Consider the following 72,089-nt stretch of genomic DNA (forward strand, 5'->3'; position numbering starts at 1 on the left):
TAGTACTTCTGTCAGGGGGGACATCTCCCACCAGAGAACAAAATGAATTTGATGTTCTCAGTTGCCTTTTTTGTAATTTTATGAGAATTGTTTCAATGTGCTTTGTGGAAAGAGAGAGGAGTCACAGAACATTGCTTACACTGTCATCTGCTGGCCAAAACAGCTCACAGCATCTACCATGTCCTCTTTCAATGTCTGTTCTAACCCGCCGGGCAGTTCAACGTCTACTTGAACATTTGGTTGAGTTGTCAAATGTGAATTCAAAGTGAAATCAACCAAAAATGTCACCCTGTCATTTAGATTTAGGTTAAAAGTTTCCCACGTTGATTCAACGTGAAAAAAACCCCCACTCTAGCACAGGTGGGATTATAAATGTTCATAAACGCGTGTAAAACAATCCACTTTCCAAACATCGTTATTTGGTTGGGTCTTTTGCCCAAAGCTCCCGCCTATTTCTCTCTTTGGATGGTGGATACATCTCATAACTTGAATATTATTCGATGAGGGGGTTTACATCAACCGCCTGTACTCAAAGGAGAGTGAGATGATATGCTAGTTTCATGAATATGCATAGCCCTTCTCAAGTTTTTCTCAAAGTTTCCGGGATGTCACGTGCATCACACTTATATCAGTACACAAGTAACAACCGTACGAAACTTCTATTAGATGAAATAAGCCTCACGTATCAAAATAGAAATTCATTTTTACCATGACTAAATTCAACACTCTCTATTTTCCCCCATACAAAAACTCCTCACATGCTTAATAATTCATGATCTGCTTAATCTGGACAGATTTTGGGCGGTGTAAACACACGCTTCGCCTCTTCCTCTCTTTCTATAGGCGCACAGGTGACCCAGGCAGTAGAAATGCACAGGTAGTCCTATGGAGAGCATACAGTACAATGCTCATCTTTTGAACTATGATATGCGTCTACGGTAATTATATCTGCCTTCATAAAACGAGTGTTATGTTGTTATTTTTGCTGCTACGGAATGGGCAGCCAGCCAGCCGTTCTGCGGACAAGGAATCCCATTGTTAGGGCGGAGACTCAAGCATCTCGTCATTATATCCAGCATGTCTGCTATAGGCATTTTTTTTTTAAACCTAATTTTGCCAGGTAAATTGACTGAGAACACATTCTCATTACAGCAACGACCAATTGTAAACTGGGGATGATTAGGTGACTGTGATGGTATGAGAGCCAGATTGGGAATTTAGGCAGGACACTGGGGTTAACACCCCAACTCTTACAATAAGTGCCATGGGATCTTTAGTGACCACAGAGTCAGGACAGCCGTTTAACGTCTCATCTGAACACAGGGCAATTTATTATCTTGAGCATAATATTATTTATTTATTTGACATTGAAAGTGAACTGGTATAGACGGTATCACATTGTAGTTATTTTCACTAGATAACCTGGAGGTATATGCTGTCAGCGGCACCTTATCTATGACAGAGGAAGCCATGGGGTTTGGCAGCGTTCCACACAACCACTTCTACACTATTCTATGAAGACATGTTACACAGAATTTCACAAAATATGCACCCATGCACTGCACTCACAAGGTTTAAAATGGTGCAGAAAAACAGTATGCTATGAGAACTGGCACTGAGGAGAAAAAATAACTTTAAAAATAGCAACTGCGTGATGGATAGGCCTACACTTCACAATATGCAACATTTTGAATGTACAAAATGCCAATAAAAACAAGAGCATTTTGAGCATGTTTTTGCCTATTCATCATTATCGGGCTCCTGAGTGGTGCAGTGGTCTACGGCACAGCATCTCAGTGCAAGAGGTATCATTACAGACCCTGGTTCGATTCCAGGCTGCATTACAACCCACCGTGATTGGGAGTCCCATAGGGAGGCGCACAATTAGCCCAGCGTAGTCTGTGTTTGGCCAGGGTAGGCCGTCATTGTAAATAAGAATTTGTTCTTAACTGACTTGCCTAAATAAATAAAATCACGACGAGGCCTACAGTGTTATGGATATAAATGCCATTCATCCCTAAACTTTTATTGAAATATTTCCATCATGAATAAGACTTTCTTTCCACTATGCATAGGCCAGACACTAACACATTTGCTGGGCATGGATGCAGCTAATGCCCTACATAGGTCGACTGAGATGAGTGCTTAAAATCAAATCAAAATGTATTTGTCACATGCACCGAATACAACAGGTGCAGACCTTACAGTGAAATGCTTATACTTACAAACCCTTAACCAACATTGCAGTTTTTAGAAAAATACGTAAAGAAAAATAAGTAATAAAGTAACAAATAATTAAAGGGCAGCAGTAGAATAACAATAGTGAGGCTATATACAGGGGGTACCGGTACAGAGTCAATGTGTGGGGGCACCGTCAGTTGAATATAAACACGTAGGTTGAGTTATTAAAGTGACTTATGCTTAGATAATAACAGAGTAGCAGCAGCGTAAAATGGGGGAGGGGGGATGCAAATAGTCTGGGTAGTCATTTGATTAGATGTTCAGTAGTCTTATGGCCTGGGGGTAGAAGCTGTTCAGAAGCCTCTTGGACCTAGACTTGGCGCTCCTGTACCGCTTGCCGTAGCAGAGAGAACAGTCTATGATTAGGGTGGCTGGAGTCTTTGACAATTTTTAGGGCCTTCCTTTGACACCGCCTGGAGGTCCTGGATGGCAGGAAGCTTGGACCCAGTAATGTACTGGGGCGTGCGCACTACCCTCTGTAGTACCGTGCGGTCAAAGGCAGTGATGCAACCAGTTAGGATGCTCTCAATGTCGCAAATCCTGGCTCTTCTCCTGTGCGGACGGTTTTGGGTATAAGCACATAATGGTGGGGATATGTGATTAGGTGGGAAGAGATTATCCTAGATCTGTTGTAAACGGCGGCGGGTTTAAGCCTACTGATGATGCGATATGCAGGAATACAAATATCAACAGCGCGTGCGCCACAAATAATGCAAGAGGCGAAGGCTTTTTTCACACGCCTGCGTGACTTCTAGAGTGTGACGCTGTAGCACCTCCTCTTACCCCTCCCTTTGTCCAGTTGACAGGATCCTTCTCAGGCAGGATTGGAAACCACTGACAGAGGTATGTCGAAATATAATACTGTTGCCTATTATGGGGCACTATTGTATCCCTGTTGTGATGGACATTGACCTCTTGGCTTAAATGTTAAGAGACGGCACGTGCATTCACCGTGAATTCAGAAGCAGCTCAGGAGGAGAGATGCTGATAGGCATGCAGCAATGCTAGCTAGCTAGCTGAACAAGGCCTCAAGTAGCTAATACCCGGCTTGAGGTCAACTAAGTGTGGCCAACAATTATTTGGATGTATTGAGTTTAGTTACTTTTTTCCTCTGCAAATTGATTAAAACCGCTAGCTATAACCACCGAATATGCAAGGTATGCAGTTGTCCCGTTGTCTACAAATTGCTTGCTAAACCCAGCAGCTAGCTAGTTATCAAGGAAACTTAAGATGTCCAAGCAGTGATGCTTGTGTCACCTTGTTTCATAATCCCTTAGGCATCATGTAGCCAGGTTGCCTGGAAACCCGACGATGAGTTGAATTCTATGTCGGCAGATATGAGCGTTTGAATCAGGAAAGTTCTCTCATCACCTCTAATTTACAAGCCAGAATGTCGAATAAAATTATATTTTAATTTACTTTACCGGTTGTCCGTGCGGTTGTTCCTTTTTCAGTTAGGAATGTAAGAAATAATTCCACAGGTACGCTGCAATTTAACTTTTTGAGTGACCCGACCAAATTCACATTGACATCTAGATAATTTCTTTCTCATTGAAATCTAGTCTAAGAAGCCGTAGATCTGTTCTATGTGCACTATTCATATGCTTCCCGTTAAGTTCCTTTTGCTTTTACGTTCGGTTTTGTAAATGAACTTCAAACAGCTGAAAATATATTTCACAGCGGTTTAGATGGTACAATAATTGTCTACGCAATTGAATTTCTCGATCCAGGAAATGGTGGAGCGATTTCTGCATATTGCACCCTTATATAAACGTCAAAGCGCAGCATGTGCACATGATGAAAATACATGCATGCATACACGCCCAGTTCATGCACTTATTTACATGGTTCTGCTTCAGGTGATAGAAATCTGAACGCACTAAGTCAAAAGGACCAACGGCAGAGCAATCGGCTGTTTAAAGGTGCAATATGCAGAAATCGCCATTTCCTGGTTGCTACAATTCTAATAGTTAGGCTAATTTCAGTATGACAAAACAAGCAATGTTTAGAGAATAGTTCTAGGGATGAGCGATATATCGGTGGACATATGTCAACATCTGTATCTGCCCGATGTCTAGTTTAACACCTATGTTAAAAACCCATGTCAAATGCTACACAGCATTCCTAACCTAGCCCACAATGTCTGCTGTGTGGATTGAGCAGTCATTTGAAAGAGTAATAACATTTCAGTGAGACAACTCAAAGGTGAAATCCATTAAAGCCAAGATAATGGAATTCATTGCCCTTGACAATCAACCGTTCTATGCCGTGGGTGATGTTGACTTTCGCCTACTGGTCGAGCACTGGTACACACTACCAAGTGCGCTGTTTTTCAGATGTTGCTTTACCGGAGTTACACAGTAATAGCGTTACTGCTATTAGCTTCACAACATACATTCTATGGAACGCCGTTTGGGTCTTTACATGTCAAAAAATATACATTAGCACTGTTAAAGCTGTACAAAAGTCTGCAAACACCGGCCATGAACGATGTGTTTACAATACTGCGTTGGTAATGAAGCATCATTTGTTTGACCGCAACTTCTGGGGTAGCTAGCTTTAGCTTGATACCTAACTAGCACCAATACAACCAGCCTGAAAACAATGACCAGTAGAAACTGATGTCATTTTCATTATTCTTAGCAATGATTTAGGAATCCTTGTAAGTATTAGCTAGGTTGTTTGCCTATTGAAATTGAACTTCATGAAAATAAATAGCTAACCGGCTTGCTTCGTCCATGTGTGTGTGTTAACTATTTAACTTTACAAAAATGCTTAAAAGGCCGCTAAAATTGAAATATCGGGTATTGGTGTCTGGTTTTTGAGCAAGGAAAGTATTGGATATCGCTATCAACCAAAAATGTCATATCGATGCATCACTAGTGTCAATGCTGTGTCACTAGTGTCGTGTGTGTGTGTGTGTGTGAGAGATCGGAGATGTGTGTAATGTATGTGTTCTGGAATGCTTGACACTTCCTGTCCCCTTCCCAGTGTTCCCCTCTGAGCATGTGCCTGTTGGTCACTAGAGATTATAGTTAATTTTATGGGCTTGTGGAGGCTCGTATTATTTAACTTCAAAGTGTGATGAAATAAGGGTTGTGTAATGCTTGATGTTGGGTGTCACTAAATCATGCATTTATGTACCACAGGGAGAACAAAGGTACATTATTTTTATTTTATTTAACTAGGCAAGTCCGTTAAGAACAAATTCTTATTTACAATGACTGCCTACCGGGGAACAGTGGATTAACTGCCTTGCTCCGGGGCAGAACGACAGATTTTTACCTTGTCAAGGTGTGGTGATTTGAATGGTGTTTGAAGGATTTCTAAAAAATTATATTGAACCTTTTATTTAACTATGCAAGTCAATTAAGAACAAATTCTTATTTACAATGACAGTCTACACCGGCCAAACCCGGACGATGCTGGGCCAATTGTGTGCCGCCCTATGGGACTCCCAATCACGGACGGTTGTGAAACAGCCTGGATTTGAACCAGGGTGCCTGTAGTGACGACTCTAGCAGTGACATGCAGTGCCTTAGACCGCTGCCCACTCGGGAGCCCTGAAGTTGTGGCTGTAGGCTGTGTGGCACACGCTGATGTACAAAATAGGTCTTTGGGTTATACTCTATTTGCAAATTAGCATTGTGCACACATGGGTAGAGGACAAGTGTGCAGTTTAAGCCTTGTCTTGGACTAAAAAGCAAGATCAATGGAGAATGTCAATTGACAATGCTTTTAATTCCAGGATTAGGCTTATTCTTTGTCTGTTAAACCACCCAATAATCTGCCAGTGTCTTTTTTGCAATCTGCAACAAGCAGGTGTTATCTTATGTTATTTAACATGGAAATCTCTGCCCACTTGTTCTTACATAGTGGAGGTCGTCAAATAATAAAACCAATCTAATCTGCAATTTAGAAATCACTTGACTATTATTAAGATGGCCCAGTCCAGTGTATTCATTTTGACTGTTATGAAATCTCTATCCCGGCAAGTGTTATTTTTCTGATGAGTCAGAGCAAATGGGTGAGTCCGTCCAGGCACGGGTGTGCGCATGCCTGTCTGCGTTCCCAATCGGCCCACCCTATCCATCAATGACCCCCTCCATCCATCCCCTTCTCTCCCACGTCCTCCACCAGCAGTGTTCTCTCCCCAGCCTTCCTTGGTGTATCACTGAAGGACCAGCACACTACTAGTTCTTTATGTCATTGGCGTTGCACAGAGGTTTGTGCCAAATATTTTATAACTAAACCAAGATCGACCACAGCCCGTCCTTTCAAAAGGGAACAAATTAGCCATAGTGGGCAGAACAGCTGTTTCACATTTATACATCCTTTGAAATATCTGTCTCATTGCTCTGTGTTTGTGCTTTAGTCAAACACAAAGCTCTCAAATTGTATTATTATTTTTAAACAGATAATGGCCGTTCCTCCAACCTATGTTGACCTTGGCAAGTCCGCAAAGGATGTCTTCACCAAGGGATACGGTGAGCACCTCAGTACTTCCTACTCATTATCCATCTACTCAGCCTTGGCTCCTGTCCTGCAGAGAATGAGGAATGGACTTCAGCCTAGCCTAGTTTTATATCTATTTGGTGAACCCTCTAGTTTAGACTGGCTGTCCTTGGGCAGTGTATTGACTGGGAGACACCGCTGCACAGAGACAGTGAGCCTCAGGCTGTACTATGGGGATTCCTTTGTAAATGGGCCTTGAATAGCCCTTGAGGTTAGCCATAGTACTTTCCTAGGCAAGGGTGGGACTGCCCAGTGGACCAGCACACTGATTCCGAGAGGGGGATGGGAAGCAAGCTGGGTTTGTGAACCGTGGCTGACGCCTGGTATGACAATGTACTCTCTAGCGTATAAACCACATCAAATCAATACACTCACCCGATCAGTCAATGTTATGTCATAGTTCTAATAGATGTGGTTCTAGGCTAGTATTTCTCAGGGATTTATTGAACGGTGGTTTATGTGTTCATGAGGTGGTAAAATAAGTCTCCATGAGACTGCATGTGTATTATGGAAATAATTAGAAGCCACGTGTTTACGGATTGCCAGGAATGTTAGTGAAAAGAATTGAACAGAACAGAAATGTATCATCAGTTTGAAGAGCACTCCTAGAAGGTTTTGTAATAACAACAGTTTGATTTAATTTTCTTCCATGACTCTCAGGTTTTGGTCTCATCAAGCTGGACTTGAAAACCAAGTCAGAGAATGGACTGGTGAGATCCACAGCAGAGTTGGTCCGATTACCCCTTGGAGCCAAAAGAGGCACTTGACTCAGTGCTATAAATTAAGTAGTTATCTAAGTAGTCTGTCATCATACAACTTAGAGGCCCTCTAGTTATCTTGCTCATTGACAACTGTGAAAGACCTCTGATTGTCAGCTTCACTTTAGATTATTTCACTAGTTGCTAAGGAAAACAAACTATAACATATTATACTCAAATATAATCAAACACATAGTCTACACACGGATCATTTTTGGCCCATGTGATCCTCAACAATCTAAATCCTCACTGCTTTATAGCATGATCACATCTCACCTTTGACCTCTGTTTGACTCCAATCCCAGGAGTTCACCAGCACAGGCTCTGCCAACACGGAGACCAGCAAAGTGGCTGGCACCCTGGAGACCAAGTACAAGTGGGCGGAGCATGGGCTGACCTTCACTGAGAAGTGGAACACTGACAACACTCTGGGCACAGAGATCACTCTGGAGGACCAGGTCAGGATCAGGTGTTCTTTAGATCAGGTTGCAATGTACTCAACTCCGTTTTCTTCAATCAGCAATTGTTAGAAGGGGGCTATAAACCAGGGAGTAATCCCATCACAGGGATGTTAATTGGGGAGGATGGGATCATGGTAATGACTGAGCGGAATCATTAGAATGGTATCAAATGCATCAAACAGGTGTTTGATGCCATTCCATTTGTCCCATTCCGGACATTATTATGAGCCTTCCTCCCCTCAGCAGCCTCCACTGAATCCCATAGTGTAAATATAAGAAAGACCAGCACTCACTGACTTGTTGCAGTTTCATTGATTTATTATATATTTTATGTAAGGGGTGGGAAATTCCAGTCCTCGAGGGCCTGATTGGTGTCACAGTTTTGCTCCAGCTAACACACCTGACTCCAATAATCACCTAATCATGATCTTCGGTTTAGAATGGAATTTGATTAATAAGCTGTGTTTGGTAGGGATGTTGACACCAATCAGGCCCTCCAGGACTGGAGTTGCCCACCCATTTTATGGCAATAGGCATAGGCCTATATTTACATAACTTCACATGTTTAATCTGGTGTGTGGGAGTATCAGTTCCCTATGGACCCCGCCACCCTGTTAAGTGGTGAAATGCTCATAGCAATATACCTTTTAATTACACAACCATGCTTTCTTAATCATTCTTTCCAACTGTCTCAGAAATTCATTTTTAAGGTCATGAACAGTCAATGTTTTTCCTGAAATTGGATGAAACCACATCAAAGTATGACAAATGACTTGCTTCTACATTGATAAAGTTTGATCATAAAGTTATTGGTCCCCTCCCCTGTGTCAAACACTTGGATTCAGGAGGGGATTATTAAGAGGATAAGGTGACATCACCCTAAATCTCATTTTAATACACCAATGGTAAAATCATATTCTCATACCACATTTAAATAAGTAACGCCTTGTAACCAACATTGAAGAAGGGGTGTGTTTTTATGTAGCTAGATAGCGACTCTACTGGTGCCCAAATTTGACTAAGGTGTCAGCTAATATAATTAAACGTTTTCCCTATTCATCTATGGCAAAGATACTTATGTTTCCCCTTTCATCTGTGTCTGGTGTTAGCTAGTTACTGGCTAGCTAGGTCTTCATCTGTGTCTGGTGTTAGCTAGTTACTGGCTAGCTAGGTCTTCATCTGTGTCTGGTGTTAGCTAGTTACTGATTAGCTAGGTCTTCATCTGTGTCTGGTGTTAGCTAGTTACTGATTAGCTAGGTCTTCATCTGTGTCTGGTGTTAGCTAGTTACTGGCTAGCTAGGTCTTCATCTGTGTCTGGTGTTAGCTAGTTACTGGCTAGCTAGGTCTTCATCTGTGTCTGGTGTTAGCTAGTTACTGGCTTAGCTAGGTCTTCATCTGTGTCTGGTGTTAGCTAGTTACTGGCTAGCTAGGTCTTCATCTGTGTCTGGTGTTAGCTAGTTACTGGCTAGCTCTTCATCTGTGTCTGGTGTTAGCTAGTTACTGGCTAGCTAGGTCTTCATCTGTGTCTGGTGTTAGCTAGTTACTGGCTAGCTAGGTCTTCATCCGTGTCTGGTGTTAGCTAGTTACTGGCTAGCTAGGTCTTCATCTGTGTCTGGTGTTAGCTAGTTACTGGCTAGCTAGGTCTTCATCTGTGTCTGGTGTTAGCTAGTTACTGGCTAGCTAGGTCTTCATCTGTGTCTGGTGTTAGCTAGTTACTGGCTAGCTAGGTCTTCATCTGTGTCTGGTGTTAGCTAGTTACTGGCTAGCTAGGGTCTTCATCTGACACAGTATTCATGTCAACACATCTGGCAGAGCTGCTGTGAACCTCATCACAAGATACATGCCAAACGCTCAATGTATAAAAAATAACACCATTGATGCAATTTCAATGTTGTTTGAGTTGCTTTGTGTATCACCAAATTTGCTTGAGATGATTTTACTGCAACACTGCTTACTGCGTCCAAGTTGCTTGACATGGGTGTTTCAAAGAGCTGTCAGTCAAGGTGAGCTCATGAATATAAGCTCCATGCCCACTTAGCCTGTCTTTTCAAACTTCCTGGTAGTTAACTCTCTCTCTCATGGCTTTCTCCATTTTTTTGCATTTCTATCCAAAACAAATATTATGGGTGATCTTTTAGTCATTCAAAAGGCTATTTTACATGGGAATCAGAATGACTGTTTGAGACCTTTTATTTTTTAAGGGTAACTCTCAACCCCAATATCACTATTTGTCCAACCCCTTAAAAAATGCATTCAGGTGAAGTTGTGGGTAGGGGGAATTGCTCATAAATATACATTTTGGGGGTGGGTGACTAGTTGTACCTGAGCTCAACACTTTCTCGCTAAAGCATACTTACCTGAAGTCCAGTGATACGCTCTGATAATAAAATGATGTGCATCATGAGCAAATACGGCTCTGGACCTTTTAGCTCACAGTGGTATGCCACTGAGATTCTGACAGCTATTGCCACTGGCGGTATAAATTTGAATCCCTCATGGGGCACAATTTAAAAAAAAATTTGAAATGTTAACTCATGTTTATTGTGGTGTTGGGAAGAAAAATACAATTATCACCTTGACAATTACGATTAGGGGCTCAATCCAACCCACATTGCAGTATTTACGCAGTACCTCTTTTTCTAACGGTCAAATTAACTGTATAAAAACATACAACTACTACCAGGGCGAACCCTGGTAAGTGTGTGGGCACGGGATGACTATTGTAAATAAAGGATGAACAAATAAATAATCTGCTACATGTGGATTAGAACTTCCAGCCAGTGAAATATGAGTGACCTGTGTTTTAGAGGACTGCGCCGCCAATCAGTCATACAATTCGGGGAAAAATCTACTCGTTGATACGATGGTTGTAGCTACGAATATAAACATATATTCTCTTCATAGCCTACTTTTTTCTTTCCCCCATTTAAAGCACATAGATGTGTATGAAACAGTAAGCTAAAACCTTGAATTTAGGCAAGGAAGCGTCATGCTAAATATATTGGCACACTCCACTTACCAAGACCATTGCCAAATAAGGCATGCTTTTACAGTAAGCATTGAAGTGGTACCACCCAGCACATCTACAGTAGAAGGGAGTGCATTTCATACCAACCCCTCCCTTGAGGTGGTACCACCCAGCACATCTACAGTAGAAGGGAGTGTATTTCATACCAACCCCTCCCTTGAGGTGGTACCACCCAGCACATCTACAGTAGAAGGGAGTGTATTTCATACCATCCCCTCCCTTGAGGTGGTACCACCCAGCACATCTACAGCAGAAGGGAGTGTATTTCATACCAACCCCTCCCTTGAGGTGGTACCACTCAGCACATCTACAGTAGAAGGGAGTGTATTTCATACCAACCCCTCCCTTGAGGTGGTACCACCCAGCACATCTACAGTAGAAGGGAGTGTATTTCATACCAACCCCTCCCTTGAGGTGGTACCACCCAGCACATCTACAGTAGAAGGGAGTGTATTTCATACCAACCCCTCCCGGAAGGGAGTGTATTTCATACCAACCCCTCCCTTGTGGTACCACCCAGCACATCTACAGTAGAAGGGAGTGTATTTCATACCATCCCCTCCCTTGAGGTGGTACCACCCAGCACATCTACAGCAGAAGGGAGTGTATTTCATACCAACCCCTCCCTTGAGGTGGTACCACTCAGCACATCTACAGTAGAAGGGAGTGTATTTCATACCAACCCCTCCCTTGAGGTGGTACCACCCAGCACATCTACAGTAGAAGGGAGTGTATTTCATACCAACCCCTCCCTTGAGGTGGTACCACCCAGCACATCTACAGTAGAAGGGAGTGTATTTCATACCAACCCCTCCCGGAAGGGAGTGTATTTCATACCAACCCCTCCCTTGTGGTACCACCCAGCACATCTACAGTAGAAGGGAGTGTATTTCATACCAACCCCTCCCTTGAGGTGGTACCACCCAGCACATCTAGAAGGGAGTGCATTTCATACCAACCCCTCCCTTGAGGTGGTACCACCCAGCACATCTAGAAAGGGAGTGTATTTCATACCACCCCTCCCTTGAGGTGGTACCACCCAGCACATCTACAGTAGAAGGGAGTGTATTTCATACCAACCCCTCCCTTGTGGTACCACCCAGCACATCTACAGTAGAAGGGAGTGTATTTCATACCAACCCCTCCCTTGAGGTGGTACCACCCAGCACATCTACAGTAGAAGGGAGTGTATTTCATACCAACCCCTCCCTTGAGATGATATTAGGTGCCTCAACATCATGACTTCAATGGTAGAGTTGAACTGCTAGGAGCAAAAAGAGCTAGATTTACTATTAAAAGACCAAAATCACTTATGCAATGTACTGTCAAAATGAAGACTACTATAACTAAGCCTAAAACATCTGGTTTTGGATTATAATATTTTCTTCTTCATGAAAGTTACTCTTTAATTCTGATTCCTTCATGCTTTCCTCTCCATCTCTCTCTTTTTCTCCCCTCAGTTGGCCAAAGGGCTTAAATTGACGTTTGATTCCTCCTTCTCGCCAAACACTGGGTAAGAAATTACTATCCATTTAATTGCTTCACATTATTAATGAATTGAAATAAATGTCATCACACAATACATCACACATACATGATGAAAATGAATTTTCTGTTGAATATAGGTCATTGAATGTATCTTGCCATTCTGACACTGTATTACCTCACACTGACAAGTTCCTTCCTCCATCCCTCACCTCTCTGCTTTAGCAAGAAGAGTGGTAAGATCAAGACCGGCTATAAGAGGGAGCACATCAACCTGGGCTGTGATGTGGACTATGACATCAACGGCACGGCAGTGCACGGCGTGGCGGTGGTGGGCTACGAGGGCTGGCTGGCCGGCTACCAGGTGACCTTCGAGGCCGGGAAGAACAGGGTCACCCAGAGCAACTTTGCCGTGGGCTACAAGACCGACGAGTTCCAGCTCCACACGAATGTGTAAGTAGATGGAATTAAATTAATAGATACGGAAATGTGGTTCAGGTAGGCCTCCGCGCTTCAGCAAACAATGGAAGTAAGACGGGTGCTCAACAACAACAACAATGACAGTAAGCCAGTAACGTGGGGCTTAACAACAATGACAGTAAGCCAGTGATCGGGCTTAACAACAATGACAGTAATCCAGTGATGGTGCTTAAGGACCCTGAACATGGTCTTTAGGGTCGATTTACAGTGATGAAGCATTTTGTTTATGTGACTCATTCAGGAGTAATACCCTCAACTGAGTGTTGCAAGCACCAAATCAAATGTTATTGGTCACGTGCACATATTTATCTATCAGACCTACCATCCTCCAACCAACCAAGCCTTTTAAAACACTAGTAAGTAAAATGTTGTTTCCAGCTCTTTGAGAACTGACCTTGTCTGGACAATAGCAACTCTAAGCACTCTGTCTGGCCCCCTCAGATGCAGACTGGCAGTTATTTTAGTCCCACTGTATCCCACGGTGATGGGATTTGTGAAAGGGCTTTGTCAGAAGAGGAAGGTGGATAGTATAGTAAGCTAACCTCCTGCTGTGACCTGTCCTCCCAGTCATGATCACTTGTTTTGACAAGGTCAATTAGCTCTGAGACGTTGCTCTTTAATCCTTTGACAGCTCATCCTTGATATATACAGGTAACTGCCAAAATAAAGGAAACGCCAATCTAAAGTGCCTTAACAGGGTGTTGGGCCAGAACAGCTTCTATCCTCCTTGGCATAGATTCTACAAGTGTCTGGAACTCTATTAGAGGGATGCAACACCATTCTTCCACAAGAAATTCCATAATTTGCTGTTTTGTTGATGGTGGTGGAAAACACTGTCTCAGGCGCCACTCCAGAATCTCCCATCAATGTTCATTTGGGTTGATATCTGGTGACTGAGATGGTCATGGCATATGGTTTACATTTTTTCATGCTCACCAAACCATTCAGTGACCACTCGTGCCCTGTGGATAGGCGTATTCTCATCCTATGGGGGGGCATAGGCATGGTAGCCAAAATAATGGCCAGATTTTGTTTTTATACATGACCCTAAGCATGATGGGATGTCAATTGATTAATTCAGAAACCACATCTCTGTGGAACCAACTGCTTTCAATGTACTTTGTAGCCCTCATTTACTCAGGTGTTTCCATTATTTTTGGCAGTTACATGTAGGTCTGCTGGTTAAGATTGTGACATTGATCGTCTGATTGCAATTCATGTGATAGGTAATTCATGTTTTTGTATAGATCATGGATACTCTGTAAAGCAGTATCTTAAAAAAAAAATGAAATGCACAAGGCCTTGCTATGTCTATTGGAATGGATTTGTTTTTTAAAATATATATATATATATATGCTAGTTCCCCCGCTAGTTCTGTATTCAAAGTATCACCCTCATAGTGATGAATAAGCTTGTTTTTCATAACAGAAATGATGGCACAGAGTTTGGTGGGTCCATCTACCAGAAGGTGAATGACCAGCTGGAGACAGCAGTTAACCTGGCCTGGACCGCTGGTAACAGCAACACTCGCTTTGGCATCGCAGCCAAGTACCAGATCGATGCCGATGCAGCCTTCTCGGTAAGAGGCCACAAGCTAGCCCTCACTGGCTGAGACTTGACCTCTGCCTGGGGTCATGTTCTGGGCACGAGTAGAGAGCTGCTAGACTAATCGGTTTAACATTATTTATTGAAGCATTGTTGTATTTACGTACCTTTTTGATTGAATCCTAAATGTTGGTTTTTCATGACCACTTTCCTGTTTCTCCTACAGGCCAAAGTGAACAATTCTAGTCTTGTTGGCCTGGGATACACTCAGACTCTGAAGCCTGGTGAGTATATTTTTTACATTTATTATAAAACTGTTATTTGACCATTTTCCTCCATGCCAGAGACATCTTGATAAAACATGCAGTAAAAAGCAGTTGAAATGTCTTTCTGCTGTATATAGGGCAGAAAGGACAGAACAGCAGTACAGTGGTTGCTCCAGTAAGGTTTTGCGGTTATGCTGCGGTACTTAGAAGTAATTTCTCATTTAGTACAGTACCCTGCGTCACCACTTCATTTCTCCAGACCAGTGCAAGGGGGAGTTAGAGCACTGCTTATGCTTTTGGGTCCTACTGTGTCTCTAACTGACAATGAGTGGGTGACATAAACCTAAATAGAAACTAATAATTGTGCACAACTTCAGTATTACTTTCTGAAACTGTTGTTACACTAAGGTTTTTATTTTATTAGGATGATTTTGCTCTTACTGTAGTACTGTAGGCCACTCCCAACCGGTCACATTGTACAGCGCCTGAGTGGTGGAACGGTCTAAGACACTGTCTAGCAGTGCAAACTGTGTTGTTACAGATGCTGGTTCAATACCTGTGCCGGCCTCGACTGGGAGACCCATGAGATGACTGTAGGTTTTTGGTTTCTCTCCCTCTAAAAGCAGAAATAAATAATTCTAAGTAACAAACTGGCTTTATTTTTCAAATTAGTAACAGTCTCACCCCATGTTCAGGAATGGCCTTTTTCTCTCTCATTTTACGTTATTTGAAAACAAAATAATCTCCAAATAGTTTTTTTAACCAAAGCGATGATTATTAATTTAGAATTATATAAAAGCCCCTTGGATATTCTCACAGATATATTATTAAACCTGTTATTAGCAGGACAATATATATATTGGTCATATGGGTCATGGCTCCCGAGTGTCACACAATGGGATTTCCTTGCAGTTCTCCAGCTGTATCCACTATTATGTATCACATCCGACCGTGATTAGGAGTCCCATAGGGCGGCGCACAAATGGCCCAGTGTTTCTCTCCCTCTAAAAACAGAAATAAAATGTTTTGGCCTTTACAAATATTATTTTGGCCTTTTATTCAGATTACAATCATTCACTTTAGTATTTTTTTAAGGAAATAATCTCAAATATCGTTATATTATCCCTTACATATTACCATTAATGAGTGACTCACTCATTCATGACTTTGGATCAAAATAAATAAATTTAACCATTCATTCTGATAGTCTTTAATAAAGAAATGTTTTGGTTATCCTGACCTGGACACCATGTACAGTATTATAATATCCCATTATGGGCTATTAGCAAGACAATATACCTTTACCAGCACCTCTCTGTATTTATACTTTGTGGATGGGGGCTCCCCAGTGGCGCAGCTGTCTAAGTCACCCCAATGCAAAATGCGTTGCTACAGATGCAGGTTTGATACCCGCGCCGGCTGCCACTGGCAGACCCATGAGGCGGCTTTTGGTTTTAATTTAGAATCCTCCAATCCTCTATTATTGGCAGAGAGTCACGTTATATTTTTCGATATACTGTAGGCCTACCATAGGTGACATGAGTGTCACTAGTGTTGAGTAATGTGCTGTTAAAAGTGGTGTAGATCTTATTTATTTAAAGAACATATTGCACCTGTACTTAGCCTATCTGTAAATAGCCTTTCTATCCACCTACCTACCTCATCTTCATACTGGTATTTATTTATTTATTTTGCTCCTTTGCACCCCAGTATCTCTACCTGCACATTCATCTTCTGCCGATCTACCATTCCAGTGTTTAATTGTTATATTGTAATTACTTCGCCACCATGGCCTATTTATTTCCTTAACTTACCTCATTTGCACTCACTGTATACAGACTTTGTTTTCTTTTGTTCTACTGTATTATTGACTATGTTTGTTTATTCCATGTGTAACTCTGTGTTGTTGTATGCGTCGAATTGCTACGCTTTATCTTGGCCAGGTCGCAGTGGCAAATGAGAACTTGTTCTCAACTAGCCTAGCTGGTTAAATAAAGGTGAAATAAATCAAATAAATAAAGTTAGAAGCAATAGTTGAAGCAATGGCCTACAACAATTTTTAGCACCGTTTCGTGCTGCTCTGAAACAAGCATGGGGACTGGTCTTGATAAATCAATGCAATTTTTATTTTGACTGAATCTCTGTTTGGGTATTGGATAGACTACAATTATGGTGTAGAAATGCTATGCTCTTAGTGTAACCTTTTATTTAACTAGGCAAGTCAGTTAAGAACAAATTCTTATTTACAAGGACAGCCTACTTATTCCTCCCCGTCGGGGAATTGAACCCCGGTCTCCTGTGTGCCCGCACGACACGGCGATTCTTTGACTAAATAGCCCAGTACTGTAGCCTACTCCCGACCGTCACTTTGTACAGCGCCATATTTTCCGTTCCATCCTAATGGAAAGCAAGAGTGTTTTTCATTTTTCTTGGAATAGGAACACAATAATATTCATCAAATTAATCCCAAACTCTAAAAGTAATTGGAAAGGTACAGTTGAAGTCGGAAGTTTTACATACACCTTAGCCGAATACATTTAATCCTAGTAAAGATTCGCTGTCTTAGGTCAGTTAGGATCACCACTTCATTTTAAGAATGTGAAATGTCAGAATAATAGTAGAGAATGATTTCTTTCAGCTTTTATTTCTTTCGTCACATTCTCAGTGGGTCAGAAGTTTACATACACTCAATTAGTATTTGGTAGCATTGCCTTTAAATTGTTTAACTTGGGTCAAATGTTTCGGATAGCCTTCCACAAGCTTCCCACAATAGGTTGGGTGCGTTTTGGCCCATTCCTCCTGACAGAGCTGGTGTAACTGAGTTAAGTTTGTAGGCCTCCTTGCTTGCGCATGCTTTTTCAGTTCTGCCCACAAATTTTCTATGGTGTTGAGTTCAGGGCTTTGTGATGGCCACTCCAATACCTTTTACTTTGTCCTTAAACCATTTTGCCACAACTTTGGAAAAATTACTTGTGTCATGCACAAAGTAGATGTCCTAACGGACTTGCCAAAACTATAGTTTGTTAACAAGAAATTTGTGGAGTGGTTGAAAACCGAGTTTTAATGACGCCAACCTAAGTGTATGTAAACTTCTGACTTCAACTGTAGATACATGTGATTTGTGACATTGTGGTTACAATAAATAATGTATAAAGATGAAGATGCTGTGTTTTTATTTACAGCAGTGATGGACAGTTGGTGGCATTTTGAAAACTGGTTTTCAAACACTTGTAGCCTGATTAGCAGGACAATATACATTTTACCAACACCTCTCTGTATTTTCATACTTCGTGGATGGGGGCTCCCGCAGTGCAACATGCATTGCCACAGATGCAGGTTTGATACCCGTGCCGGCTGCCACCGGGAGACCCACGAGGCGGCTTTTGGTTTTAATTTAGAATCCTCCAATCCTCTATATGTAATTATTGGCGGAGAGTCACGTTATACTGTAGGCCTACCGTAGGCGACATGTGTTGAGTAATGTGATGCAGGTCTTATTTATTTAAAGAGCATATTGAAGTTTGAAGCAATAGCCTACAACTATTTTAGCACTGTTTCGTGCTGCTCTGAAACAAGCATGGGGACTGGTCTTGATAAATTAATGCGATTTTTATTTTCACTGAATCTCCATTTGGGTATTGGTTAGACTACAATTAGGGTGTAGAAATGTTATGCTCTTAGTGTAACATTTTATTTAACTAGGCTAGTCAGTTAAGAACAAATTCTTATTTACAAGGACAGCCTACTCCTTCCTCCCCGTCGGGGAATTGAACCCCGGTCTCCTGTATGCCCGCACGACACGGCGATTCTTTAGCTAAATAGCCCAGTACTGTAGCCTACTCCCAACCGTCACGTTGTATAGCGCTGTATTTTCCGTTCCATCCTAAAGGAAACCCAGAGGGTTTTTCTTGGAATTGAAACACCATAATATTAATCAAGCAAAATGTCTTAATCAGTCCCATATACTATGTTCTTCCAAAAAAGGTTTTACATTCTCTAGTACAGCCACTATTGAAGGCTATCAAAGGCTTCTTAAAGATGCCCTCTGGTGGTCAAACTAGCACTAACTACCATTAATGGTTGGCACTTAATTAATTTGCCGTAGAATTCTGCGGCACCACGCAAGCTGTGCTGCAGTACGCTACAACATTTTAAAGGACGAACCACTGTAGGCACTTGACCTCCTCAGCCAGTCAATGAGCCCTGATCTTGTCACTTGTAACTCCTGCCAAAGTCCCCTTGCTGATGCCTTGTCTTTCTGTCTGCAGGAATTAAGCTGACCCTCTCTGCTCTCCTGGATGGGAAAAACATTAACGCTGGTGGGCACAAGCTCGGTCTTGGACTCGAGTTTGAGGCATAAGGCATGGAACGCAACAACACATATTTTATTGAAATAGCTATCCTCACAACCTTGTTTCCCTTACAGTAGATGTGCTATGGTTGAGGTGAGGCGGCATACAAGGTCAAATCACGCTACAGTTGATATGCTACTTTTACAGGACCACTCCAGATAAATTATTTTGGAATACAGGGCCCAGTTTAGAATAAAACTATAACAAGTTTAAGGTAGAGTCTGCAAAATGTTAAAATGGGAAAGCTCTGTTGTGCATTTGTATTTCACTACAATCATGTAAACACTTTAATTTTATCTTTGTTTCAATAAGGATAAGAGAAAATAAGATACTTTGGTCAAAAGGGCTTTGCAGGAGTTAGTACAGTTTACTTTCTGTCCACAAGGTGGGGCTGTTGCACGACATTCCTTGGCGAAGGTGATCTATTCCTCTGTACTGGAGTTCTCTCATTGTAAACTGACAAAGAAGGGAAGTATCTAAGATGTATTATTATGGGTTCGTGGTTTTTCACTTAAGCAGTAGTAGCTCTGAGGCACTAAAACCCTGTTGTGTACATCCAGGATTCATTCCAAATGGCACTGTTCCCTATATAGGGAACTACATTTTAGGGAATAGGATGCTATTTGGGACAGATTCATTTTTTTGTTTCACTTGTCTTTCTGTGCAGTTGGTGTGAATTGTCTTTTGTTACATTGGTCAAATAGAGCAAAAATACTATAATTCAATACTTGACCCACCTGTGATGTTTAAGACAAACCTGTCAATTGTTCCTAAAAAGAACAGGGAAGGTAACATGTCCTGCACACTATTCAACATCCCTCTTAATACACATGCTTTGGTGAAAAGAGATGAATGGTAGTCTTCCGATGATTGTGTTGGAACAGACCAACTGCACCTGACAGTGTTAAATAAATACCAACAACATCTTGAGTATGCCTCTGTGCTTTTTTTCACCCATAATAATGATTATGAAAATAAATGCCTTGGATTTGCTTTAGTGCTATATTCTCATATCTACCACAGATTGCTAAGTCGTACTGAAATTTGTCCCCCAAAACATGATCAGTGTCATTTTTCCCGTGATGTCAAGCAAAGAGGCACTGAGTTTGAAGGTAGGCCTTGAAATACATCCACAGGTACACATCCAATTGACTCAAATGATGTCAATTAGCCTATCAGAAGCTTCTAGAGCCATGACATAATTTTCTGGAATTTTCCAAGCTGTTTAAAGGCACAGTCAACTTAGTGTATGTTAACTTCTGATCCACTGGAATTGTGATACAGTGAATTATAAGTGAAAAAAATCTGTCTGTAAACAATTGTTTAAAAAAATACTTGTGTCATGCACAACGTAGATGTCCTAACCGACTTGCCAAAACTATAGTTTGTTAACAAGACATTTGTGGAGTGGTTGAAAAACGAGTTTTAATGACTCCAAACTAAGTGTATGTAAACTTCCGACTTCAACTGTATATACATTGGCTGCATTCCAAACACTTAACAGACACACACTCAACTCACAAATTAAGTGGACACCTCTGATGACATATCATGACGTCTGGTGAGTATACACTTAAAATCAAATTCAAATAAAATGTTATTGGTCAAATGCACATGGTTAGCAGATGTTAATGTAGCAAAATGCTTGTGCTTCTAGTTCTGACAGTGCAGTAATATCTAACAAGTAATCTAACAATTCCCCAACAACTACCTAATACACGCATATCTAAAGGGATGGAATAAGAATATGTACCTATAAATATATGGATGAGCGACGGCATAGGCATGGTGCAATAGATGGTATAAGGTACAGTATATACATAAGAGATGAGTAATGTAAGATATGTTAACATTATTAAAGTGGCATTGTTTAAAGTGACTAGTGATCCATTTATTAAAGTGGCCAGTGACATGAGTCTATGTAGGCAGCAGCCTCTGAGTTAGTGATTGCTGTTTAGCAGTCTGATGGCCTTGAGATCGAAGCTGTTTTCGAGTCTCTTGGTCCTAGCTTTGAAGCACCTGTACTGACTTCGCCTTCTGGATGGTAGTGGGGTAAACAGGTGTAATGGATGTGAAATGGCTAGCTAGTTAGCGGTGCGCGCTAGTGGCGTTTCAATCGGTGACGTCACTTGCTCTGAGACCTTGAAGTAGTGGTTCCACTTGCTCTGCAAGGACCGCGGCTTTTGTGGAGCGATGGTTAACGATGCTTCGAAGGTGACTGTTGTTGATGTATGCAGAGGGTCCCTGGTTCGCGCCCTGGTATGGGCGAGTATAACTTTATACTGTTACATTGATGCTGTTGACCTGGATCACTGGTTGCTGCGGAAAAGGAGGTCAAAAGGGTGAGTGTAACAGATGTTAAACGGCTAGCTAGTTAGCGGTGGTGCGTGCTAAATAGCGTTTCAATCGGTGACAACACTTGCTCTGAGACCTTGAAGTAGTGGTTCCCCTTGCTTTGCAAGGGCTGTGGCTTTTGTGGAGCATTGGGTAACGATGCTTTGTGGGTGACTGTTGTTGATGTGTGCAGAGGGTCCCTGGTTCACGCACGGGTATGGGCGAGGGGACGGTCTAAAGTTATACTGTTACACAGGCAGTGGCTCGGGTGGTTGTTGTCCTTGATGATCTTTTTGGCCTTCCTGTGACATCGGGTACTGTAGGTGTCTTGGAGGGCAGGTAGTTTGCTCTCGGTGATGCGTTGTGCAGACCGCACCACTCTCTGGACAGCCTTGCAGTTGCCATACCAGGCATTGATACAACCCAACAGGATGCTCTCGATTGTGCATCTGTAAAAGTTTGTCAGGGTTTTAGGTGACAAGCCAAATTTCTTCAGCCTCCTGAGGTTGATGAGGCGCTGTTGCGCTTTCTTCACCACACTGTCTGTGTGGGTGGACCATTTCAGTTTGTCTGTGATGTGTATGCTGAGGAACTTAAAACTTTCCACCTTTCCACAGCCTACAGGGAGGAGGTGAAGGCATTCGGAGTGTGGTATCAGGAAAACCACCTCTCACTCAACATCAACAAAACAAAGGAGATGAACGTGGACTAAAGGAAGGACAGAGGGGGGTGCTCCCTCTGCTGAGCACGCACCCTTGTGGGGTGTTGAGGGTCAGCGACGTGGAGATGTTGTTTCCTAACTTCACCACCTGGGGGCGTCCAGTCAGAAAGTCCAGGACCCTAATTGCACAGGGCTGGGTTGAGACCCAGGGCCTCCAGCTTAATGATAAGCTTGGAGGGTACTATGGTGTTGAATGATGAGCTGTTGTCAATTAACAGCATTCTTACATAGGTATTCCTCTTGTCCAGATGGGATAGGGCAGTGTGATGGCGATTGCATCATCTGTGGACCTGTTGGAGCAGTATACAAACTGAAGTGGGTCTAGTGTGGCAGGTAAGGTGGAGGTGATATGATCCTTGACTAGTCTCTCAAAGCACTTAAAGCACTGTGGCGGACTGCAATAGCGGACTGCAATAGCATCGAATAGTCCCCGCGATATGCAACTGTTCAGGGAAGTCAGGAACCAATACACGCAGTCAGTCAGGAAAGCTAAGGCCAGCTTCTTCAGGCAGAAGTTTGCATCCTGTAGCTCCAACTCCAAAAAGTTCTGGGACACTGAAGTCCATGGAGAACAAGAGCACCTCCTCCCAGCTGCCCACTGCACTGAGGCTAGGTAACACGGTCACCACCGATAAATCCATGATTATCGAAAACTTCAACAAGGTCACTGACCATCTCGAATCCCACCGTACCTTCTCCGCTGTGCAATCTGGTTTCCGAGCCGGTCACGGGTGCACCTCAGCCACGCTCAAGGTACTAAACGATATCATAACCGCCATCGATAAAAGACAGTACTGTGCAGCCGTCTTCATCGACCTTGCCAAGGCTTTCGACTCTGTCAATCACCATATTCTTATCGGCAGACTCAGTAGCCTCGGTTTTCTGATGACTGCCTTGCCTGGTTCACCAATTACTTTGCAGACAGAGTTCAGTGTGTCAAATCGGAGGGCATGCTGTCCGGTCCTCTGGCAGTCTCTATGGGGGTGCCACAGGGTTCAATTCTCGGGCCGACTCTTTTCTCTGTATATATCAATGATGTTGCTCTTGCTGCGGGCGATTCCCTGATCCACCTCTACGCAGACGACACCATTCTATATACTTCCGGCCCGTCCTGGACACTGTGCTATCTAACCTCCAAACGAGCTTCAATGCCATACAACACTCCTTCCGTGGCCTCCAACTGCTCTTAAACGCTAGTAAAACCAAATGCATGCTTTTCAACCGTTCGCTGCCTGCACCCGCACGCCTGACCAGCATCACCACCCTGGATGGTTCCGACCTTGAATATGTGGACATCTATAAGTACCTAGCTGTCTGGCTAGACTGTAAACTCTCCTTCCAGACTCATATCAAACATCTCCAATCGAAAATCAAATCAAGAGTCGGCTTTCTATTCCACAACAAAGCCTCCTTCACTCACGCCGCCAAACTTACCCTAGTAAAACTGACTATCCTACCGATCCTCGACTTCGGCGATGACATCTATAAAATTGCTTCCAACACTCTACTCAGCAAACTGGATGCAGTTTATCACAGTGCCATCCGTTTTGTCACTAAAGCACCGTATACCACCCACCACTGCGACTTGTATGCGCTAGTTGGCCCTCGCTACATATTCGTCGCCAGACCCACTGGCTCCAGGTCATCTACAAGTCCATGCTAGGTAAAGCTCCGCCTTATCTCAGTTCACTGGTCACGATGGCAACACCCATCCGTAGCACGCGCTCCAGCAGGTGTATCTCACTGATCATCCCTAAAGCCAACACCTCATTTGGCCGCCGTTCGTTCCAGTTCTCTGCTGCCTGTGACTGGAACAAATTGCAAAAATCGCTGAAGTTGGAGACTTTTATCTCCCTCACCAACTTCAAACATCTGCTATCTGAGCAGCTAACCGATCGCTGCAGCTGTACATAGTCTATCGGTAAATAGCCCACCCATTTTTACCTTCCTCATCCCCATACTGTTTTTATTTATTTACTTTTCTGCTCTTTTGCACACCAATATCTCTACCTGTACATGACCATCAGATCATTTATCACTCCAGTGTTAATCTGCAATATTGTAATTATTCGCCTACCTCCTCATGCCTTTTGCACACAATGTATATAGACGCCCCTTTTTTTCCCTACTGTGTTGTTGACTTGTTAATTGTTTACTCGATGTGTAACTGTGTTGTCTGTTCACACTGCTATGCTTTATCTTGGCCAGGTCGCAGTTGTAAATGAGAACTTGTTCTCAACTAGCCTACCTGGTTAAATAAAGGTGAAATAAATAAAAATAAATAAAAAACTTCATGATGACAGAAGTGAGTGCTACGGGGCGGTAGACATTTAGTTCAGTTATCTTTGCCTTCTTGGGTACAAGAACAATGGTGGCCATCTTGAAGCATGTGGGGACAGCAGATTGGGATAGGGAGCGATTGAATATGTCCGTAAACACTCCAGCAAGCTGGTCTGCACATGCCCTGAGGACGCAGCTAGGAATGCCGTCTGGGCCAGCAGCCTTGCGAGGGTTAACACGTTTAAATGTCTCACTCACGTTGGCCACAGAGAGGGTGGGGGCGCAGTCCTTGTTAGCGGGCTGCGACGGTGGCACTGCATTATCCTCAAAGCGGGCAAAGGTGTTTTGTTTGTCTGGAAGCGAGACGTCGGTGTCCGTAACGTGGCTGGTTTTCTTTTTGTAGTCTGTGATTTCCTGTAGACCCTGCCATGTATTGGAATAAATGACCAAACTATAAAACTAGCTAGCCAGCTATGGGTAACTGTAGCTAGCTACCTGGCAGGAGTGCTAGTTAGATACGTTAGCTTACTAGGTATATTAATAGCTTTAGGTCGGTTGTTTTTAAGCTCAACTTCAAGATTTCCACCAAGGACGTTGCCTCTTCGATCATCACTCTCTCTCGCTTAGGCAAGGGACATTTAAGGTACACTCGGATGTGACAATGTAAAATGTAATTCAAGGGTTGAGGGTTTAGGGCCAATGCCTGCGTTTCAAACTCAAAGTAGACAGCCCATAAACCCTCAGCCCTTGGGGGAATCCCCGCGGACATATTTGTCATCAGTACAACATTTATTTTTATTTGATTGAACTCTTATTATACCATGGAGAGTTGACTGAGAACACATTCTCATTTACAGTAACGACCTGGGGAATAGTTACAGGGGAGAGGAGGGGGAATGAATGACCCAATTGTAAACCGGGGATGATTATGTGACCATGATTAGCCAAGCAAGGGAAGTTTGCAACGTAAGCCCCTCAGCCCTAATTTTTTAATAGAGTTTGCGAGTGTACAATTATGTTCACTTCGGGGCCTGAAACGCCCCATAATTCCATTTGCGATGATTGTACATCCCCTAAAAAAAATCTGCCAAAACTTTATACCTCAATGTCAATATGGAGTCAACATGCAAGTGTAAGTAAAAATGAATGTAAATAAGTTAGAAATTGTGCTATTAATGCACAAACACGTCTCATAAAAGTAATTATGTTTTGGTTTGGTTAACTTTTGGAAATTGTAGAAATAAAACATTGTCCTTCAGAAGTAGCTAGGCAGGCTAACGTTATTTAGCTAATTAATTTGCTAGCTATCATACATTAGACGCATATTAATAATTATATAGTTAATATAAGTAGACATGCAATCATAATTGACTGTAGTAGAGTATATAATGCACCCACAAGCTTCCGGTGGCTGAAAAAACAATCATCGCGGGATGAACGACTGACAAATTTCCTGGCAAGGGCGGTCTATTTAAAAATCATTCCTTCGTCCATCGCCCCTTACCCTGCAAGTGCATACTCGTCAGACGTTATGGAACGTCACTAGAAGTGTCCACTTCATTTGAGGGCTGAGGGGATTGGGTGTGTCATTTAAGTGTTTGGAATGCTGCCATTTTTTTCTTGTTTCTGTTCTCGGTCAGTTTTTCACTTCTTAACCACGTCCGTCAACAATCACCCACAACGAAGATGGCGGCTTGCAAGGAGACGAGACGTAACTGGACAATTCACTGTGCATTTGCTGTGTTTATCTTGTTACAACTATTTCCTCTCAACTGTATTTCGGCACCGCTGGAACCCGAAAACGGTATGTTTAATATTCACCATGAAGTTGCCATGGAATATTTATGTTTAGTTTTATGTTGGGAGTATTCCAACTCGAACTACACCTATATTTTCTCTGAAGAAACATAAAATAACATTAAAGTAAAAAAAAAAAAAAAAAAAAAAAAAAAAATCACCACATGAATTTAGTTTCAAAGTTAAAGTACTTAAAATAAATATAAGGTCAGGGGTTACAATTGTACAAACCTATGATAGCATTGTAAGAATAGTGTTTTTTTGGTTGACTAATTCTAGAGATGATTAAATATTGGATTTCGAGTAAAACTATATTGCATTTGGGGACAAATTTCATATACAATTTACGAGAGAATTAAGGACGAATTCAGTCGTTTCTTTTGAATAATAACATATTACATCTTTCATTGTAAATACATGGGTCTTATTAATGAAATTAAAACTGTAAATACTTAACTCGCTCCAAATTAACTGGAGTCACACTCATAAATGTGTATAATAGTTTCCCCTTTATCACAGAAAAGGCATATGTCCTCTTAAGTCCATGAATTTAGACAAGTTAAGTTATTGCAAGGGTATATTTTGTGCAAGATTTAAAGTTCATTTATTTTACTTGATTTGATATAGAACATTTGAGGGAGCAACCAAGCTTTCTTCCATTCAATTTCAGTATATGCATTCTAGAAGAATTTCACTCTAGGAGAGATATTACTTTTAACTCCAAAAACATTCTTAATAATGTGTTATTACATGTATTATCCAGCAGGGGGCAACCTAACAAATTGTGCATCTATCTTGACATGTTCTCTGAAACACAGATGATATTTCATTGAGTATGTCCTCAAGGTATTGCTTTGCATGTAGAATTAAATTCTTTATTATGTACTGGTAGTTATACTCTTATAGAAAGTTAATAGAAACATATTTCCTCCTTTATCAAATAAATCAAGGACAAATATAATATTTCTTTCAAACCACTTAGGTAAGAACATGGACTTGTTTTTAACAACAATATCTTTGTTGTTCCACATAAGTGCCTTGTGTGGGGAGAAGTTGTGAACATAATATCGTTTCCAGGCTAAAAGGGCTTGTTCATGAAATTTGGACAGTTTGATGGGTAATTTTGCTGGAGAATAGTTGCATTCCCACAAATTGAAGACCACCCAATTTCATAAAAATATGACAGGGAATGAAGTACCATATACATTCAGAGCTGAGTATACATCCTTTTTATCCAGTTTACTTGAAAGGTATTGTTATCAATTAAATCTAGCACTTCAAGCCCACCATCAGCTCTTTAGTTTGATATTAGACTTAATTAAAAATATATATTTTTTAAAGTCTAGGGAAGTTTAATTGATATCCTTGCTGGTTTGATCAGCTCCAAATAGCGATAGAGCAGGGTAGACAACGTCAGACCCTTTGGACAATAAAACCCTTCCAATAATAGAGGTCACGCAGGAACCAGTTATTAAAGACTGAGTTCATTTTCTTTATTCTCTGAGAGAATTTGAGATGTTGATGGAAAATATGTTTTTTTGCCATGTGCACCCCTAAATATTTCACATTCTTTCACTGGAATATTCAACAGATTGGTCATTTGAGTTATGTATGGATAATATTTCGCATTTATTGAAGTTAAGATCCAGAGCAGAAGAGAATGATTTCATAATAAGTGCAATAGCAACTTGATCCTTGTCTTTTAGAAACAGAGCTGTATTGTCTGCTAATTTAGATTTGTATTTATTTTCCAAATATTGAAATACCCTTTTAATTCAGGGTTATTTAAAATGCTAGTAGATAGTAATTCTACAACTAAAAGGAATAAGAAAGCTGAAATAGTGCAACCCTGGCATACACTATGTTGAATATGATATATCTTAGATGTTTTACAGTACCGAAACCAGAAGTGTACAACGTATGTTTTAGGAATTTGTGTTCAATTGTATCAAATGTTTACAAAATCTGAGGAATAAAATAATAGCCTTTGAGTTAATTGAATCAGCGTAATCAAGTCTAAAGCTAACCTAATGTTACAGCTGATCTGGCGACCTTTCATGAAACCTGTTTGGGTTTCATTAATGAGGTGGTTTTGGCCCATTTAAGTCTATTAGCATATGCAAATGTTTATAATATGTATTTAATAGGTCTCAAATGATGGTATTAAGGAAATAACCCCTTTGTTTCATGGTAGTAATCATCGCCGCTAGACATTCTAGGAACATGTTGAATACTGGTCCCTCTAAATGTCCCCAACAGTGTAAATAATATTCCACAGAAAGACCATCTGTTCCAGGTGCTTTGCCCTTCTTCATAGATTTAAGAGCATCTCTACTATGGTAAACTAATCTTCACATATGGACCTGAACTCATCAGAAATAATTGGAACATGATCATGGACATGTTCCATAAAATGTTCACATTCTATTAAAATGAGATGTATACAGATTTTCATAGAAAGAATACACAAGGCTAGAGATGATTTTGGGGGTCTTTACACAAGGTATATTTAATGTAGAAAGAAATTCTCTCCTAGTTCCTTTTTTCAAGAGCAAAAAAATAGCTTTTTTTTTTTCTAACCCTCAAACCCATTTTTAGCTCTTTAGCTATAACTCAATGTACATTTGATCTGTTTCTTCCTCTGCTGTAAGGGTATCCCTTTCTAAAAGAACATCTCATTTATTAACTGTAATGGTGATGTCTTACTTTTGAATTGAAATATTTCTCAATTACTTTCAGGCTTTGGTTCTAAATAATTTGAATTGAACAAGTCTATGGTCAAGTTCTTTATGCTGTGTTAAAAACTGGATAATTTAGGAGTGAATTATTATGTTTCCGGAATCCTCGAATGCCATTGGATTTTTCAGAACATTCTAACTTCAATAATATCATTGTATGATCAGTCAAAGGAGCATGTTTGACTTCTTGTACATACTGTAAAAGTGGAGGAGAAATGAAACGAATACTTTCTGGATCTGACCATCATTGACCTATTACACCAGGTGTATTCATTTAAGTTTGTGTTAAAGAAGTGCCATGGTTCAACCACTGTCAGTTTACTGCAAAATGAGGTGGTGTTACTATTCTGAGATCTTTGAGCTAGTCTAGGTGGAAATCTATCTAAAGAGTTATGAGGTGTTTCATTAAGTCTCCAGCAATTATAAGCCATGTATTTGTATACTTGTTTTGCAGCTCAGTAAGCTTATCAGCAAGATTCAAAAAGAAAGTCTTATTTGAGGTGTGAGAATCAAATAACATTTTATTGGTCACATACACACATTTAGCAGATGTTATTGTGGGTGTCGCAAAATGATTGTTCCTAGCTCCAACAGTGCAGTAATATCTAACAATTGTACACAATGAAACACACATGATTTCGATTGGAGATTAATATCTTCCATATTTGGACACGACTTTGAAATATCACCTCTAAACTTCAAATCAAATCAAATCAAATTTTATTTGTCACATACACATGGTTAAGAGATGTTAATGCGAGTGTAGCGAAATGCTTGTGCTTCTAGTTCCGACAATGCAGTAATAACGAGCAAGTAATCTAACTAACAATTCCAAAAAAACCTACTGTCATACACAGTGTAAGGGGATAAAGAATATGTACATAAGGATATATGAATGAGTGATGGTACAGAGCAGCATAGGCAAGATACAGTAGATGATATCGAGTACAGTATATACATATGAGATAAGTATGTAAACCAAGTGGCATAGTTAAAGTGGCTAGTGATACATGTATTACATAAGGATGCAGTCGATGATATAGAGTACAGTATCAACGTATGCATATGAGATGAACAATGTAGGGTAAGTAACATTATATAAGGTAGCATTGTTTTAAAGTGGCTAGTGATATATTAACATCATTTCCCATCAATTCCCATGATTAAAGTGGCTGGAGTAGAGTCAGTGTCATTGACAGTGTGTTGGCAGTAGCCACTCAATGTTAGTGGTGGCTGTTTAACAGTCTGATGGCCTTGAGATAGAAGCTGTTTTTCAGTCTCTCGGTCCCAGCTTTGATGCACCTGTACTGACCTCGCCTTCTGGATGGCAGCGGGGTGAACAGGCAGTGGCTCGGGTAGTTGATGTCCTTGATGATCTTTATGGCCTTCCTGTAGCATCGGGTGGTGTAGGTGTCCTGGAGGGCAGGTAGTTTGCCCCCGGTGATGCGTTGTGCAGACCTCACTACCCTCTGGAGAGCCTTACGGTTGAGGGCGGTGCAGTTGCCATACCAGGCGGTGATACAGCCCGCCAGGATGCTCTCGATTGTGCATCTGTAGAAGTTTGTGAGTGCTTTTGGTGACAAGCCAAATTTCTTCAGCCTCCTGAGGTTGAAGAGGCGCTGCTGCGCCTTCCTCACGATGCTGTCTGTGTGAGTGGACCAATTCAGTTTGTCTGTGATGTGTATGCCGAGGAACTTAAAACTTGCTACCCTCTCCACTACTGTTCCATCGATGTGGATGGGGGGGTGTTCCCTCTGCTGTTTCCTGAAGTCCACAATCATCTCCTTAGTTTTGTTGACGTTGAGTGTGAGGTTATTTTCCTGACACCACACTCCGAGGGCCAGAACTCATGGCCAGCTGATGAGTTCATAGTGCCAGCTGAGTGGTTAGACCCCTGACTAATAAGCAGTATTTCCCCATTGTGATTTCCAAAAACTAGAATCTGAATCGCAGACTGAGTCTCCTGGAGTAGAATGGAATCTACATTTAGTGTTTTGTAAACCCCTGGCGTTTGGAGATACAATATTTAGTGCATTGAATTCAAAACGTTGCCTAACCTGACAAATAAACAATTAGTGTAGTGATATGAATAACTAGTTGAACTACTAAGCTAGGTAGCTAGTAAGGAAACCTGCGTTTAGAGAGAACTGGACTACCCTAAACCGAGGTAGTTGTTATCAGTACGATGTACCCGTATTCACATTTACCAACCTGGTGATATAAAAATGACAATCAACTTATTACTCGAGTAATTTAGCTAATTCAACGTTTTCAGTTGACTTAGAAAGAATAGGACGACATAGATTAAGTCAATGTAGCTATATATCTGAGCACAGCGTTTTCAAAACATTCAGTAAACATGACATACACTTGACATCCTGGCAATCGATCTTCTTTCCATCAATAAATGCAGAAAGGCTGCTGAAAGATGCTCTCTTACCTTCTCTTGCATTTTTTACCACTGGGCAACATTTTCCCCTTGCAGCAGCATCTTCTGGAGTGAGAGCCTCTTTGATGCGTAGTTTATTCTCCATGAGAAGCCTGGACTCCTTGGCTTCTTTCCGACAACATTGTAGATTCTTGTTGTGAACCGCATGATGGTTGTCTGCGGAGACCCGTCATCCCTTCACTTTCCCAGGCAGTGCACCACGTCGATGATGTCCGGGAGCTTGTCTCGAATCCTGGGTGCTACTTTGCTGAGGTTGTCGATGAAAACGCTCTGTATGTTCTTCCCATCTTCTTCTCGCACCCCATGCAGTTTAAGGTTCCATCTCTGGCTGTGGCGCTGGACTTCCATGACATTCTGTCGCAGTTGGAATTCTGTCGCAGCTGGAGATTTCACCTATTGCAGTTTCTGTATTTCAGCTTCCATTGTCAGTATGTTTTTTGCTGTGGGTTGACACCTGACTGAGGAGCTGCTGCACAGTGGCTGAGAGCGACTCCATTGATTTGAAAATAGTCTGTTTTTTCAATGATGGCCAGTTTCTCAAAGATGGCCTTGAGAATGTCAGGGTTGGCAGAACAATTTGACTGCCCTGTATTTGGTAGGAGGGCTCTTACTCTGCGTCGGTGGCAGTGGTGAAAATAAGGATTCTTTTGCCATGAGTTCTGGAAAGTCTTCACGTGGGCTGCATGCTTTTGTTTCGCTGCTAGCATCTGAGGGGGAAAACTACCTAACCTCCAAGACAGCTACAGCACCCGATGTCACGTAGGCCAAAAAGATAATCAAGGACAACAACCACCCGAGCCACTGCCTATTCACCCCGCTATCATCTAGAAGGTGAGGTCAGTACAGGTGCTTCAAAGCTAGGACCGAGAGACTCAATAACAGCTTCGATCTCAAGGCCATCAGACTGCTAAACAGCAATCACTAACTCCGAGAGGCTGCTGCCTACATAGACTCATATCACTGGCCACTTTAATAAATGGACCACTAGTCACTTTAATAATAACATATCTTACATTACTCATCTCATATGTATATACTGTACCCTATACCATCTATTGCACCTTGCCTATGCAGCTTGGCCATCCATATATTTACATATTCTTGTTCCATCCTTTGAGTCTTGTGTGTGTGTATAAGGTAGTTGTTGGGGAATTGTTAGATTACTTGTTAGATATTACTGCACTGTCAGACCTAGAAGCACAAGCATTTCGCTCCACTCGCATTAACATCTGCTAAATGTGTATGTGACCAATAAAATTTGATTTGAGGTGATAAGCATCTGTTTAGCCATGCCTTGCCTTTTTCAGTTTCTTCTGCCCATGTAATAGTGTGATCTCTGTTTTCCAATCACCTTCTGTTACTTCATATAAGTAATCATTGATTATTGATCATAATCTTCCTAGTTTATTGGGACATACGTTCAAATACACCCGATCAAAGTGATGCCATCTTGGGCCATCTCCACTCGGGCCTCTTTCAAGAGCTCTGAACATCACTGACATCATGATTTGACCTCTTATTTTCCAGAGTTCCCAGTTGTGTTGAAGGTGGCGTGTGGTGCTTTCAAAACTGGGAACTGGTGATAAAAACAAGGTCAAATCATTACATCAGTATTAGAGGTGCATGGGTAAAATCACTAGGCAAGCCAAGGCAGTAAAAAAGCCATAGTACAACCTATGTTGTGATGTTTGCTAAATAACTTAGTTCATACGCCACCGTGATACACAAAAAGGATGTGACAACATGTAACAAACAGTTATTTGGCCTGCAGCATGGTCAAGCAAGTTATTTTCGACAATTTACTAAACAACTACTGATTTAGAATCATGGCGTTATGTCAAGTCAGCACAAAGACAGCAGGAGCAATGCGTCTGCTATTCCAGCACCATTTCAACTTAAACATGATCAGATCAACAAGGCTATATATGCTTACTTTAATACACTGAAAAAACGTGAAGATAAACAATTTAGTCCAATCAATGTTGCTAAATATCATGTGGCTGTCCAAGGTACTGTGCTAGGACAACCCACAGTTTCGCTAAGCTTGCATCAATCAATCAAATGCTACTGCATCAACATGTCATACTCTTGTTCCAGACAGCATCGGATACAAAGACTACACATACTGAGACAGAGGGGTGCTGTTTCCCTCGCTTGCATGATTTCTCTGGTTATAGTCAGCCACTTCTGAATTGACAGAAAATGAAGGAAACACATATTTGGGGAAGCCTGACTTCCCCTTGGCATCCATGAATACACTACACTGGACTTTAGTTATCTTCAGGTTAGAAATCAGCTGTACAAAGATGCCAGTTTCAAATTTGGAGTTCTGATTTGGATAACTGTTAAATTATTTTTCCTAGTCTATTCTCGCCCCCCCCCCCCTTAACATCAATTATCTAAACACATTAACGTTTTTACATATGTTGTAGCTTGGACCCTAATTGACATAATCTGAGGTTTATGTGCGTTGTGCCCACCATTGGTTAACACAGCATACTCTTGAATACAGGGTGGGTGTCATTATATAATGCAGAGACTTCCTTCAGACCACTGCAATTTAGTTGGTACACTTTAAATTGAACATTTTAAATGACTACCACAAGGATGACCGTTAAATTAAAGTTTCTTTATTTATACTATTTGAATCGATTTCTTATGGCATATTGAAAGTGTAATTTAAAGGTAGACTCGGCGAAATGACGTTGCCATGAGCAGCACTGCAGATATTGCGAGATGCAAGACTAGGCAGATTTCTGAATGTGCACACAAACAATGTCTCTGCTGTAACAAAGAAGTTTGATCTTGACGTCTAGCCATTAATCTAGAAAGTTAGCAAACCAAATGCATAGCTGGAGCCCTGAGCTGGATATAGTTTATTTGACATTTTAGATTTGTTATATTTTGCACACATTTATACTGACTGCACACACACTCCCATACAATCAACATATGTTGCTGATACTCGGTTTATCATATTCTGATGACTAGTCACCTTACCCCTATACATATCTACCTTTATCACTCCAGTATCCCTGCACATTGTAAATATGCTATTGGCACTGACCCTGTATATAGGCTAGCTTACTTCTCGTGTTCTTATTTCCTTTATTTCTCATGTGTTTTTGTTCTACCTTTTTTATTTTTAGTGCTACATTGATATTGATTACTGCATTGTTGGGTTTCGACCTAGAAAGAAAGGGATTTCACTCTACTTGTGCACGTGCCATTAACTTGAATCCCAGCTACAGAGAGGTAGTTGGCTAGCTAGTAGCACAATGGATTAGTGTTTAGAATAGTCACTATAGATTACTCTTCGGTGTTGGCGAGCTAGCCTGTGTGCGCCTTGAGGGTCCTGGACTCTAATTTCAGGTGTGAGAAAAAGAGGGACTATCTGACCAGATGACCCTCACCATATATCTGAAATAATAATAAGCATCCGTGTCAGTGAAATAGTGTCACTGTTCTCTAAAATAAGAGGCTACACAAGGCTAGACATTTCCAACAAGGAAATTTCAACAAGGGTATGACCTTATCTAAGACAGGGTTCTGGGTTCTGACAGGGTTCTGTCTGCACAAGATTTTAATGTCTGTTTGACCTGACTGCTGTATTAGAGATTGATATGAAGCTTGTCTCCATGGGAATACTTAAATATATATATTTTTTAACTAGGCAAATTCTTATTTACAATGACAGCCAACCCCCCCCCAAACGACACGCCACCCTATAGAACTCCCAATCACGGCCAGTTGTGACATAACCTGGGAAAGAACCAGGGTATGTAGTGATGCAATGCAGTGCCTTAGACCGTTGCGCCACTCAGGAGGCCAGGAATACTTTTCCAATAGCTTCCTTATTGCCTTCTAAAAGTGACTTACAAAAATCATATTTTGAGAAGAGATCACATTTTGCTAACATCTCTGGCCTTATATAGCCAGTCTATGTTCCCTTTGTGTGCCATAGCCGAACTGTTCAGAGTTCCTCTTAGGAGCATTGCTTGATGCCACATTCAGGGAAAGCGAACCCATGTGGCCTGTTTTTACAGGCATCCAAATTGACATTGCATGCTATCCAATATCCATAAGTGTTCTTCTCTGTGAGAAATCTAACCATTCCCAACAGTAGCCCATACACTGAGTAAGGAGATGCTGGGATTGCCCCAGAGTTTCTTGAGTTACAGAAAGAAAGGTGTGGTCCTACACTGGTGTTTAACGTCCTACACGGGTGTTTAACCCAGGCCCTGCATGTCCCCAGGCACCCTCATTTGCTGACTTCTGTGATTGTAAAAGCCTTGGTTTCATGCATGTCAACATCAGAAGCCTCCTCCCTAAGTTTGTTTTACTCACTGCTTTAGCACACTCTGCTAACCCTGATGTCCTTGCCGTGTCTGAATCCTGGCTCAGGAAGGCCACCAAAAATTCTGAGATTTCCATACCCAACTATAACATTTTCTGTCAAGATAGAACTGCCAAAGGGGGAGGAGTTAGCCTGCAAAGTAATGTCATACTTTCCAGGTCCATACCCAAACAGTTCGAACTACTAATTTAAAAAAATGACACTCTCCAGAAATAAGTCTCTCACTGTTGCCGCCTGCTACCGACCCCCCCCTCAGCTCCCAGCTGTGCCCTGGACACCATTGTTGTATTGATCGCCCCCCATCTAGCTTCAGAGTTTGTTCTGTTAGGTGACCTAAACTGGGATATGCTTAACACCCCGGCAGTCCTACAATCTAAGCTAGATGCCCTCAATCTCACACAAATCATCAAGGAACCCACCAGGTACAACCCTAAATCTGTAAACAAAGGCACCCTCATAGATGTCATCCTGACCAACTGGCCCTCCAAATACACCTCTGCTGTCTTCAACCAGGATCTCAGCGATCACTGCCTCATTGCCTGTATCCGCTACGGATCCGCAGTCAAACGACCACCCCTCATCACTGTCAAACGCTCCCTAAAACACTTCTGTGAGCAGGCATTTCAAATCGACCTGGCCCGGGTATCATGGAAGGACATTGACCTCATCCCGTCAGTTGAGGATGCCTGGTCATTCTTTAAAAGTAACTTCCTCACCATTTTAGATAAGCATGCTCCGTTCAAAAAAATGCAGAACTAAGAACAGATATAGCCCTTGGTTCACTCCAGACCTGACTGCCCTCAACCAGCACAAAAACATCCTGTGGAGGACTGCAATAGCATCGAATAGTCCCCGCGATATGCAACTGTTCAGGGAAGTCAGGAACCAATACACGCAGTCATTCAGGAAAGCTAAGGCCAGCTTCTTCAGGCAGAAATTTGCATCCTGTAGCTCCAACTCCAAAAAGTTCTGGGACACTGTGAAGTCCAAGAGTGAGAACAAGAGCACCTCGTCCCAGCTGCCCACTGCACTGAGGCTAGGTAACACGGTCACCACCGATAAATCCATGATTATCGAAAACTTCAAGCATTTCTCAACGGCTGGCCATGCCTTCCGCCTGGCTACTCCAACCTCGGCCAACAGCTCCGCCCCTCCCGCAGCTACACGCCCAAGCCTCTCCAGGTTCTCCTTTACCCAAGTCCAATTAGCAGATGTTCTGAAAGAGCTGCCAAACCTGGACCCGTACAAATCAGCTGGGCTTGACAATCTGGACCCTCTATTTCTGAAACTATCCGCCGCCATTGTCGCAACTCCTATTACCAGCCTGTTCAACCTCTCTTTCATATCGTCTGAGTGGAATGGAAAGCTGCCGCAGTCATCCCCCTCTTCAAAGGGGGAGACACCCTGGACCCAAACTGTTACAGACCTATATCCATCCTGCCCTGCCTATCTAAGGTCTTCGAAAGCCAAGTCAACAAACAGGTCACTGACCATCTCGAATCCCACCGTACCTTCTCCGCTGTGCAATCTGGTTTCCGAGCCGGTCACGGGTGCACCTCAGCCACGCTCAAGGTACTAAACGATATCATAACCGCCATCGATAAAAGACAGTACTGTGCAGCCGTCTTCATCGACCTTGCCAAGGCTTTCGACTCTGTCAATCACAATATTCTTATCGGCAGACTCGGTAGCCTCGGTTTTCTGATGACTGCCTTGCCTGGTTCACCAATTACTTTGCAGACAGAGTTCAGTGTGTCAAATCGGAGGGCAGGCTGTCCGGTCCTCTAGCAGTCTCTATGGGGGTGCCACAGGGTTCAATTCTCGGGCCGACTCTTTTCTCTGTATATATCAATGATGTTGCTCTTGCTGCGGGCGATTCCCTGATCCACCTCTACGCAGACGACACCATTCTATATACTTCCGGCCCGTCCTTGGACACTGTGCTATCTAACCTCCAAACGAGCTTCAATGCCATACAACACTCCTTCCGTGGCCTCCAACTGCTCTTAAATGCTAGTAAAACCAAATGCATGCTTTTCAACCGTTCGCTGCCTGCACCCGCACGCCAGACTAGCATCACCACCCTGGATGGTTCCGACCTAGAATATGTGGACATCTATAAGTACCTAGGTGTCTGGCTAGACTGTAAACTCTCCTTCCAGACTCATATCAAACATCTCCAATCGAAAATCAAATCTAGAGTCGGCTTTCTATTCCGCAACAAAGCCTCCTTCACTCACGCCGCCAAACTTACCCTAGTAAAACTGACTATCCTACCGATCCTCGACTTCGGCGATGACATCTATAAAATAGCTTCCAACACTCTACTCAGCAAACTGGATGCAGTTTATCACAGTGCCATCCGTTTTGTCACTAAAGCACCTTATACCACCCACCACTGCGACCTGTATGCTCTAGTCGGCTGGCCCTCGCTACATATTCGTCGCCAGACCCACTGGCTCCAGGTCATCTACAAGTCCATGCTAGGTAAAGCTCCGCCTTATCTCAGTTCACTGGTCACGATGGCAACACCCACCCGTAGCACGCGCTCCAGCAGGTGTATCTCACTGATCATCCCTAAAGCCAACACCTCATTTGGCCGCCTTTCGTTCCAGTTCTCTGCTGCCTGTGACTGGAACGAATTGCAAAAATCGCTGAAGTTGGAGACTTTATCTCCCTCACCAACTTCAAACATCTGCTATCTGAGCAGCTAACCGATCGCTGCAGCTGTACATAGTCTATCGGTAAATAGCCCACCCATTTTTACCTACCTCATCCCCATACTGTTTTTATTTATTTACTTTTTTGCTCTTTTGCACACCTATATCTCTACCTGTACATGACCATCTGATCATTTATCACTCCAGTGTTAATCTGTAAAATTGTAATTATTCGCCTACCTCTTCATGCCTTTTGCACACAATGTATATGGACTCTTTTTAATTTTTTTCTACTGTGTTATTGACTTGTTAATTGTTTACTCCATGTGTAACTCTGTGTTGTCTGTTCACACTGCTACGCTTTATCTTGGCCAGGACGCAGTTGCAAATGAGAACTTGTTCTCAACTAGCCTACCTGGTTAAATAAAGGTAAAATAAAAAATTAACGTCCTACACCGGTGTTTAACGTGTGAGGAGAACAGTATTTCTGATGTAGACGTAGGAGAGATTGATGAGACATTGCAAGAGGGAAGAAATCGTTAGACTTGGGAACATTTCAGTAGACAACATGTTGCTTATTATTGGGATGTCCCTCCCTTTACAAAGCCTGACGGAGGATACTTTCCAGTCATTTACTATTTAGAGGGTGTGTTTAGTCGCAAATGAATGTGTAAGGCAATCTTTGCGACAAAGGCCTCCCTTTTTATTAAATATTTATGCTGGCAGTAGCCTCAGGAATGAATACTCCCTTCATGGGGACCGCTAACTTAGGGGCTCAATTCCTCTGACTTTCCACACCCAGCCAGCTTAACCCTCAGCTTGGACGACGCCTATAAAAGTCCCAGGAGTAAAAAAAAACATGTTGACTCTAGTTGAATCGTGTCATTGATTGAGATGGAAGGTGCTAGAACAAACATCCCCCTCATTAGAAGCCCAACTGAATCTCTTGTATACTTGACCTGCATATAAATTAAGCTGGTATTTACTGTACACTGCACATTTATACAGTGAGAAATGTATACTGAAACTTGGAGGGCAAAGAAACTAACGGTAGTTTCTCATGCAAAGTGATGGCGCAATGACAACCATTGCAGGTCAGACACAGAATGATAAGATGTGTGTCGTGTAAAATTTGATTAGGCCTATTTCACCTGGCTACATTGTTCCAAATGTTCAATTGAATGCGGGGATTGTTTTCAATTCCCATTTCTCTCATTTCCAGATTCAGTTGAGGTTCAACCACCTCTGAATCCAGGAGTTGTTGGTTTGGATCACTCCTTGCCTTTGGCAACTGCCAGCAAGGGTGCAGCAACAGCCGACAGCACTGGTACAACAGACAGCAAGGCAGACACCGTAACCAATGACAAAGCTAGAATATCTATCGATGTTGATAAAACAGCAGTCATTAAGGCTGTAACATCAGACCTAAAGGATGCTGCTGCTACACCCAATGAGAGTGCTACGCCTATCAAGGATGCTACCACACCTTTAGAAGATGCTACCACACTCATCAAGGATGCACCCATTGATGGCGTTACAGCATATGTCGCACTGGCCACCAAAGGGGAGGTTATAGCTGAATCCCCTGCCATTATTAATAAAACAACTGTTGGCAAGGAAGCAGGACGGACTACTCAAGAACTACTTCCCAATGCCACTGATGCAGATGCTGCTGCCACCTTTACCATGGCTGCAGATCCAGCCATCAGCACCATCACATCCAAGCCCACCCTGGAGAAACCAAGCCCTGCCTCCAACACCAAGCTTGTCGGTCACATGAACCCTACAGAGGATGATCAAGAGGACAATCTAGAGTCCCAGGCAGAGACTGACGTGTACGACAGAGAAAATGACGACGACGGCGACTATGACCTGGGGCCAGCAGTTAAGGCTCCTCTGAACTTCAACGACAAGGAGGATGACATCATGGTGGACGCAGACAATGAACCGGTGGTGCTCAGACCAGCAGAGAATGCTGGGAAGATAGACGTGCGTATGAAGGACACCAACATCTACACCATCCAGGATGAGGACTCGCACTTCTTCTTCCACTTGGTCATCCTGGCCTTCCTGGTGGCCATCGTATACATCACCTACCACAACAAGAGGAAGGTAAGCAGAGGAAGAATACTTTATCAGTCCATTCAAGACAGTTGTATTCTGCTGTACTGAACCTCATCTTCAACAAAAATATAAATGCAACATGCAACAATTTAAGATTTTACTGTGTTACAGTTCATATAAGGAATTCATTAGACCCTGAACTATGGATTTCACATGACTGGGAATACACATTTATCTGTTGGTCACATACCTTAATTAAAAAGGGTAGGGGTGTGGATCAGAAAACCAGTCAGTATTTGGTGTGACCACCATTTGCCTCATGCAGTGCAACATCTCCTTCACACAGAGTTGATTGTGGCCTATGTTGAATGTTGGCCCACTCCTATTCGATGGCTGTGCCAAGTTGCTGGATATTAGTGTGAACTGGTACACGTCAATCCAGAGCATCTCAAACATGCTCATTGGGTGACATGTCTGAGTATGTAGGCCATGGAAGATCAGGGACATTTTCAGTTTCCAGGACTTGTGTACATACCGTGCAACATGTACTGAGTTTTGTCCTCATCAATCTACACACAACAATCATCCTGATAGCGCTTAGTGCAGTAATTTTTTTGTCTGTATGTATGAAGCCTTCTAGAGTAGTTCTAATTTAGGATCATTTTTCCCTTTTTAGAGTATGATTACATGGATAGAGAGGGCCTGAGCCTATATCAGCTCTGCAACTCAGATGCTTTATGAATACTGGTTTAGGTTACCATTTTAAAAAGGTTAAAGGTCAATTTGAATATCCCCCTCTCTCCAGATCTTCCTCCTGGCCCAGAGTCGGCGCTGGAGGGACGGCCTGTGCTCTCGCAACAATGTGGAGTACCATCGGCTGGACCAGAATGTCAACGACGCCATGCCTTCCCTCAAGATGACTCAAGATTACATTTTCTGAGCAGAGAAGGAAGGCGAAAAGACTGACCTGAATTGAACAAACCTGTTTCCGGCTGCATTGTTGACATGCTCGCTTGCCCCACAAGCTTGCCCCACTTCCTCTTGCTTCAGGACAATCCTGGACAGGAGGGAGTTTGATGGTACTTCATCTCTGTAATCGATAACCTACACGTTTTCAATGTTCATCCACGTACGTTGGAAATATTACTTTGTTTTGTTAACCATACTCTTGAGTTTTGAAATTATTTATTTGGGTGACAATTACACGGGTCTATATGAAAAACATTCCACCATGTTTAAGCCTTACTGTCCTTAATATAGTTTTGCTCTCCTTTTTTTTTGCAGATTACACACACAGAAAATTTGGATGTATAGATTGTCAGAATCAATATCAAGATAAATATGTTGTGATACTTTGCTTGTTAGTAACTAGTTTGCCTAGCAATGAAGGAAGGCTATTTGTAGTTATTAGCCACAAAGCATTTGAGGTTGTAGAAGTTAATATTGTAGGAATACAGTATACTACACTGTAGGGGGGTCTGACTGAAGGACTGGAGTTGGAAAACTATACTACAATTATAGACCTTAATAAAAAAATGCAGATTTTTTTTTTTTTTTTACAGCAATACTGAAAATTATTTATGTTGTGGTTCTTTCTTATGCTAAATCCATCCTCCCTTGACTTTTGTAGACATGCGTGAACACACCACCACATTGATATGGTGGCAGTTATTCCTTGTAATTGTATTTTTCCATAATCTGGCATTGTACTGGTCTTAACACTTTGCTCAGATTGCTATACACTTATCCCAGGACTGGTCCTCCTTTCTATTTGTTCGGTCCTTCGTTCTTCTCTTTTTATCAGAAATCTGCACTCTTCATGTGGCCTAATGTGCATGTAAAGCACCACTTGGACACCGATTACCTTAGATCAATCAGCTCTCTGTCCCCGCTCTGGGGGCATGTGCATCCCAAATGGCACCCTATTCCTTATGTAGTGCACTTCCTTATGTAGGGCCCTATGCTTTAGTCAAAAGTAGTGCACTGTGTAGGGAATGGGTTACCATTTGGGACGTAGCCTCAGTCTGGAGGAAACGATAACCACCGTTGCTCACTCGTCATTACCTTAACGAGCCTTCAGTTCTAATGCCATTATCCTGTGACATGAATCCAGAATTATCAATTCTCAAGCACTTGTCAATCGCTGTTAAATTTCCACTGTCTTTTCAGTACAGAGAAGAAGCATTAGCCTGAGTGCCAGTCTGTTTATGCTAACGTGCCAACTTGTCACTCATTGTCATGATGAACATGTTTGCCTTGACAATGAGCGATGGCATTGGAAAGGGCACAAGCAGCCCAATTCTGATATTTTTTCCACTAATTGGTCTTTACAGCAATTACATCAGATCTTTTTCAGAGCTGATCTGATTTGTCAAAAGGCCAATTTAATCAACAAAATATCAGATTTGGGCTTCCTGTGTAAACAGCCTAAATCTGGGACGAGGCTAAAACATTGTAAATAGGTGGTGGATTTCAGCTCTGTCAGGAGCTGTGCGCACTCTGGTGTCACGACAATCGCTAAAGCATGAGATGGAGATGTCATGCATTGAACAGATACGGTGTTGTGTAGCTTTCATATAGCATGTGGTGGATGAACACTGCTTTTGCAATCAACTGTAGAGGTTCTATAAAGCACAATTGTATATGGGTCCCTTTTTGTCTCTTGGTAATGCTTCATTTGCTACTAAATAAATGTTAATCTGTTTGTAATTGAATTTCTCCACAGCAGGTTGTAAGAGTCATCAAAAAGTTAGTTGTATTCATCGTGAAGAGAAATTAATGCTTTTTATTTTTACATTTTAGTCATTTAGCAGATGATCTCACCCACATTGAAAGCTCCAAGCTCTACTAACTGAGCTACACGGGAATTCATGTATGTGGAAATGAGCCTATCATGACCACATGACTTTACAGTAACTGCTGAATCATTCCATTGCTAAAGTTGTCTTGCATGATGACAGAAATATACTTTGCTCTGAGTTATACGAGTCGTATCGTTGTTCGTTGATTTATGCCAGCTCCCTAGTGAGTAATCCTGAATCCTAAGCGGTGTCAATGGCAGGGGTGGGAAATTCCAGTCCTCGGGGCGAGATTGGTGTCACACCTGACTCCAATAATCACCTAATCATGATCTTCAGTTTAGAATGAAATTTGATTAAGCAGCTGTGTTTGGTAGGCATGTGTGACACCAATCAGGCCCTACAGGACTGGAGTTGCCCACCCCTGGTCAATGGCATTGTGACCTTTCATGGTTCTGCATGGGGCTGCAGTTAGCCTATTGGTTAGAGCATGTCAAACTCATTCCATGGAGGGCCTACTGTCTGCAGGTTTTTGCTTCTCCCTTGTGCTTGATTGATGAATTAAGGTCACTGATTATTAAGGAACTCCCCTCACCTGGTTGTCTATGTTTTAAATGAAAGGAAAAAACTCAAACCTGCAGCCATGGCCCTGCATGGAATGAGTTTGACACCCCTGTGTTAGAGCGTTGGGTTAGTAACCGAAAGGTTGCTGGTTGAGTACCTGAGCCGACAAGGTGAAAACTGTATGTGCCCATGAGCAAGGCACCTACAGTAACCCTAATTTGCTCCAGGAGTCCCTTACTACTATGGCTGATCCTGTAAAACAACACACTGGATGTGTGCAGTGAAATGTATGTGATGATAAAACACATTCAAACATTTTTTATTAACTGAATGATGACATTACTGAGAGAGCTTGATATGAGTTGGGTCCTGTGGGTAGGTCTTGAGGGAGGTAAAGGGCCTTTTCTATAGATAGACATAAGGCTGCAGTTGGTCACATCACCACTGGATGGCAGTAGAGGCACAACTCAGTGATGAGCAGACTAAACAGCACCTACGCTTGAGAACATTCAGAAGGGCACTTCTGGGAAGCTTCCAACTTAAGTAAAATAAAATAACTTGCTAACTGTTTTAGCTTGAATGGATATGCCTATCATCCTAAAACCTGGCAAGCACAGAGTAGGCTAATTAATAACCATGTAAGTAAGTAGAACTTACTTAATTATTTACATGGTTGATTTCATGAACCCCCAATGCTGTCAATTGAAGTGAAACCAAAGATTCCATTGCTTCACAAAAGCACATGATAGTGGGTAAATAAAAAAACAATTTGGCAAAGCGTTGACAGTATGTAAACCCAAATCTGCAGTGATATTGATAACATGGGATGCCAAGGTCATACAGGATGGTTGATTAAGGCTGATATTGGACATTTTTGTTTTGTTATTTTGGTCTGCAGTCGGTAGGTGGGTGTTTCACCTACGGGGGGGGGCTCCCCATGCTGATAGGTCAATATATGGACTGGAAACCGGGGGGTAAGCCTCCCTCCGCAGAGATAGATAAAATAACTGGAATATAGTCAATGCTTATCAAAGCACACATATCAGATGTATATGTTTTGGCTGTTGCTTTATCTTCACAGGGAGGTCAAGGTGTGCCTCATTGACAAGCTAGCTAGGTGTCAGGGCCTGTTGAAGGAAGGTTGCTGTTGTAGGCAATAGTTAGGATATATTATATTTTCATAGGTGCTGTGTTTCTGGATGCAGGCCCTGCCCAGGAACATGAGGAAAACACAAAGAACAATGATTTGAGGGCCCCCCCCAAGTTCTCCCACCTAAAAAGATAAGAGAGGCCTGTAATTTTCATCATAGGTACACTTCAACTATGACAGACAAAATTAGAGAAAAAAAATCCAGAAAATCACATTGTAGGATGTTTAATGAATTTATTTGCAAATTATGGTGGAAAATAAGTATTTGGTCAATAACAAAAGTTTATCTCAATACTTTGTTTCTATACCCTTTGTTGGCAATGACAGAGGTCAAATGTTTTCTGTAAGTCTTCACAAGGTTTTCACACACTGTTGCTGGTATTTTGGCCCATTCCTCCATGCAGATCTCTAGAGCAGTGATGTTTTGGGGCTGTTGCTGGGCAACACGGACTTTCAACTCCCTCCAAAGATTTTCTATGGGGTTGAGATCTGGAGACTGGCTAGGCCACTCCAGGACCTTGAAATGCTTGTTACAAAGCCACTCCTTCGCTGACCGGGCGGTGTGTTTGGGATCATTGTCATGCTGAAAGACCCCGCCACGTTTCATGGCACTGCAGGAGTTGAGTCCCTGGTGGCGTAGTGTGTTACTGATGGTAGGCTTTGTTACTTTGGTCCTAGCTCTCTGCAGGTCATTCACTAGGTCCCCGCGTGTGGTTCTGGGATTTTTGCTCACTGTTCTTGTGATCATTTTGACCCCACGGGGTGAGATCTTGCGTGGAGCCCCAGATCGAGGGAGATTATCAGTGGTCTTGTATGTCTTCCATTTCCTAATAATTGCTCCCACAGTTGATTTCTTCAAACCAAGCTGCTTACCTATTGCAGATTCAGTCTTCCCAGACTGGTGCAGGTCTACAATTTTGTTTCTGGTGTTCTTTGACAGCTCTTTGGTCTTGGCCATAGTGGAGTTTGGAGTGTGACTGTTTGAGGTTGTGGACAGGTGTCTTTTATACTGATAACAAGTTCAAACAGGTGCCATTAATACAGGTAACGAGTGGAGGACAGAGGAGCCTCTAAAGAAGAAGTTACAGGTCTGTGAGAGCCAGAAATGTTTTTCTGGATTTTTTTTCTCATTTTGTCTGTCATAGTTGAGGTGTACCTATGATGAAAATTACAGGCCTCTCTCATCTTTTTAAGTGGGAGAACTTGCACAATTGGTGGCTGACTAAATACTTTTTTGCCCCACTGTATATGGATCTCTCTCCAACAGTAACCAGTTAATTGACTACAGAAATGTGTGTTAGATACCAAACGTTGATGCAATAGCGTTATTCTATCAGAAACTTGTCCCCTGAGGAGAACTCTAATACTATTTATATGGGTGTATGGTCTCTGTGGTAACTTGTCAGTACAGGGTGAACTCTAAACTACTCTATTAAAAGGGGCTTTATTGTCTTTAGGAACTCTGCCTTATTTGCATTAGGTCTCCTTTAGACCTTTAGCTGCTGTGACATCCTGTGGAGATTGGGCCTGGCTGATCAGTAACTTGGTATCGTTTGATGGGTCAATAGTGGTAGGTTTAGGTTTGAAAGTGTCACCTTGTGTTATGAATGGAATGAAGTGCCTTTGTTCAGTCTCTTATCCTGTCCATGGAGAACGGTTGTATGATCACTATGGAGAATGATTGTATGATCACCACGGAGAACGGTTGTATGATCACCACGGAGAACGGTTGTATGATCACCATGGAGAACGGTTGTATGATCACCACGGAGAACGGTTGTATGATCACCACGGAGAACGGTTGTATGATCACCATGGAGAATGGTTGTATGATCACCATGGAGAACGGTTGTATGATCACCATGGAGAAAGGTTGTATGATCACCACGGAGAACGGTTGTATGATCACCACGGAGAACGGTTGTATGATCACCACGGAGAACGGTTGTATGATCACCACGGAGAACGGTTGTATGATCAATTCTCATTTCATATTAGGCGTCTCTTTTTTCATGCTTTGGCTTGTAACTGTAAGATTTGTATGCCTAGATTGTGAATGCTATGCAACTTAAACTTTATGCCTTGTATAATGTTATAATTCATTTGACAAAGTAATTAAATACACTTCCATTTTGCAATCACTTCTCATGACCATTTCTTGATCTTAGTCAGCTAAACGCATAATACTTGATTGCACATGGTATCAAATGAAATCAGATAGTCAGGTTTATCAAATGTAGATGGTTAAACATGATTTGACATTACAAGGATATTTGTGGACCAACGTGTGAACACAGGTGTCATACTTTATTTCTGTCTCCTTTACCAGTATATTTCCGGCATATTTTCTTCATTTCGTCAAAATGTTGTTTCAATTCACAGAGCCATGTAATGGATTCTTATTTTTGATTAAAATTATTTTTATTTAACGAGGCAAGTTAGTTAAGAACAAATTCTTATTTATAATGACGGCCTACCCCGGCCAAACCCTAACCCAGACAACGCTGGGCCAATTGTCCGATGGGACTCCCAATCACGGCCGATTGTGATACAGCCTGGAATCAAACCAGGGTCTGTAGTGATGCCTCTAGCGCTGAGATGCAGTGCCTTAGACCGCTGCGCCACTTGGGAGCCCGTAACGGATTTTCATATTGTGTGAGACTTTTTAAGACCTACTATTGGTTGATGTTCTTCAGGAAGTGGTATTTAACTTAATTTATGGAAAATTAACTTAGCAAGTATTCCTACCAGAAAATGTGACAATTACCTTTTTGTACCTTTTCTCTATCTCTCACTTAGACTTTTAATTTCCTGTCCCTGTCCTAAACTAAAAGTCACCCGGGCGGCATAATCCACTCTGTCTAGAATGTCTAGTCCTATTTGCCCTGTTTGATTTGGGTGTGTTATTTTAATATTAACTATAGCTTTACTGTCCTGAGTTTTTGTCTGGGAATGGGGAAGCCTATAGTGTACAGTGTTGACATGTTGTGTACATGGATTTCCTCTTGTTGATTAACGCCACACGTCTTCTTTGCTGTTATGAAGACTGCCTGCCTTCTTCTCTGAGGGGCCGTTCCCCTGGGGCCTCCCTCACATCTCTCATTCTGTTGTCATCCTCCCCTTGAAGACTGCCTGCCTTCTTCTCTGAGGGGCCGTTCCCCTGGGGCCTCCCTCACATCTCTCATTCTGTTGTCATCCTCCCCTTGAAGACTGCCTGTCTTCTTCTCTGAGGGGCCGTTCCCCTGGGGCCTCCCTCACATCTCTCATTCTGTTGTCATCCTCCCCTTGAAGACTGCCTGCCTTCTTCTCTGAGGGGCCGTTCCCCTGGGGCCTCCCTCACATCTCTCATTCTGTTGTCATCCTCCCCTTGAAGACTGCCTGTCTTCTTCTCTGAGGGGCCCGTTCCCCTGGGGCCTCCCTCACATCTATCATTCTGTTGTCATCCTCCCCTTGAAGACTGCCTGTCTTCTTCTCTGAGGGGCCGTTCCCCTGGGGCCTCCCTCACATCTCTCATTCTGTTGTCATCCTCCCCTTGAAGACTGCCTGCCTTCTTCTCTGAGGGGCCGTTCCCCTGGGGCCTCCCTCACATCTCTCATTCTGTTGTCATCCTCCCCTTGAAGACTGCCTGCCTTCTTCTCTGAGGGGCCGTTCCCCTGGGGCCTCCCTCACATCTCTCATTCTGTTGTCATCCTCCCCTTGAAGACTGCCTGCCTTCTTCTCTGAGGGGCCGTTCCCCTGGGGCCTCCCTCACATCTCTCATTCTGTTGTCATCCTCCCCTTGAAGACTGCCTGCCTTCTTCTCTGAGGGGCCGTTCCCCTGGGGCCTCCCTCACACTCTCATTCTGTTGTCATCCTCCCCTTGAAGACTGCCTGCCTTCTTCTCTGAGGGGCCGTTCCCCTGTGGCCTCCCTCACATCTCTCATTCTGTTGTCATCCTCCCCTTGAAGACTGCCTGCCTTCTTCTCTGAGGGGCCGTTCCCCTGGGGCCTCCCTCACATCTCTCATTCTGTTGTCATCCTCCCCTTGAAGACTGCCTGCCTTCTTCTCTGAGGGGCCGTTCCCCTGGGGCCTCCCTCACATCTCTCATTCTGTTGTCATCCTCCCCTTGAAGACTGCCTGCCTTCTTCTCTGAGGGGCCGTTCCCCTGGGGCCTCCCTCACATCTCTCATTCTGTTGTCATCCTCCCCTTGAAGACTGCCTGCCTTCTTCTCTGAGGGGCCGTTCCCCTGTGGCCTCCCTCACATCTCTCATTCTGTTGTCATCCTCCCCTTGAAGACTGCCTGCCTTCTTCTCTGAGGGGCCGTTCCCCTGGGGCCTCCCTCACATCTCTCATTCTGTTGTCATCCTCCCCTTGAAGACTGCCTGTCTTCTTCTCTGAGGGCCCGTTCCCCTGTGGCCTCCCTCACATCTCTCATTCTGTTGTCATCCTCCCCTTGAAGACTGCCTGCCTTCTTCTCTGAGGGGCCGTTCCCCTGTGGCCTCCCTCATCTCTCATTCTGTTGTCATCCTCCCCTTGAAGACTGCCTGTCTTCTTCTCTGAGGGGCCCGTTCCCCTGTGGCCTCCCTCACTTCTCTCATTCTGTTGTCATCCTCCCCTTGAAGACTGCCTGTCTTCTTCTCTGAGGGGCCCGTTCCCCTGTGGCCTCCCTCACTTCTCTCATTCTGTTGTCATCCTCCCCTTGAAGACTGCCTGCCTTCTTCTCTGAGGGGCCCGTTCCCCTGGGGCCTCCCTCACATCTCTCATTCTGTTGTCATCCTCCCCTTGAAGACTGCCTGCCTTCTTCTCTGAGGGGCCCGTTTCCCTGGGGCCTCCCTCGCTTCTCTCATTCTGTTGTCATCCTCCCCTTCATTACTCACTCACCATCAAAGCACCTCCCTTCCTCTAAAACCCTCCTCCTCCTTTAATAAACTGTTAGCTCAGAGGCTGTGTCGTTAGTTAAATTTATGATGATCAAACGGTTAGATTATAACCCATCATGTGTTGAAAACCTGTCGCATGTCCTGTCTTTTTCAGAAGCTCTTACACATGAGCATCTCCTCTCCATACTGTTAATAAGCGCGTTGGTCCGGTTGCCTCCGGTTCTGTTCTCAGCGGATTGCTTAAACATTAATTGCGTGTGTGTTTCTGCCCGCCTCCAGCTACTGTACCATGCTAAGCCATACAACGTCTGTCCGCTTGGTTCTGTCAGACCTACTATGTTAGCTGCCTTAACTCCCTGATTTACTTCTCTCCTTCAGTCCTTTCAGGACAGTGTATTAGCTCCTTTCTCTCTCCTAGGAATCAGTCAGTCTATGCTGTCTGTCGACTCGGGCTATACAAAATCCTTGCTAATCTTTCTACCAGTGTCTGTCTTCAGAGAGTCCTGCAGGATCCATATATCTCTGACTTTCACTTTGGATCTGTCTTCCTAGCTCCGTCCCAATCTCTGACTAACTTCTTCTCATGGTTTTATTTGCTACTTTTAATATTTCCTTCAGTCTCCGATGAGGTGCAGTTTTTTTCTTGGTATGTCTATGCATTAATTGGACCTTGTGAATATGAATTTGAGTTAAGCTTTGGAGTGAGATTTCTCATAACGGATTAATTTTTTCTCCCATTGTGCTCTTGTAAAAAACTGTTCACTGACACCCTCTATAGTTGTTCCTCAACATCTTGACCCTCCGTTTTAAATGTATCAGATCACCTTGTGACAAGGCCGTTTGAATTTCTTGGGGAGCCATGGCCTATGACTTTTTTCCAAACACACTGCTTTTCCCTTGTCAGTCACAAACATTAGGAATTAGAAAACAAATGAGTAATTTAACATTATTTCTATGGTCACAACAACATAGACATGCGTCACCATCTGTCCCCGAGGTAATAAAACACCTGAACAGTCTCAGGCATGACTACTGACTAGAATACGGGGAAATCTCAGCATTCTGAAGGAACATCATTAGGATTCCAGTCATTCCCTCTAAGGACTTCCTTCTGGTTGATACAGCTCCTATTAAAAAAAAGAGGGAATCCATCTGAGCATGTGGGATGGAGGACCGTCGTCATGTCGACGTTGCCTAGGAACGATATATGGATGGAGGTGTGCAAAGGTCACACGCTGCAGCCGACATAAGAATGAAGTAAATTTAAATGTCAGACTGTAATGTTCCCTCCGTGGAGCTGGTGCATATTCAGCAAAGGAGGCCCCATACACACCCTCCACTCCTCCACACCCACACCCTCCTCTCCTCTAAACCCACACCCTCCTCTCCTCCACACCCACCTCTCCTCTAAACTCACACCCTCCTCTCCTCCACACCCTGCTCCCCTCCAAAACCCACCTCTCCTCCACACCCACACCCTCCTCTCCTCCACACCCACACCCTCCTCTCCTCTCCAAACCCACACCCTCCTCTCCTCCAAACCCACACCCTCCTCTCCTCCACACCCACCTCTCCTCCAAACCCACACCCACACCCCCCTCTCCTCCACACCCACCACACCCTCCACATCCACACACTCCACACCCATACCTTCCTTTCCTCCACACCCACACCTTCCTCCTCACTAAGCGCCGGGCATTCTCTCATGTAACGGGTCAAACGCAATGCTCCCAAATTATTACTTAACATATTAATTTACAGTTTATGGCCACTGATAGCTATGAAATCATTATATACTGTGGGGAGAACAAGTATTTGATACACTGCCGATTTTGCAGGTTTTCCTACATAAAAATTACAGACCTCTACATGCTTTGTATCATAGGTACACTTCAACTGTGAGAGACGGAATCTAAAACAAAAATCCAGAAAATCACATTGTATGATTTTTAAGTAATTCATTTGCATTTTATTGCATGACATAAGTATTTGATACATCAGAAAAGCTGAACTTAATATTTGGTACAGAAACCTTTGTTTGCAATTACAGAGATCATACGTTTCCTGTAGTTCTTGACCAGGTTTGCACACACTGCATCAGGGATTTTGGCCCACTCCTCCATACAGACCTTCTCCAGATCCGTCAGCTTTCGGGGCTGTCGCTGGGCAATACGGACTTTCCGCTCCCTTCAAAGATTTTCTATTGGGTTCAGGTCTGGAGACTGGCTAGGCCACTCCAGGACCCTGAGATGCTTCTTATGGAGCCACTCCTTAGTTGCCCTGGCTGTGTGTTTCGGGTCGTTGTCATGCTGGAAGACCCAGCCACGACCCATCTTCAATGCTCTTACTGAGGGAAGGAGGTTGTTGGTCAAGATCTCGCGATACATGGCACCATCCATCCTCCCCTCAATATGGTGCAGTCGTCCTCTCCCCTTTGTCTCACCAGACCACATGACCTTCTCCCATTCCTCCTCTGGATCATCCAGATGGTCATTGGCAAACTTCAGATGGGCCTGGACATGCGCTGGCTTGAGCAGGGGGACCTTGTGTGCGCTGCAGGATTTTAATCCATGACGGCGTAGTGTGTTACTAATGGTTTTCTTTGAGACTGTGGTCCCAGCTCTCTTCAGGTCATTGACCAGGTCCTGCCGTGTAGTTCTGGGCTGATCCCTCACCTTCCTCATGATCATTGATGCCCCACGAGGTGAGATCTTGCATGGAGCCCCAGACCGAGGGTGATTGACCGTCATCTTGAATTTCTTCCATTTTCAAATAATTGCTCCAATAGTTGTTGCCTTCTCACCAAGCTGTTTGCCTATTGTCCTGTAGCCCATCCCAGCCTTGTGCAGGTCTACAATTTTATCACTGCTGTCCTTACAGCTCTCTGGTCTTGGCCATTGTGGAGAGGTTGGAGTCTGTTTGATTGAGTGTGTGGACAGGTGTCTTTTATACAGGTAACGAGTTCAAACAGGTGCAGTTAATACAGGTAATGAGTGGAGAAGAGGAGGGATTCTTAAAGAAAAACTAACAGGTGTGTGAGAGCTGGAATTCTTACTGGTTGGTAGGTGATCAAATACTTATGTCATGCAATAAAATGCAAATTAATTACTTAAAAATCATAAAATGTGATTTTCTGGATTTTTGTTTTAGATTCAGTCTCTCACAGTTGAAGTGTATCTATGATAAAAATTACAGACCTCTACATGCTTTGTAAGTAGGAAAACCTGCTAAATCGGCAGTGTATCAAATACTTGTTCTCCCCACTGTATATATATGCAGACTGATGGGCAGGGGATTTTTTTGTCTTCAATGTTTCGGACTGAATTGCATTTTGGGAGCTTTTTAAAAAGTGAATCCACTTGTTTGTCATGTGTTAAGTGAACTCTAGTGGCTTGCTGACATTACTTCTCGCTAGAAGAGATAAAAGTTATTAAAAGTGACACCCAGCTGGTTAGAAAAGCTAAGATTCAGCTCTTCTTAATATTTTTTTAACCATGTGTGTATTGTAGTTGGACAGAGGTAGATCCTCAAAAAGTTCTACAGCTTGTGAATATACCAGGCGGTGTCAGAGCAAAGCCCTAAAAATTGCCAAAGACTCCAGTCACCCAAGTCATGGACTGTTCTCTCTGCTATCGCACGGCAAGCGGTACCGGAGCACCAAGTCTAGGTCCAAAAGGCTCCTTAACAGCTTCTACCCCCAATGCATAAGACTGCTGAACAGCTCATCAAATGGCCACCGGACTATTTACATTGACCCGCCCTCTTTTTTTCTATGCTGCTGCTACTCACTGTTGATTATCTATGCATAGCCACTTTACCCCTACCTACATTTATATATTACCTCAATTACCTCCACTAACCTGTACATTGACACATTGACATGGTACCTGTACATTATTGTTATTTTATTGTTGCTCTTTTATTTTTTACTTTAGTTTATTTAGTAAATATTTTTCTTAACTCTTCTTTTTCTTAAAGCTGCATTGTTGGTTAAGGGTTGGTAAGTCAGCATTTCACGGTACGGACTACAAGCAGCGACTGTTTGGAGGACAGTTGCAGGAGTGTACTGTGAGCCTGAGAGGAGGACTCTACTCTGAATTGTAGAGTGAGAGCAGATGCAGTCAGGGGGGATGCCCGGGTCAGTCTAGACAGCCCTGGAACAGTGGGGCCCATTGATATGATTATGTAGCGGTGGCGGTGCTGTCAGTGGTAGGTGGAGAGAGCACCAGGAGGCAGCGTTTGCTCTGAGCAGGCTGCATGGAACCCTCCACAGGCCTTTTGCATTGCTTTAAATAATGAATTCATTCATGTTGAGAGATTCATGTTGAGAGAGAGGGAGAGAGAGAACGAACAACAGAAGATTGTGAACTGAACTTTACAGGACAAATAGTTTCTGAACACAATTTTGATTTCAGTGTAACTTTTATTTTTTCTTCAATAAGAACCACTGCTGTGTTAAAAGCGAACCCCCCCTCCATCCCACCATCCAATCTCTGATATTGGTTTTCTGCTTCCTCTCCTCTAGCTGCAGTGATTACACCAAAGGTAATGCAAAGACATTCATCTAGCCTGGCTTTTAAGGTTTTTAATTGTTTACAATGTTTTTAATTGAAAAGCTGTTTTATATGTAGATGGTTGATCTATACATATTGATACAGATGCTGCTTTTATTATGGTGAATAAGGCTTTGATACAGGAGTCTCTTCTCCTGTATCTCCTGCATCTACCTGTTGTTGCTAAGGCAGAACTGTGTAATGATTTCTGTATGAAAAGCCCTCCCCTCCCTTGTCTCTTCACATGCAGCTCAGCTTCTAAAAGGCCATTACAAGTCCCCGATGGGTTTCATCACTTAGGGAGTGATCCAATTGCAGCCTATTCCTTATGTAGTGCATGACTTTTGGCCAGGGCCCATAGGGCAACATGAATAGGACGAAGCCCCTGACTGTAGAAATTAAACGCCAGACAATGGGCACCCACTTCTCACAGATTCCACCTGATTGGTCTGTTGTTACTGGCCGTTTGTTGAAAGGTGACACGTTGTCATGGCTTCCATTAATCCACTCACACAGCCGCCGTGTCCAGTCCACATTCCATCAAACGATAAACGCTCGCCTCGCAAAGCCCCTTTGTGGTTGTCCTCAATAGCACTATTGTCTGCCAAAGTTGCCAATAAAATATGTTATTAAGTAAGTGCTGATGGAATCGATAGGGGTGGAGGAGGGTGGATTGGATTCTCTTCCATGTTTTCAGAGTGCTTTACTTTTCCCTTCTTCAGTGACTGTACATCGGCCGCTCTTGTGGTGTGTTGGGACAGGCATTACGTTAGACAGGTGCCCAACAGGTGCTAACGAGAAAATACACAACACAGTGGAGGACAGGATGCAGCCAGAGCTCTGTGAAGAGGAGGTAACCAGGGGGGATAGAGGATGAAGTGAGACATTAGTGTCGTCAGGAAAGGTAAATTAAAGCCACTTAAATGGCATTCTGTTAATGGTTTAAGACAGCGGATTAATCAAGGTGTTAGGGCATTATTGCTCATTACTGTAGAGCCTCCATGTATTGCACTGGGCTGGCAAGGCACAGCTCTATGATGTTATGGGTTGCGTCCCAAATGGCATCCTATTCCCTATATAGTGTACTCGTTTGACCAGAGCCATATCGGCCATGGCCAAAAGTAGTGCGCTATAAAGGGAATAGGGTTCCATTTGGGACAAAACCACGGTGAACTGAAGCAGTAAAGTTCCTAGCTAATTGACTCTTATACCTTGAGTAGGAATATGTACATTTCGCAAATTAACGCAAGCAGAGGTTTAGCTTTAAATCTAAATGACCACAACATGAATAACTAAGAATAAGATGGTCAAGACGCTATAAAAGGTGACCAAAACACAATGAATATTAACTCCGATACTAACTGCATTAACAATCAGTGTTATCCAATATCCAGACACCTCCAGCATTCACCCAGTCCCTTCGGCTTCCAGATCACTTTCAAACCATCCTCAAAACTACCCTAAAACACAGTAAGTTATGTATCACCATGTAGCTTCTTTTTGAAGACCTTCTTTGAAAAAACAACAGATCTCACTATCTACCACTAACTCTCCTTACCACCCACTCCTCGGCTCTGTCCATCCCTCAGACTTAATTACGGTGTGGAGCATGTGAAGCTGCTGCTGTCTGACACAGCTCAGGCATGACAACGTGCTCTGTTCTGCCAGGTGTTGTCATAGAGGTGGCCCTCCATCTGTTCAGGGGACCCTGACAGCACAGCGCTACACAGCCCTGTGGAGCCTGTTAGTCAGCCTGGTCCACGATACTGTGTGGAGACAGAGGAGAGGACAAGAGGCAAAGAGTGACTACGCTGTGGTACAGACACCAGGCTTAGCTACTGCCAAACCCTGCTGGGACTTCAGAGAGAGAGAGGCTACTGTGGCTCTGTATAGGCTACTGTGTCACTGTGTCTCTGTGTCTGTGAGCAAGCCAGTATGAGTGTGTACTGTACTGTACAATGCATAATGTCTGTGAGTGAGAGGCCTATTCAATGACAGTGACTCCAGACCTGTAGAACACCTTTGGAGCAGTGGAGGCTCCTCAGAGGAGTAAGGGGAGAATCATCGTCCTCAGTGAATTTAATTTAAAACAAATAGTGAAACATTGACAAAGTTTTCCTTTTTAGGTAAAACTATATTAAATATATATTCATGTCACAAAATAATTAGTTAAAACACAATAAAGGTCTACAGTAGCCTCAACAGCACTCTGTAGGGTAGCACAATGGTGTAGCGGGAGAAAAGTTAGTTTCCATCCTCATCTGGGTACATTGACTTCAATACAAAACCTAGGAGGCTCATGGTTCTCACTCCCTTCCATAGACATACACAGTAACTATGACAACCTCCGGAGTAAGTCCTCTTTCCTGACAGAGCTCTTGCAGCATGAACGGACATGTTGTCCACCCAATCAAAGGATCAGAGAATGAAAGCTTATGCTTTCTAGTACTGAAAGCATAAGCTACAACTAGCTAGCACTGCAGTGCATAAAATGTGAGTAGTTGACTCAAAGAAAGATAAAGAAAATTGTTGAACAGTTGTGAACAAATACATTTCTTTAAAAATGAAGGAGAAGAGAGAGAGAGAGAGAGAGAGAGAGCGAGAGTTATATTTAGTTGTATTTTTTTCACTTAGCCAGCAAATGCAGCTAGCTACTTTAGCCTACTCAAACACCCGACTCAAACAGAGAGGGATGCTATGTTAGCTAGTTGGCTATGGCTATCCAACACTGGAGCTCTTCCAAGTCAAGGTAAGTTTTTGATTGTATTAATGTTTGCCACCGGGGTAGCTGCTAAACTGCTTGCAGACTGTAAACTGTACTGCATTATTGTAGAAAGTTTACTAACGCGTTAGCGGTTATGATATGAAGGTTTGACTCTGAAGTTTTTTTTTGCCTGGTCACAGACAGCTGATGTGTTGTGCACCGAATTCCAAAAGCAAAGGGAAAAGGTGAGATGAGGAGAGCACGTAGATGCGAGAAGGAATTATACAACGAGGAAAATGTTCATGCTGTTTGTATGTGGCTGCTATGAAATTGAACTGTGTTTGCGTGTGATAAGGGATGTATTCATTCCAGTGATTCTGTTTTTTAAACGTTTCTTAAATGGATCAAAATGGGGATAAACATACCTGAATTTGTTCAATTGAAACTCATTTACAACTATTGGACTAATGATTCAAATCAAATCAAATGTATTTATATAGCCCTTCATACATCAGCTGATATCTTAAAGTGCTGTACAGAAACCCAGTCTAAAACCCCAAACAGCAAGCAATGCAGGTGTAGAAGCACGGTGGTTAGGAAAAACTCCCTAGAAAGGCCAAAACCTAGGAAGAAACCTAGAGAGGAACCAGGCTATGAGGGGCGGCCAGTCCTCTTCTGGCTGTGTCAGGTGGAGATTATAACAGAACATGGCCAAGATGTTCAGAAGCAAGTCAGCACCTCAGGAGTAAATGTCAGTTGGCTTTTCATAGCCGATCATTAAGAGTATCTCTACCACTCCTGCTGTCTCTAGAGAGTCGAAAACAGCAAGTCTGGGACAGGTAGCACGTCAAGTGAACAGGTCAGGATTCCATAGCCGCAGGCAGAACAGTTGAAACTGGAGCAGCAGCACTAGCCCCCCGACACAAACTACTTCTGTATAAATACTGGAGGCTGAGACAGGAGGGGCCAGGAGACACTGTGGCCCCATCCAATGGTACCCCCGGGCAGAGCCTAACAGGAAGGATATAACCCCACCCACTTTGCCAAAGCACATCCCCCACACCACTAGAGGGATATCTTCAACCACCAACTTACCATCCTGAGACAAGGCCGAGTATAGCCCACAAAGATCTCCGCCACGGCACAACCCAAGGGGGGGGGGTGCCAACCCAGACAGGAAGATCCCGTCAGTGACTCAACCCACTCAAGTGACTCACCCCTCCTAGGGACGGCATGAAAGAGCACCAGTAAGCCAGGGACTCAGCCCCTGTAATAGGGTTAGAGGCAGAGAATCCCAGTGGAGAGAGGGGAACCGGCCAGGCAGAGACAGCAAGGACGGTTCATTGCTCCAGAGCCTTTTCGCTCACCTTCACACTCCTGGGCCGGACTACACTCAATCATATGACCCACTGAAGAGATGAGTCTTCAGTAAAGACTTAAAGGTTGAGACCGAGTCTGCGTCTCTCACATGGGTAGACAGACCATTCCATAAAAATTGAGCTCTATAGGAGAAAGCCCTGCCTCCAGCTGTTTGCTTAGAAATTCTAGGGACAATTAGGAGGCCTGCGTCTTGTGACCGTAGTGTACGTGTAGGTATGTACGGCAGGACCAAATCAGATAGATGGGTAGGAGCAAGCCCATGTAATGCTCTGTAGGTTTGCAGTAAAACCTTGAAATCAGCCCTTGCCTTAACAGGAAGCCAGTGTAGGGAGGCTAGCACTGGAGTAATATGATAATTTTTTGGGGTTCTAGTCAGGATTCTAGCAGCCGTATTTAGCACTAACAAGTTTATTTAGTGCTTTATCCGTGTAGCCGGAAAGTAGAGCATTGCAGTAGTCTAACCTAGAAGTAACAAAAGCATGGATACATTTGTCTGCATCAATTTTGGACAGAAAGTTTCTGATTTTTGCAATGTTACGTAGATGGAAAAAAGCTGTCCTTGAAACAGTCTTGATATGTTCGTCAAAAGAGAGATCAGGGTCCAGAGTAACACCGAGGTCCTTCACAATTTTATTTGAGAGGACTGTACAACCATCAAGATTAATTGTCAGATTCAACAGAAGATCTCTTTGTTTCTTTGGACCTAGAACAAGCATCTCTGTTTTGTCCAAGTTTAAAAGTAAAAAGTTTGCAGCCATCCGCTTCCTTATGTCTGAAACATAGGCTTCTAGCGAGGGCAATTTTGGGGCTTCACCATGTTTCATTGAAATGTACAGGTGTGTGTCATCCGCATAGCAGTGAAAGTTAACATTATGTTTTCGAAAGACATCTCCAAGAGGTAAAATATATAGTGAAAACAATAGTGGTCCTAAAATGGTACCTTGAGGAACACCTAAATTTACAGTTGATTTGTCAGAGGACAAACCATTCACCATTCCATGATATCTTTCTGACAGATAAGATCTAAACCAGGCCAGAACTTGTCCATGTAGACCAATTTGGGTTTCCAATCTCCAAAGAATGTGGTGATCGATGGTATCAAAAGCAGCACTAAGGTCTAGGAGCACGAGGACAGATGCAGAGCCTCGGTCTGATGCCATTAAAAGGTAATTTACCACCTTCACAAGTGCAGTCTCAGTGCTACGATGGGGTCTAAAACCAGACTGAAGCATTTCCTATACATTGTTTGTCTTCAGGAAGGCAGTGAGTTGCAGCGCAACAGCTTTTTCTAAAATGTTTGAGAGGAATGGAAGAATCGATATAGGCCGATAGTTTTAAAAATATTTTCCGTGTCAAGGTTTGGCTTTTTCAAGAGAGGCTTTATTACTGCCACTTTTAGTGAGTTTGGTACACATCCGGTGGATAGAGAGACATTTTATGTTCAACATAGGAGGGCCAAGCACAGGAAGCAGCTCTTTCAGTAGTTTAGTTGGAATAGGGTCCAGTATGCAGCTTGAAGGTTTAGAGGCCATGATTATTTTCATCATTGTGTCAAGGGATATAGTACTAAAACACTTGAGTGTCTCTCTTGATCCTAGGTCCTAGCAGAGTTGTACAGTCTCAGGACAACTGAGCTTTGGAGGAATACGCAGATTTAAAGAGGAGTCTGTAATTTGCTTTCTAATGATCATGATCTTTTCCTCAAAGAAGTTCATGAATTTATTACTGCTGAAGTGAAAGCCATCCTCACTTGGGGAATGCTTCTTTTTAGTTAGCTTTGCGACAGTATCAAAAAGAAATTTTGGATTGTTCTTATTTTCCTCAATTAAGTTGGAAAAATAGAATGATCGAGCAGCAGTGAGGGCTCTTCGATACTGCACGATACTGTCTTTCCAAGCTAGTTGGAAGACTTCCAATTTGCTGTGGCGCCATTTCCGTTCCAATTTTCTGGAAGCTTGCTTCAGAGCTTGGGTATTTTCTGTATACCAGGGAGCTAGTTTTTTTTATGACATGTTTTTAGTTTTTAGGGGTGCAACTGCATCTAGTGTATTGCGCAAGGTTAAAGTTCCTCAGTTTGGTGGTTAACTGCTTTTTGTCCTCTGACATCCTTGGGTAGGCAGAAGGAGTCTAGAAGGGCATCAAGTAATCTTTGTGTTGTATGAGAATTTAAAGCACGACTTTTGATCCTCCTTGATTGGGGTCTGAGCAGATTACTTGTTGCAATTGCAAACGTAATAAAATGGTGGTCCGATAGTCCAGGATTATGAGGAAAAACATTAAGATCCATAGCATTTATTCCATGGGACAAAACTAGGTCCAGAGTATGGCTGTGACAGTGAGTAGGTCCAGAGACATGTTGGACAAAACCCACTGAGCCGAAAGCCTTTTGGAGTGGGTCTGTGGACTTTTACATGTGAATATTAAAGTCACCAAAAATTGGAATATTATCTGCTATGACTACAAGGTCTGATAGGAATTCAGGGAACTCAATGAGGAACGCGGTATATGGCCCAGGAGGCCGTAGCTATATCCTTTGCGGGATGCACGGGGGATATGGTCACTAGTGTAACCAGGAGGTGAGGCCTCATTTAACACAGTAAATTCATCAGGCTTAAGCCATGTTTCAGTCAGGCCACATCAAGATTATGATCAGTGATTAGTTCATTGATTACACCCTAAGTCAACTTGATGCAGGCTAGTGTGTGCAAGGCGGTATTGAATGTCACTGTCTGTCACCTTGATTGCTCTAATTTTTCTCTCAACCTGTGCACCTACAATGTAAACTTTAATTCATAGGCTAAGTCATGATGGGTACAGGAAAAATGCGAGTATCATGTAGTAGCCTAAACCCATCGATGTTACATTAAACAGGGTGAAGGAATATGAATGACAGTCATCCAATATGCTGTAATAGAAATAAGGCTACGCTCATACAAAAAAATCATCGTCCTCCCTCATCTTAATCGTCACATTTCTGTGTGTGTGTGTGTGTGTGTGTGTGTGTGTGTGTGTGTGTGTGTGTGTGTGTGTGTGTGTGTGTGTGTGTGTGTGTGTGTGTGCGTGCCAGTCAGTCAGTCCTTCTCTAGCGTCTCTCTTTCTCTGTCAGGTGCTGTTCTAATGAGACGGTGGAGGGAAGTCTCACACTCAGAAACAGCTGCAACATGTCACAGCCTGATGCAGAGATAAGAGCCCTACGCCGCCGCCTCCTTCCCGCCTTTCATTCAGCCCTTCTATGAGGCACTGCCTCCTCCTCTCCTCCCTTCCCTCCCCTATCCCTGTCATCTTCTTTTCCCGTAGACAGAGGGGGATGAGATTGCAGTGATTAAACCATCAACATTAATTGAAATGACGGGTTGTTGTCTTCGACTGTTCATCATCCATTATTCATTGGCTGCGTTCCAAATGGCACCCTATTCTCTTAATAGTGCACTACTTTTGACTATATATAGGGAATAGGGTGCCATTTGGGAGGTAACCATTATTTTCAGTGTTGTGGCGGACAGCTACAATGGGTAGTTGTGAAGAGCCAATGGAAGGGGAGAGTGGTTTGGCGTTAGCTCTAACCAGTGTCTTGTCACAGAATATACTGTACCTCACAATTTAGCGACGTGTTGTAACGTGATTATCAGTTTAATCTCGTCATTATCATTCTAGAGGTGGCTCTAATGTCCATTCTCGTCATGCTAACAGAGATCCTAGTCACGAGAAGTCATGGAGCGAAGTGATACAGGTGGACATGCCTGCTAAAGCACGCCTGTGTTCAACATGTGTGTCAGTTAGCAAGTAAAGATGGAGATGTGTTTTATTGATACCTAAATGAGGCTGAAGAGGAGCCTTTTTAAACAGAGGGAAAATCCCCCTATGGATTAATGACAACCTCGGTGGTCGCCTCATCTGGTTGGCTTCTGAACCCTGAGATGTATCGTTGCCTTGTGATGTCATGAAGTTGGAATAGGCTGGCAGAATTCCGGAATGAAAGACAGCAAGCAGGAGGGAGTTTTTTTCCCCCATCCACGTCCCGGGATCGTTCACTTATCAGGGGCGAGAGCGAGGAGGAGAGGACTAAAGGAAAGAAAGTGAAGAGGAGGAATGATTTTAATTTTCTGCAGAGTTGTCTTTATCCATTAATCTGAGTGAAGGCTCTGATGCCTCATTATCCAACTCTGTGGTAATTATATTAATGGACGGGCTGCGGTACGTGACAGCAGCAGTGCCAATTGTCTGAGTTTGGGGCCAGTGGCATGTATGAATCTAAATGCTAATTTTGAGAAAATGGGGGTCGATTTCGCCACTGAACAAAAGCGATATAGACAGACCACATACACAGTAAAATCACCAGTGTTAAATTTGCAGTGTCAAAAGTGATTGAACAACATGCAGTGTCAAAAGATCCCTTCTGTCTGCGTTGATAACTGTAGTTAAATGCTGTGTGTAATTTTTTACTTTAATTAGTGTAAGAAACATCATAACTCCACCCAGGTTGGATGGGGAGTGTTGCTGCACAGCTATTTTCAGGTCTCTCCAGAGATGTTTGATCGGGTTCAAGTCGGGGCTCTGGCTGGGCCACTCAAGGACATTCAGAGTCTTGTCCTGAAGCCACCCCTGTGTTGTCTTGGCTGTGTACTTAGGGTCGTTGTCCTGTTGGAAGGTGAACCTTCGCCACATGTCTGAGGTCCTGAGCTCTCTGGAGCAGGTTTTCATCAAGAATCTCTCTGTACTTTACTGTGTTCATCTTTCCCTTGATTCTGAATAGTCTCCCAGTCCCTGCCGCTGAAAAACATCCCCACAGCATGATGCTGCCACCACCATGCTTCACCGTAGGGATGGTACCAGGTTTCCTCCAGATTTCTTTTTGTCGCAAAGCTAACTAAAAAGCATCATTCCCCAAGTGAGGATGGCTTTCACTTCAGCAGTAATAAATTCACGAACTTCTTTGAGGAAAAGATCATGATCATTAGAAAGCAAATTACGGACTCCTCATTAAATCTGCGTATTCCTTCAAAGCTCAGTTGAGTCTGAGTCTGCACAACTCTGCCAGGACCTAGGATCAAGAGAGACACTCAAGTGTTTTAGTTCTATATCCCTTGACACAATGATGAAAATAATCATGGCCTCTAAACCTTCAAGCTGCATACTGGACCCTATTCCAACTAAACTACTGAAAGAGCTTCTTCCTGTGCTTGGCCCTCCTATGTTGAACATAATAAACGTCTCTCTATCCACCGGATGTGTACCAAACTCACTAAAAGTGGCAGTAATAAAGCCTCTCTTGAAAAAGCCAAACCTTGAACCAGAAAATATAAAAAATTATCGGCCTATATCGAATCTTCCATTCCTCTCAACATTTTTAGAAAAGGCTGTTGCGCAGCAACTCACTGCCTTCCTGAAGACAAACAATGTATACAAAATGCTTCAGTCTGGTTTTAGACCCCATCGTAGCACTGAGACTGCACTTGTGAAGGTGGTAAATGACCTTTTAATGGCATCAGACCGAGGCTCTGCATCTGTCCTCGTGCTCCTAGACCTTAGTGCTGCTTTTGATACCATCGATCACCACATTCTTTTGGAGAGATTGAAAACCCAAATTGGTCTACACGGACAAGTTCTGGCCTGGTTTAGATCTTATTTGTTGGAAAGATATCAGTTTGTCTCTGTGAATGGTTTGTCCTCTGACAAATCAACTGTAAATGTCGGTGTTCCTCAAGGTTCCGTTTTAGGACCACTATTGTTTTCACAAAATATTTTTCCTCTTGGGGATGTCAATCGAAAACATAATGTTAACTTTCACTTCTATGCGGATGAAACACAGCTATACATTTTCAATGAAACATGGTGAAGCCCCAAAATTGCCCTCGCTAGAAGCCTGTGTTTCAGACATAAGGAAGTAGAAACTTTCTACTTTAAAACTCAGATAAAACAGAGATGCTTGTTTTAGGTCCAAAGCAACAAAGAGATCTTCCGTTGAATCTGACAATTAATCTTAATGGTTGTACAGTCTCAAATAAAACTGTGAAGGACCTCGGCGTTACTCTGGACCCTGATCTCTCTTTTGACGAACATATCAAGACTGTTTCAAGGACAGCTTTTTTCCATCTACGTAACATTACAAAAATCAGAAACTTTCTGTCCAAAAATGATGCAGAAAGGCTTTCTCCTACAGAGCTCCATTTTTATGGAATGGTCTGTCTACCCATGTGAGAGACGCAAACTCGGTCTCAACCTTTAAGTCTTTACTGAAGACTCATCTCTTCAGTGGGTGGGGCGGCAGGGTAGCCTTGTGGTTAGAGCGTTGGACTAGTAACCGGAAGGTTGCAAGTTCAAACCCCCTAGCTGACAAGGTACAAATCTGTCGTTCTGCCCCTGAACAGGCAGTTAACCCACTGTTCCTAGGCTGTCATTGAAAATAAGAATTTGTTCTTAACTGACTTGCCTAGGTAAATAAATAAAGGTAAAATATGATTGAGTGTAGTCTTTCCACTGGGATTCTCTGCCTCTAACCCTATTACAGGGGTTGAGTCACTGGCTTATTGGTGCTCTTTCATGACGTCCCAAGGAGGGGTGCGTCACTTGAGTGGGTTGAGTCACTGATGTGATCTTTCTGTTTGGGTTGGCATCCCTCTTGGGTTGTGCAGTGGCAGAGATCTTTGTGAGTTATACTCGGCCTTGTCTCAGGATTGTAAATTGGTGGTTGAAGATATCCCTCTAGTGGTGTGGGGGCTGTGCGTTGGCAAAGTGAGTGGGGTTATATCCTTCCTGTTTGGCCCTGTCCAGGGGTATCAGGTTCTTGGTCACCTTCCTGACCAAGGCCCTTCTCCCCCGATTGCTCAGTTTGGCCGGACGGCCAGCTCTAGGACGAGTCTTTGTGGTTCCAAACTTCTTACATTTAATAATGGAGGCCTCAGTGTTTTTGGAGACCTTCAATGCTGAAGAAATGTTTTGGTACCCTTCCCCAGATCTGTGCCTCGACACAATCCTGTCTCAGAGCTCAATGAACACTTCCTTTGGCATCATGGCTTGGTTTTTGCTCTGACATGCATTGTCAACTGCGGGATCTTACATAGGCAGGTGTGTGCCTTTCCAAATCCTGTCCAATCAATTTAATTTACCACAGGTGAACTCCAATCAAGTTGTGGAAACATCTCAAGGATGATCAATGGAAATAGGATGCACCTGAGCTCAATGTCGATTCTCATAGCAAAGGGTCTGAATACTTATGTAAATAAGGTATTTCTGTTTTGTTTTGAATTGACAAAATATTCTAAAAACCTGTTTTCGCTTTGCCATTATTGGGTATTGTATGTGGATCGATGTGGATATACATTTTTAGAATAAGACTGTAACGTAACAAAATGTGGAGAAAGTCAGGGGGTCTGAATACTTTCCGAATGCACCCTCATTGCTGCTTAATTTGAAATGGGTTGTTTAGACTATTCAATTACCTTCTTGCAAATTAAATTAGTTTACAGTTGTCATGACGTTGGCCTGGGGGGGTAGGTTTTTGACAGTCATAAATACCTCTTCCCCCCTTTTTCCTCTCTCTACCCTACTGAGGTTACATTTGCAAAACCCTTGGTTAACATAGAGATTCTGGGAACATCAGAAGGTGGGGGGAAATGAACTATATTCTGGTAATCCGAACAACGGAACATATGCAGTGGTACTTATTGAATATGATTTCAGTTCGGTTGTCATCTGAGACATTCTCATCAATGATCAGATGACATAAACTCTACAGTGGAAAGTCTACACATCAGAGTTATCGGATTCACATGGAATTGTTGTTCAATTTAAATGTTTGAATATGCAATTATTTGTGATGGGATGAAATGTGATTTTAGCTTCTAAAATGTGAGATTTGGGTTTTCATAAGATAGGGCTCTGCTCAATCAGTGGCCCGCCCCTGTGAAGGGACATGGGCTATAAAACCTTTCAAACATGCCCTCATCTCCCTTCCTATATAAGCCCTTGATGATAATGTAACCTCCTGTTCCGAGGACACGAGGATGACGGTCCTATGTCAGAAAGGTTCAGATAGTAACTTCAGAACGAAGCCAACATCAGCGTAAGCTTTGGTTGCGAATGGTATGAACTTTGAACTCTTATTCACTACAGAAGTGACACCTCCTAGCCGTTGACTTAGCAATAGCAGATGCAAACAAGGGTTAGGAAGGAACAGACAGAGTATCCCATCTATCACCCAACGACGTTACTACAACGTAGCCTTCCATCTACCACCAACCTACCGAAGTGCAGCTCAGAGTAAATATTTATTGCATTTTCCTTTTCCAAATGGGCGGTAATTTAGAATGCATAAGATACTGTATTTACGATAGCACAGCTTCTTCCCTTTGTTCCTCAGTCTTCCCGCTCTTTCACTCAAACCCAGACCCTTTTCTTCTGTGTAACAAGCTGTCATATCTGTTCCGCCCGCCAGGGACGTTTTCCTTTACGACGTAATTTGTAATCAAGTTATGATTTAATTATGTGTATGTGTAATTCTGTGTGATTAGTTAGGTATTTAGTAGATAAATAATTAAACCCAATTTTGTATTGCTGATTCAACTTGTGAGCCAGGGTTCGTGCAGATAACCAAGAATTGACAACTTTCAGATGAGACTGAATTAAGATGACGATTAATATTGACTGCTATTGATGTAAAATATTACTAGGTCTTTAAGAGTTTATTTGGAAGATAACAGCTCTATGAATATTCTTTCATGGTGCCTGACTCTCTCTAGTTAATTACATTTACATGATTAGCTCAATCAGGTAATATTAATTACGGATAAATTATTTTATAGAATACCATGTCATATCACTTAATCCGGCATAGCCAAAAACACGACACTGTACTGAACTAATTTGTCTGTTTCAGTGAAGTTGATGGGAGGCCAATTTGTGAATCACAAGGTTGGCCAAATATGAGTCACAAATCAGTATTTGAGTATTGTCTCATACGTTTATGGTTATGGATTACATGTTCATGGTAACCTATCTTCAAAAACTCATCAACAGAACTTGAATTGTTTGAATATTTAAATCAATGTCTCTTTTTTTCTCTCTCCTCAGATCCAATATTGCTGATCATGGGAAGTTGACTCACTGTCCTGAGGCTGAGTGACTTCTTGAATGAAGATAAGCTTTTAAGTTGGCCATTAAAATTGAATTGTTTTTACCACTGTAGTTGCAAAAGATTCATTTCTCAGTTAAAAAGGGGAATTCCACTTTTCTGTTTCTGTTGAGTCCGTATGGTTTCATATCGTTATGTGAGTTTCACAGCCTTCCTAATGTGATGTTAAAGGGGAACTTCACCCATTTGAAGTTTGGGTGGCCTTATTTTTCTCTTTATATATATTATATCTACTGTGCCATTAATCCATGTTTGAAAGATTTAACCTTAATATGCAAATATTGAGTTATAGGATGGTGGAAACAAAATATGTAATATTAGTGAGATTGGTGTGTTTTATATACACATTTTCATAATGCATTCAGTCAATGGAAAGTGATTCAGCAAAAGTAAAACCAATTTTCAGAAATACGATATCAAAAAACTATTTGGGAAATCAACTACAAACATTGAAAGGGAGAACATAGAACATGTGAAAATGTGTTAACTTCCCCTTTAACTGACAGTATAACAACAGCATTTCCTCTTGGGGATCATTCAAATATAAAATGCAAACATTTTACAGTTTTGTTATGGATCGCCATTAAACTCTAACTCACATAGTAATGATTTTTTGAAACCATCTATAGAATGGACTGGAGAACAGCGAACAGAACAATTGATTGTAATTACCCCACTAATGGTTATTTTGAAATGATTTGTCTCTGCATTCCTGAAATATGACGTACCAGTCACCAGCCAAATGAATGCAAAGCTGCATGATGAGTTGGGAACTGAAGTTGATGGAGAAATGTTTGAGGAGGTGCTGACACAGCCAAGTCCTGGTGTTTTCACAGTCACCCTGGACAATGATCCTGGTATGTGTTGCTTTCTCACATTCATTTGGAATGTTTGTCTTTGATTATTGTAAAGGTTTTAACAATCACTTTGTGTGACAGTGTCTTCCCAGATGACTTCCTCCTTTGCCCGTTCCTTGTTGGAGATCTCGGCCATTGAGTCGGATGATACTGTCATTCTGAGCGATGATTGGAGCCTTTCAAGAAAACGACAGAGAGCTGAGGATGAAGCTAAACTGAGTGTAATGTAATAAGCATCTGTTTAGAATCATTAATTGCTAACCTCTCTTTCTCTTAACTAATGTTCCGTATATCAGTTTACCCCCCTGATAGTTGCGAGCTGTAATCCAGTGCACACCTTTTTACCTGCAGTGTCCGATGAGAGCGGGTAAGGATGGTTTTGGATTGTTCTTGATCATTTTCCTTTCATAGTTAATAAATAACATACTGAAGAAAATCTGGTGGCGATCTTGTCATCAATACTCTTGAACCAAAGGGCTGACTGATGACACCTGATGAAAGATGATACATTTTCTCACAGCAGAGATGACCGAGACTCACGTTTAAGCACTAAACCAGGCACGCAAGAAAGCTGTCTGTATCTAAGATGTATTTCAGATGAATGTTGCTATTATAGCGACCGGAATCAACAGGGGGCTTCATTGCAAATGGATGAATAAAGTACTCTTGTTGTCAGGACATCAGCACCACGCCATGAGGGAGACATATGCTCAAGGAATTGTCGACTTGTTCCCTTACCTCAAGGACTCCTACAAAACTGAAGGATATGTGAGTATTAATTGGCCAAATGTGTTTTGTATATGCCACATTTTGCATGCATTTGGGTTTGTGTTACTCATCTTGCAATTGTTGTCTGATTAGGAGTGTTAATGTATGTGTTCATGTGACTTTTCCATTGTGTTATGATGAGTGAATGTGTTCTCCTTTTCTTCAAGGAACATTATTTTGACCCTCAAACTGGAAATGGTTACTTGTCCTCTGAACCATCCAGAGGAATTCAGCTTCACCTGAGAAATTACCACCTAGCCAGTCATTCAGTGGTGGGCCAATAGCTGAGATAGAGACTCCATCCCATCCAGAGATTATCCTGATTTGGTGAAAAGTGTAGGGAAGTCATTTCCCTGATGAAGCGTTCTTCTGAGGAGGTCACCAACAAGCAGAAGATGACATTTGAATACAGACGGAAGATGACTCATGACCCAAGTAAATGCTGCGAGTTGCTGACAGGATTTCCACAATTCATGGATATGAAGTGCCTGGTAAGCTCTTCAACATTTCAAACAAATTCACACTTCAAATTCAACATCTCAAACAACATCACCTCATCAGCATCCTCCCTTGAATCCAAAAATGGAGAGTTTGATTGCTTTGGCAGTTTAGTAACTATTGTGCTATTGTATTACATTTTGCTCAGTATCTTTCTGTGTTTAGGATGGACAGTGACCTCTCCTCCATCCTCCTCCAGCTCCTTTTGATTCCCCCTTCATCACAAGGCCACAAAAGACGAGGCAAGGTGTCTGCCTCAAGCTGAGAAGCATCTCGCCATATTCAAAAACATTTGCATTGGTCTCCTTTTTTGAGTACCTAGTGTCACGATTTATTGAATCCAAGCCACTATACTATTGGTGAATTTGAAATAATGGTAGTGTTTCTTTTGTTGTTTTTGTCTTCAGGCAGGAACCAGTATCCAGAAACGCATTGATGCTATTGCCCAAAGCAGTTAACCGTACCTCCTTGCTGCCAGGACCAAGAGGAGCAGCATCCATAGTTACTTGATCATCCTGGACAAGCAAGCTCTGCCATGAAACTCTACAAGCACTTTTTTTCTTAAAACTTTAGTTTATTTGTTAAATATTTTCTTTACTCTTCTTGAACTGCACTGTTGGTTAAGGGCTTGTAAGTAAGCATTTCACGGTAATGTCTACAGTTGTTGTATTTGGCGCATGTGAGAAATAAAGTTTGATTTGATGAGCTATTCGATCTGATGCTGCACAGTATGTACACCTTCATACAGACAACTGTGTACAAGATAGATATTAGGAAGGTTATAGAGAGTCCGTCTGTTGTAGAGCTTAGAGCTAGATTCCTACACTTAAGTAGAAATATGGAGTTCAAATATGATTTTTGTTTGTCATGCTAGTCTTTGGACTTCCATCTTGCTTGTTAGGAATCTCTAGTTGGTTCATGGACTTTGCCCTGGTAAAACACTTACGCTGAAATGTGGTCAAACAGGTTGTTGTCATGTATTTGGTACTTTTCCAGGCTTAAGGAAACATGGTACACATGGGACAAGAGGATGTTCTATTGAACACTGACATGAATAACAAAGATTATAGTCAGCCAGTGATGTCATACCTACAACTTCTTATGTCTTGTATCCAACAAGAACATCCTTGATTTGTGTGTGTCAGCTATTGCACAACTGCAGGCTGTGGGTGTAGTTCAGATAACTGTAAATAGTTCTGTATCTTCCATGGAAGAAGCAAATAAAATCATTTTTATTTTTTTTTATTTGTCACATACACATGGTTAGCAGATGTTAATGCGAGTGTAGCGAAATGCTTGGCTTTTAGTTCCGACAATGCAGTAATAACCAACGAGTAATCTAACCTAACAATTCCACAACTACTACCTTATACACACAAGTGTAAAGGGATAAGAATATGTACATAAAGATATATGAATGAGTGATGGTACAGAACGGCATAGGCAAGATGCAGTAGATGCTATCGAGTACAGTATATACATATGAGATGAGTAATGTAGGGTATGTAAACATAAAAGTGGCATAGTTTAAAGTGGCTAGTGATACATGTATTACATAAAGATGGCAAGATGCAGTAGATGATATAGAGTACAGTATATACATATACATATGAGATGAGTAATGTACGGTATGTAAACATTATATTAAGTGGCATTGTTTAAAGTGGCTGGTGATACATTTTTTACATACATTTCCATAAATTTCCATTATTAAAGTGGCTGGAGTTGAGTCAGTATTTTGGCAGCAGCCACTCAATGTTAGTGGTGGCTGTGTAACAGTCTGATGGCCTTGAGATAGAAGCTGTTTTTCAGTCTCTCGGTCCCTGCTTTGATGCACCTGTACTGACCTCGCCTTCTGGATGATAACAGGGTGAACAGGCAGTGGCTCGGGTGGTTGTCCTTGATGATATTTCTGGCCTTCCTGTGACACCTGGAGGGCAGGTAGTTTGCCCCCGGTGATGCGTTGTGCAGACCTCACTACCCTCTGGAGAGCCTTACGGTTGTGGGCGGAGCAGTTGCCGTACCAGGCAGTGATACAGCCCGACAGGATGCTCTCGATTGTGCATCTGTAAAAGTTTGTGAGTGCTTTTGGTGACAAGCCAAATTTCTTCAGCCTCCTGAGGTTGAAGAGGCGCTGCTGTGCCTTCTTCACAACGCTGTCTGTGTGGGTGGACCAATTCAGTTTCTCCGTGATGTGTAGGCCGAGGAACTTAAAACTTACTACCCTCTCCACTATTGTCCCGTCGATGTGGATAGGGGGGTGCTCCCTCTGCTGTTTCCTGAAGTCCACCATCAC

At 42.6% G+C, this 72,089-nt stretch overlaps 2 protein-coding genes and 1 long non-coding RNA gene across 5 annotated transcripts; all 3 read left to right on the forward strand.

The window, feature by feature from the left end:
* Nucleotides 1-2,929: 2,929 nt before the first annotated feature.
* Nucleotides 2,930-20,061, forward strand: LOC112228201 (voltage-dependent anion-selective channel protein 1). The gene is made up of 9 exons (XM_024393307.2): nucleotides 2,930-3,084; nucleotides 6,659-6,728; nucleotides 7,417-7,466; nucleotides 7,820-7,972; nucleotides 12,464-12,516; nucleotides 12,714-12,941; nucleotides 14,397-14,547; nucleotides 14,740-14,797; nucleotides 19,048-20,061. The coding sequence occupies exons 2-9, from the start codon at nucleotides 6,662-6,664 to the stop codon at nucleotides 19,137-19,139; spliced, it is 852 nt and encodes a 283-aa protein (XP_024249075.1). The 5' UTR covers nucleotides 2,930-3,084; nucleotides 6,659-6,661; the 3' UTR covers nucleotides 19,140-20,061.
* A 1,260-nt stretch (nucleotides 20,062-21,321) lies between these two features.
* Nucleotides 21,322-43,515, forward strand: LOC112246542 (keratinocyte-associated transmembrane protein 2-like). Of its 2 annotated transcripts, XM_042309298.1 has the most exons (4): nucleotides 24,777-25,109; nucleotides 26,107-26,270; nucleotides 39,690-40,579; nucleotides 41,337-43,515. In XM_042309298.1, the coding sequence occupies exons 2-4, from the start codon at nucleotides 26,153-26,155 to the stop codon at nucleotides 41,469-41,471; spliced, it is 1,143 nt and encodes a 380-aa protein (XP_042165232.1). In that variant the 5' UTR covers nucleotides 24,777-25,109; nucleotides 26,107-26,152; the 3' UTR covers nucleotides 41,472-43,515. The 2 variants fall into 2 exon arrangements, with proteins under 2 accessions (XP_024270705.1, XP_042165232.1); XM_024414937.2 differs by lacking the exons at nucleotides 24,777-25,109; nucleotides 26,107-26,270 and adding an exon at nucleotides 21,322-21,473.
* Nucleotides 43,516-67,170: 23,655 nt separating this feature from the next.
* On the forward strand, nucleotides 67,171-71,059 carry LOC112246586. 2 transcript variants are annotated; one of them, XR_002952944.2, is made up of 6 exons: nucleotides 67,171-68,527; nucleotides 68,609-68,894; nucleotides 69,204-69,295; nucleotides 69,463-69,786; nucleotides 69,959-70,040; nucleotides 70,201-71,059. It is a non-coding gene; the product is annotated as an uncharacterized LOC112246586 (long non-coding RNA). The 2 variants fall into 2 exon arrangements; XR_002952943.2 differs by having other exon boundaries at nucleotides 68,609-69,295.
* Nucleotides 71,060-72,089: the final 1,030 nt, after the last annotated feature.

Source organism: Oncorhynchus tshawytscha, linkage group LG30 (genome assembly GCF_018296145.1).
Source record: "Oncorhynchus tshawytscha isolate Ot180627B linkage group LG30, Otsh_v2.0, whole genome shotgun sequence".
Lineage (NCBI taxonomy): Eukaryota > Metazoa > Chordata > Actinopteri > Salmoniformes > Salmonidae > Oncorhynchus > Oncorhynchus tshawytscha.

Coding starts and splice junctions, on each gene's coding strand:
- LOC112228201 (XM_024393307.2), top strand. CDS start 6,662: ATGGCCGTTCCTCCAACCTATGTTGACCTTGGCAAGTCCGCAAAGGAT. Junction 12,517..12,713: donor TCCTTCTCGCCAAACACTGG/GTAAGAAATTAC, acceptor TCTCTGCTTTAG/CAAGAAGAGTGGTAAGATCA. Junction 14,798..19,047: donor CACTCAGACTCTGAAGCCTG/GTGAGTATATTT, acceptor TTCTGTCTGCAG/GAATTAAGCTGACCCTCTCT.
- LOC112246542 (XM_042309298.1), top strand. CDS start 26,153: ATGGCGGCTTGCAAGGAGACGAGACGTAACTGGACAATTCACTGTGCA. Junction 26,271..39,689: donor ACCGCTGGAACCCGAAAACG/GTATGTTTAATA, acceptor TCTCATTTCCAG/ATTCAGTTGAGGTTCAACCA. Junction 40,580..41,336: donor CCTACCACAACAAGAGGAAG/GTAAGCAGAGGA, acceptor CCCTCTCTCCAG/ATCTTCCTCCTGGCCCAGAG.